Source organism: Phragmites australis, chromosome 10, assembly GCF_958298935.1.
Source record: "Phragmites australis chromosome 10, lpPhrAust1.1, whole genome shotgun sequence".
Classification (NCBI taxonomy): Eukaryota; Viridiplantae; Streptophyta; class Magnoliopsida; order Poales; family Poaceae; genus Phragmites; species Phragmites australis.
This window is the reverse complement of record NC_084930.1, coordinates 20,637,340-20,709,428: the sequence shown is the minus strand read 5'-3', so window position 1 is coordinate 20,709,428 and position 72,089 is coordinate 20,637,340. Positions and strand designations below refer to the sequence as shown.

Below are 72,089 nucleotides of genomic sequence, written 5' to 3'. Positions count from 1 at the left end.
AAGATGAGCAAGGTGCAGTATGGTACAAACACAGGATATGTGTTCCGGACGTAAAAGCTATTCGGGATACAATTTTAAAGGAAGCTCACAATTCAGCATATTCCATTCACCCAGAGAGTACCAAGATCTTAAAGATCAATATTGGTGGTACAGAATGAAACATGCAGTAGCAGAATGCATGGCTTTGTGTGATATCTATCAGTGAGTCAAAGCCGAGCATCAAAGACCAGCAGGACTGCTACAGCCATTGAAAGTACCTGAGTGGAAGTGGGAAGAAATCAGCATGGACTTCATAGTGGGTCTACCTCAAACCCAGTCAGGGTATGATTCTAAATGGGTCATAGTTGACCGTTTGACAAAAGTAGCTCACTTTATTCCAGTTAAAGAATCCTATCCAGGTCCGAAACTAGCTGAGTTGTATATGTCCAGAATTGTGTGTCTACATGGAGTACCCAAGATAATTGTATCCGATCGTGGCAGTCAGTTTACTTCAATGTTCTGGCAACGCCTACATGAATCAATGGATACAAGGTTGAATTTCAGCTCAGTATATCAGCCGCAGACTAACGGGCAGACGGAAAGGGTGAATCAAATTCTTGAAGACATGTTGAGAGCGTGTGCATTGAAGAATGGCAACAGTTGGGACAAGAATCTACCGTATGCGGAATTCTTGTACAACAACAGTTACTAGGCTAGTCTAAAGATGTCTCCTTTTGAAGCTTTATATGGAAGGAAGTGTAGAACCCCGTTGTTCTGGAATCAGACTGGAGAAAGCCAAGTTTGCGGTCCAGAAGTTTTGAGAGAAGTAGAAAGACAAGTGCAAGAGATCAGAGACAACCTAAAAATAGCACAATCAATGAAGAAGAGTTATGCAGATCATCGACGTCGGGAACTGACTTTCGAAGTAGGAGACTTCGTTTATCTCAACATATCACCGATCAAAGGTCTGCGCAGATTCAAGGTCAAAGGTAGGCTTTTGCCTCGGTTTATTGGTCCAAACAAGATATTGGGCAGACGAGGAGAAGTAGCTTACCAGCTTGAGTTACCACCTCAACTCTCGGGAGTACACAATGCTTTCCATGTGTCGCGGTTAAAGAAATGCTTAAGAGTTTCCGAAGAACAGTTGCCAGTAGAAGAACTAGATTTGCGAGAGGATCTCTCATATTCAGAATGTCCGGTCATGATCCTTGAGACGTCAGAAAGGGTTACCGGAAACAAGCTAGTCTGAATGTGCAGAGTGCGGTGGAAGCATCACTCAGAAGAAGAAGCAACATGGCAAAGAGAAGATGATCTGAAGACAGAGTTTCCCCATCTCTTCTCCGATCCTTCCGAATCTCGAGGGCAAGATTCATCCTAAGGGGGGTAGATTTGTAACACCCTAAATTTCAATTTTTGCAATAATTTAAAATTTTGCTAGAAATTAATTATGTGGTTGCAATTTTGTTCAATAGGAAAATTAATTTCTAAATTTAATTTGGCCTAGGTTAAATGTTTGTTGCATTCGTGCCGTCTTAGTTGCAATAGATTTTTGTGCTTGAAAAATATTTGCAAAAGTCTGCTAGACGGCGCTCGTTCAAACCCCTTTTGAAAATGGCTCAAAATCTTAAAGAAAAGCATTTCTAAATTGAAAAGATATCCCGGGCCATTTCTCCCTTCTCTTGGCCCAACTCCCTTCGCTTCCCCTCTCTTTCTCACCTTCCCGCATGGGCCTCCCTTCCTAGCCCGCCTATGCCGACCCCATCCCGCCCCTTGCCACTGCCAGGTGGGGCCCAACTAAGCCAGCCCCCCTTGCCCGAGTGGCTCCCCTCCCCGCCTCTCTCTCCCTGCGCACGGGCCCAGCCGAGCCACCGGCTCGCCTTCTTCCTCCCACACCATAATTCACAAATCAATGCGCACCTCCGTGATCATCTCCTTCCCAATCGGTCGCCCGACCATTTCCCCCCTTGATTGGCGCTCTATTTTGCTCAAACTGACGCATTCATTTCCTTGCATGCCACCGGCCGTTTCTTCTCGAATCCAGCCATCCCCCTACCTCTCTCAGCTATATAAGCTCACCTCCTCCTTCCTTGTTCTGTTCCCCACCCGAAGCACCCTTTTCTCCCTTCGTTTGCGCACGGAATTGGAGTTCGTCGCCATCGCCACCATTGCCGCCGGTGTGAAGCTCTCCGCCGCTCAAATTCGCTTCGATCGAACAGTAATTGACTTTGTTCCTTGCTTCTACGGTGTCACAGGACCTCAAGGAGCGCACCCCAGCGCTTTCTGGAGCTCCTCCCATCGCTGTTGGCCACCGCACTGTGTTCCAAGCGCCATCGCCCGTTCTTCCTCATCGTCGGCCATCTCTAGAGCCCCTCCGCCGCCGTCGAGCCCACCGTGAGAATCCAAGTCCCCTCCTCTCTCTTATGCGCTAAACCCCGTCCTGTTTGGTGGCCGGAGGCTTGTGTTTGTTCCTGTGTGGGGTCCTAAGGACTAGTTCTTGAACATGTAACTAAGTTAGTTTCACACAACCACAAAGCCTAAATGGGTACGAACTGGCCAATTAATTAGCCACCCCTCTAGTTCTATGGGCACCGTTGGACGGTTATGTGGCACAAGAGGGGGCCTCTACAGCGATGGAATCGTCTGTTAGCGGTGAAACCTTAGTTGGTGCCTGCAGGTTAGTGGGAGCTTTGTAAAGGTCTTGTAGTGAGACCCCGACTCCACACCCCGGAAGTGTGAAGCAACACTGGAATCACGACTTGTGGGGAAAGCAGTGCAAACTCTGCAGAGTATAAACTGATTGATCACCCATGCTCACGGACAAGAGCGAACTGGGACTTCTTCAGGATTAGATGGGATCCAGGGTTTGGTATGGTTGGTCGGGTAACTAGGTAATGGGATTACCTGATGAGTTTTGGTAGCCGGATATGGGATATCTGGTGAGTTTGGTAGTCGAATGGAATCCGATGAGCTGTTCCTCTTGTTTAGGTTAAGTCTTCACAATTAGTAAATAGGATGCCTGTTTGTTGGAGTCATAGGATAAGGTTGCTTAGTGCAGTTAACCAGTGTCTAACCTTTTCTTGATTTAAGCCCCATGTCATGCTTTCCCACACTTGCGGAGTACGATATGTACTCACACTTGCTATTTTCAATAATAAATGTTGCTTAGTGGGGAAAGCCAATGTGGTGATCAAGGAAGTTGAAGGCTATATGAAGGAGCGTTCCGGGTCGCGTTGCCCCCAGTCGGATGCCTGTGGAGTGCCCTGAAGCTTTCGTTGGAGTTTCCTCTTGATCTTCGGCTATTGTTGAAAAACTCTGTTAATCTTTTCAATAAAGTTGTTTTTGTTTGATATAGAACTGTATATCACTTATTATGTCACCACATGTATGATAAAACTGATCTTGGCATACATATGAAATGCACCTGGTGATTCTTTTGAAAAACCAGGCATGACACGAGTAAAGAGTCAGTTGAAAACTAGCATTGATGCCATTTTTCAATGCCAGTTTTCAACCGGCATGATGTGCTTTTTTGCAGTAGTCAGTCGCTTGCTAAACTTTTCAAGTATTACTCGAATTTCTAGATTTTCATCAAATTAAAAATTAGTGTATTTTGTAAAAGATAGAAAGTAGGTTTGTTTAAATTTAGAGATTGTGAAGAAAACGGATAGGTTGATATTGTAACTTTTTAATGGGACACAAACAATCACCAACAGATAGTTTGCTGGCAATACAAGGGTCAGCCAAAATAAATATCTATTATTCCTAGCCAAAGGTTTTCGATTATAATTATAATTCACATTTTAAACATTGAGAGAATAGAGTGGTGCAATTATTGCATAACGCATTACTAAATAGTACATGTGCCTTCATGCCATCTTCCGCAAGCCATAAATAATCATAGATCCTTGTAAGATGCTGCTTGAATGCATCTGAATGTGGATTTTCTATCCAACAACAAATCATATCTAGTGCCTACCAACACAAAGTTGACATGTAAGGTAACCAAATTAGATTTAGCCATTGCAGATCCATTTTATAGAATTTGTGCAAAATTTTAAGAAGCAATGAAGCATTTTCTATGCTAGTAAGAAAACAGTCAAATAGATGAAGTGGGCTTAAGGCGATGGGATAAGCCTCAAAGAATACACATGATATTATACTACTTATCAAATCCATTCAATTCAGCATACATCTGGGCCCAAATAAAAAGTTGTCTTGCCAAAACGAAGGTCAACTAGCTAAGAGCACCAAAAATTCCTCATACATAGCATAAGTGGACCCCTTTTTTTGAAGCTCATCGAGCACTCAAACCAGTCTCCTACATTGTAGGCATACGTTACCTTGTTTATTGGACATACACCGATGTATTTAGTACTTTCATCTTCATAGTAGATATGTTTCATGATGTTTTCCAATGCTATGTCTCTTAACTTATTAACTGGCCAACAATTCAGCATTGGTTCCACAACTTTATTGATGTAAGTCCATACAAGATTCTGCACAGATGCCCGCGGATAGTGAAGGTCCTCCTGCATGCAAAAGCAGAAATAACATAGGTTCAAGCACTTCAAATTCTATGTATTTTCTATTGTTGCTGCATACTAGAACAGACCCTATGTGTATAGCTTCTTATATATAACCACGTTAATGAAGCTAAGATGAACATAACATTTCTTATGACCCAAAATCAAAAACATTTTATGGTGGAATTTAGAACTGCCAGTAGCACACATAATATTTTCTATTGACGACAGCATGTGAATTAAACTCAACAGTGCTTTTCACTTCCCACTTCCTTAAGTAATTTACTTAGATTAGTTATCTTTTTCACATTTGAAAATTGCAAGATAGCAAATGAATTTCTGTGCAACTTTCATTTTTACCAGTAAATGCGGAATGACATGGATGGATGGGTTATTTTTACTTGAATGAATGGAATATTTGCTTCAGTGCCATATAAGAATTGGCTTCTGTTTTAAGAGATTAGTGCAATGGATGGAGGTGCTGTGATAAGAAATGTAAAAATTATCAAGGCAAGGATTGAACATGCTGAAATCTTGAATAGTGTCACGTTTAATTGTAGATGTGATTTTATATGACTTAAAACATAGGAAAAGGGAAAATTCTTCTGTGGTTGTAATTGCACTAATCTCTTGTATACTAAATAAGCATTTGCGAATATCAAGACTTGTGGAAAAATTGCATAGGAAAGTTATGCGCACATGCTACTCAAAAGTATTCACATTCACTAAAGATATATTAGTGTTAAATGCATAGAGAATATATTTGTTAGCGTATCAAGGTACAATAAATTATGTACAGAAGTAAATGTATTGTTCATGAAGAATCTCACTCTCAATGCTTTGTTTCTTAGGTGATGTCTAAGAGAAGAGAGAGTAAGAAACTGATGTTAAGAAATAAGCTTCCAATGGATGCATGTGTCTTACTAGTTTCTTAAGGTCTTTCCCAAAGCAATTTATTGTCTCACAATCACCTAGGATTGCTCAAAGTGCTAGTTTCTTTAATAAGAATCAAACTCCTCTTTCATCTTTAAATTATTTGTGACATCATCTTTTTGCTTAGGTGTACACCTAATTAATGTCTAAGAAACTAGCATTGGGAGTGGGCTTAACTGTTTGTACAGAGTAAATGGTTTTCCTCCCAACATACTTAACAATCACTTTTCAATTAATGTTTCATCAATAGATTCATCTGATATCTAGCGCATCTCCAATACCTTTCAATGGCAAAACTTAGAGTTGATACTTATTTGTGAGTTATGACTCGTAAGAGAGCTCAACAACAATTTGAGTAAGAAATTCAAAATTCAAAAGGAGTTGCAGCACGCAAAATAGATGCTACAATATGAAAAGAATTTACACCTAATTCAAATCTTCACTTCGTTTGATCGCAAAATAGAAAAGAAAATTTCACTTCATAACAAAACCACATAATGCCACATGAGATGAATAAGTACACTGATAATGCAGCTAATTGTGTGATGCATTGTAGTATCTTTCAATATTTTTTGAAAGATAATTCAAAGGGTTTCTTTTGATATTTGGGATCAATGTTATAGAGTGCTGGTGATATTGATGAAGATCCGAGTCATAGAAATGGCGTCAAGCATCTAGCATCCTCTATGACAGGAAGGTGTCACGGAAGCTACAAGGAAGTTCTATAGGGCAGCAATCATGACTACAATAGCAATTAAGCATAGGAGAGATGCGTTAATGTGGTGCATTTGAAATGACGATATAGTTGATAGGTTAGGGGTGGCACTGACAATGGGTAGTATAAAAATACCATATATTAGTATCCTATATGTATTTAGATCCCCTTGGGTTTCCTGTATTCTCAGAGCATACATCCATGCCTAGAAAATGTTGACGATTTGTGAACTGCAGATCTTACGAACTTGTGAATGAAGTAAATGATACTTCCTATAGTCGAATCACACGTCACATATAGAGATTTATATAGGTTCATTCCTATGTCATGTTTATCTCGTATTGATCTTTGAGACTATTTACAAGGGGGGCTTTGGCTAGTCTAGGCAAATCTAAACCTAGTCACAGGGTCCTTGCCTATGGTCTTGGTGGATGGCTGATGTAGAGCAGAAGTACCAAAGGCTCAAGAGCTTGAGGCTTCTATAGACTTGAATGGCTTGAATGGATCTCAATGGACATGTCCTCCACAGGTCCCCTAGCTCTCCATATATATGGGGGTCATCCTGTGATCTCTAGACTCCTTCCTTGTCATCCTTAAATTTCCCTATTTATGAGATATCCAAGCCCCAAGAATATAAGAACGCTAAGTGATCTGGATACGGTAGTTTTATACTACCCATCGTGAATCCCCCCATCAGTATGTGAAATGAGGCTTTGACGAACCAAAAGCTTAGTTAGTAAAGATAAAGATTTTGACCGACTACATCTTCGAGTTGTTACTCAGGTCCCCAAATAGGATGGTACTTCTAACTGAGATCTTGGAGTTTTCAGGTCATATAATCGGGATTTCGAATACCTCTTGGTACTCATGAGAGCCCCTGAGAAGGTATTCCATCCAAATAGGAATTCTGAGTCATTCGAGAGATATCATCCCATTGTTTTGAAAGGATGAGGAGAAAATACTCATCACTGACCAGGTTTGAAATTTGAACCATCGCAGTGGAGATTTTACATAGTGGTAAAGGGAATCTTTCCCTGGCAATGGATCATGATGATGTTTGTAAATTGTGCTCATCCGGCAAAGTAGTGTGTCATTCTCCCTAGCGTATTGTTCCAACTGCTCCGACATGCGTCTAAAGATATTCTGAGCATTGAATGCAACAAGACTTGGCGTAGGAAGTCGTGACTCCGAGTTGTAGTTAGAACCATTATCGAAGTAGTCGAAGAACCATCAAGTGCCTCCTTGTCTGCGCAAGCTCACTGAGTGGAGGTGATTTGACTTTTGGCAGACGCTTGGTTTACTGTGAGTCATTATGTGGCCAATCCCGCCGTACTATATCTGAAGACGGAGAGTCATGGCCACTCCACAGTGTGGATACCTTTTTAAGCCCTGGGTGGTGAACATTTGTTACCCCAAGTCATCTGCTTTAGTCTCCAAACCCGACCATGGAGCCCTCATCATCATCTAACTCCCTGGAGGTTCGGGTTAGGGTTCCATCACCATTAGGGCCTCTCCCTGCACCACCAAAGTCTCCCCCTCCAGCACCACCTCCTTCTCCAGTCGAGTCCAACTCTGTTGTTGAGGTCATTAATATCTCCTCTGATGATGAGGAGATGAATAAGTAGAATCCAATGGTTCCATCGTTGTTGAAGTGGAGCAATGCGGTGAGGCTCCGAACACTGAGCCCTCATCTCCAAGCCAGGAAGAGGTGGGCTGAGATCTCTTGGAGGAAGAGAGATGGGAGGAAGAGCCTCAGTTGAGGAGAAGAAGGGGAAGGCCAAGGGTTCCACTTTGTCCTAATCCCCGAGTGACAATGATGAAGACGATGGTGGAGCGGCCAACTACTACATCAGCTGCTCCGGGGGAGTAACCTTAGGCATAGGCTCTTATTTTAGGGTCTTTTGTTTCCTCTCCCTGCACAGCGTCAGGCTAGGACTTAGGGATTCTTTTGGACCTTCTTTTGTATAGTTTCCTTAGCATATCAGTTATATGTAAAATAGAACTCAAAATCTCGTTAATGAAGTCTCTTCTTTCAACTAAAATGCCTATATGTGAATGTGGGACTCCATGAGTGCATGATACATAAGGCATGTGTGAACCTATCTTCTTTAGCCCCTTATGCCTTTTCTTTTGATCAATTCAAGAAGTTTGTAGCCACTTGTTGGGATGTACATTGTGGATTACCTTAGGTCCAACTTGAGTGAAAAGCATCATAGTTTCTAGGCACTCGAGGACTCAATAAGGAACTTCACAATCCCTACAGTTGTGCTTTTAAAGCATCATCTCTTCTCGTTAGAAATCATTTTGAGGCATGCACGACATTGTATTTTAACTTCCAATACCAAGTACCTGTTAAGCCCCCAACTGGTTGCATGGGAAGTGTTCTGGAATAGACAGTCGTAGGCATAGATACCCAAATAGCGGCTTATCTCATTGTTGGGCATTGAGCTGCAAGGTCAAATGGAAAGGGTGGAAAAAAGATTCTCAACTTCTAGGGTAATATGACAACTACTATTACAAAATATATCTGAAATACTTACACATAGAACTTATGAATATGGTTGATATTCCAAGAGTTTTTAAGGACTTTTCTATCTTCAATTGCTAACCAATACGACCCAGGACGATTGGATTCAACAACCGTATAAGGACCCTCCCACTTCGGAGATAGCTTGTTGCTATTTTTCTGGCTTTGAACGAGTCGTAGAATTAGATCCCCATGTTGTAGGTTTCTCATTCGGACATTCTAGTCATAGTAGCGCTAGAGACCGTGCTCGTACTTTGCCAAATGTATTAGCACTTGAATCCTTTATTCTTCTAAAATGTTGATGTTATTCTGTCTTCTGGAGATTTCATCCTTGTCGGCGTACAGCTCGACGCAGTGAGATTTCATCTTCAGTTCACAGGGTAGCATGGTGTCAGCCCCGTAAACTAGTAGGAAAGGCATTTCACCTGTCGCCCTGCTGGATGTTGTCCGGAGTGCCTAGACTACATTAGGCAATTCAGACGTCCAGGATTTAGCATAGGTGGATAAGCGGCTGAAGACACAGGTCTTTATTCCTTCTAGCACTAGACCATTGATTTGCTCAAATTGTCCATTGCTCTGTGAATGTGCTACTGACGCAAAGAAAATCGTAGTGCCTAGTCCCTCGTAGTAATCAATGATGGTCCTACTTGAGAACTGAGGTCCGTTGTCGGTGACAATCCTACTCAAGATGCCAAACCTTGTTATGATGCTTTTCATGATGAACTTCTTGGCTTCTAATTAGGTGATCTTATTAACTGGCTCAATTTCAATCCACTTGTTGAAAGTATCGATTGCGATTAGAGGAACTTGAAACCCCCAGGTGCTACAGGGAAGGGCCCACTACCTCAGAATAGGTTATTACAGATGGATTTTAAACCCTATCAAAAATGGTTATAGGTTTAATCTTTACAAAAGTGTATGTGATATTGACCTTGTTGCAGATGATTCAAAACCATCTGGCATAGAGTTACACACAGATGAATTTTCTAGAAAACCTTATGTGTGTAATAAGGATCACAGGAGGGTTTTGTTGAAACCCGTGTTTGTAGTTGGAGTCAAAGACAATTTTTATTAAACTTATCTGTGTTAATTATCACAGACGGAGTTTATAAAAAAATCCGTCTATGTGACCCCCCCCCCCATAAGCAAATTTGCTTCCTAGTTGCGCAGCCAGGAAGCAAATTTACTTATAGGGGGAAAGTGTCACATAGATACATCCTTCATGATTCACAAATTAAATACATTGATCACACATTGTTCATAACGCAAAACACATCCATTTACATATCACAAAGGTTAAGAACATCACATAGATGCACATCACACATTGTTCATAAAACATAAATCTTGCTAGATAAACCGAATCCCTAGCTATACAATATTGATCGATTGATGCCGTCTTCCAAAGATGAAATGATTGACATCGTGGCGACACTATCTTCTAGAAAGATGAAAAGTGATGAACAAACTTAGGTCGTTAGATGCCGTCTTTCAAAAAGATGAGATGATAGACATCATCTCAGCCTCTTGCGTTTCACCACAATGTCAACCCAAGTATCATCTTCAATGAGCAACTTGTAGTCATCTGGATCTGGTTGCACCTTGACTAGATCATGCATGAGCTAGAACTAGACTACGTTGCTACCAAACCACCAACCATGGTTTAGCAAGAAATGCATGTTCAAGCATGTCTTGTAGTTGATGAAAATAAATCTATTGTGACGAACAACAATGGAGAAATTTTCATCAAGAAGAACAGAATGGACAACGTGGTTCACAACATATACAGGATTCACAGAGGGGCATTCACAGCAACGAAGAAGAAGAAGTCCACCCAGCTAATGTCAATGCCAAGCATTCGCACTGTCAAAGTCGCCATAGGGACAACCCCATCCTACCACCTCATGATTGCCATGAACTGTGCCATTGCAGATCTACGATGCAAACAAAGTGCTATGTGAGGTACTCATGTTACTGAATGGATTCCAGCCATCTGTGCTCATAGTAAACCTAATATTTCTTAATTCTTCAGCCAACCACCCAAATGTGGAACCAATGGTTCGCTACTGAGCTGAATCTGCGGGGTGCCGTATCATTGTGTCGTTCTTATGACCCTCCTTGTGCCACCACAACAATTGGGACTCTTTTTTGTTCTCGAACAAACGCTTCAACCAGGGAATTATAGGGAAATACCACATTACCTTTCTAGGAGGCCCTTTTCTCTTGCTACCTTCCTCCACGTCGCCACCATCATTTCTACGCTTGTATTGATGGGTTTCACAAATAGGACATTGATCCAGGTCTGTATACTCTCCATGAAACAGGACACAATCCTCCATACATGCATGTATTTTTCAACCTCCAATCCCAAAGGAAAAATTATCTTCTTCGCGTCGTAGACGGTCATGGGCACTGTCGGTGACATGCGAACCAGGGGTCCCCGAGTACTGAGGTCAGGACAGTAGAGTGCCACGTGGCGCCTTCCCTCGGGGACTTTTCCCCGAGGTCCGAGAAGACCAAGTTCCAGGAGAGGGTGCTCGGGGCCATGAACAGTGGTTCCCGAGTACCCGAGTTCCCCGATGACCCAAGAAGACCAAGTTCCTGGAGAGGGTGCTCGGGGCCATGAACAGTGGTCCCCGAGTACCCGAGTTCCCCGATGATCCGAGAAGTACAAGTTCCGGGAGAGGACGCTCAGGGCCATGAACAGTGGTCCCCGAGTAGCCGGGTTCCCCAATGACCCTAGCAGTCACAGTTCCGAGAGAGGGCGCTCGGGGTCATGAACAGTGATCCCCGAGTACCAGAGTTCCCCGAGGACCAAGAAAATGGCATTTCCGGGAGAGAGTGCTCGGGTCAGTGAACAGTAGCCCCCGAGCGTTCAAAGTTCCTGAGGGCCTGAGAAGTCCTTCGCCGGTGGTTCCACAGGGGCTCAGTGGTGAGGTGTCAATTGGTGAGAGGCCCGATGCTGTTTTTAAGAGGGCGCGTGGTCAGTCACTTCCAACCACTCCCCCATGCTTGCTTTCAGTCCCTGCCACTGCCAGGTAGGAGGCGTGGGACATTTAATGCGCGGGTCCCATCGCATGTCATCCGGCGCGCCTCAGGATAACTTCGCAGGGCTCGAGGCATATCGCCTGCCGCTCTGCCATGACAGGCTCGCTCTGACCAGGCGGGCACGCGGGGTTGCTCGGTGGCTGCCCGGTGGGCCCTCCCTGCTGCACCCGCTGAAAAGCGGAATGATGACGACAGGACCGGACGGGGGTGCATTTTCAACCCCCCCCGTAACATCAAACTGCAGCCCATGATGGTTGCTTTCCATTTATGGCGCCTTGGAACTCGCGCCAAGCCCCCCCCTGATGGTATAAAATGAGGGGGCGCACCCTGACGACGAGGAGAGGCTGACCAAGCTTGATATATCGAGTCCATATAGATCGAGTCCTTCGAGATCGAACTTGCTGCAGATCAAGCACAGGTTTAGAAGACAACGGCTTCCTCAGGACTGAGACAAGCTAACGAAGCTTTAGACTTAGACAAACATCCTTGTAACACAAGAGATCCTTAGAGAGGTACTTCCAGAGCATTTATAGCATTCACACAGAAGTAGGGTATTACGCTCCGTGCGGCCCAAACCTGTCTAAAATCCCTAGAGCACTTACTTCCTCTAGCATTCGATCATCCGTCCCACCTGTATCTCATTTACTCCCATTTATTTCACGTACGAGGTAGATTCAGAATCATCTCCCTGGCCGAATCTCAAAGGGGTCCCTCTGGATTCCCGCTTGTGGAGTTCATCCTCCGATAGGCACCTTGTTCCCCTCTAGTAGCATGTCCTTTAGCAGATGCAACAATACTTTGAAACTCCTATCAGACCAAAGATGGGTTGCCTTCAATGGTAGAAGCGTAAGGACCACAAACAACATCATATATTTCTCGTTACAGCCAGGATAAAATGGTATCTTCAAGTCTCGCACGAGTTCCCTCAATTTGGCAAACTCACCATCACTATACTCGTCGTGCCCCTCAGCATCACACACTATTTGATCCACATTCTCCACGAAATCCACGTAGTCATCATTCAATCCTAATATGTTTACATCCCTAAGATAATCATCGATATCACCGCCTAGCGGGAGTCCTTGACGGGCCATTCGCTCGCCGTCACTAATGATCCCTCATTAGTGACGGGTTGTGATTGCATCCCGGCCCAGGCCATACATTACTAATAGGTCGTCATTAGACCCGTCACTAATAGTGTATTACTGATGCATACTGAGGAACCGTCACTAATAACGTGTCTCCTTTGATGATTTCTTACGTAGTGCCAAAAACAAAAGATTTTCCTGACAACGGATGGTCCACCACTCACTTTGCCACCCTGTTTGGCTGAAATTTTGAATCTGAAGTACATCTTTTACATTTGCTTATCTGAAGAAATTGGGAATTGTTAAAGATTATCTGAAAGGTTATCAATGTAAACTCCTTTGTGAGAACACGATGGCGAAGTGAATGTGCTGATGATGATTAGTTGATTTGCTACTTGTTTGAGAACTAAATTAGAGATTGAGTGCATGTTTTGAATCTCGTTACAATTTGAGATTTTGTTGTAATGCACAGCACTTTACTATTCTTTTATTTGCCAGGCTCATGAGGGCCTTTATGGGTCTCTTTGATTATCTGTCAACTTCTTGGCAATAGCTCGGGAACTTTAATTTTAGTCTATCATGACTTGAGCTATTCTTGTATGTACCCTATTTGTCATTTGTTTCTTTATCTATTTTACTAGTTTTAAAATATTTTGTCGATTTTGCCTAAAAATTCTACTTTGTCGATCTCAAATAACTTTGATACAGTGATTTGCCCAAAATTCATAAAATCGGCTGGTGCTTTCCATGATTGAGCACTAGAAATTTCGTTCATCTGGATTGAATTTTAGGAAATTCATATTGAGTTGAACTGTGTAAATATTTAGATACGGATTCAGATTTGAACTATCTGATTTGTATTCACATTAGAAGATATTCAAATTTTTGTTTGTATTAATATATGAATATAAATATTGAAAGTAGAGTATTCAATTCTTCCATTTCCACGGACACGTGACCCCTGGCTGTCCAAGCGCCCTAGCTAGGCCACAGTACCATCGTCAGGCGCGTGTTCCCCAGAGGCTTCATGCCAAACGTCCTTTGAAGTAGGGGTGGAAATGGATGGTAGGAAATTCGAATTATCTGATTTCGTATCCGTTAAAATACGAATATGGATATCCGTATCCGTATTCGTTTCTGAAATGGATACTAAAATGGATATATCCGAATTCGTTTTCGAGATTCGGATTCAAATGTGGATATCCGAATTCGAGATATATCCGATTTGTATCCGTATCCGCCAACAAGGGAATCAAATTTTTCTAAAGTTTTAGAAATTTCATATATGAACGAAATTCCAACCCAATTAAATTGGAACAAATTTTAGTCAAATTTCATCAAATTTCAGTTAAATTTGATCAAAAATTTAAATTTTCAACATGAATTTTGAACAAAATTTCTAAAATTCCGGCCCAATCAAATTAGAACAAATTTCAGTCGAATTTTATCAAATTTTAGTCAAAATTTTTCAAAAAATTAAATTTTTGATCTGAATTTCGAAGATCGAGTAGATATTCGAATGCGGATTCGTATTCGAACTATCCGATTCGTATTCGAGGATATCCGAATCCGTATTCGCATTCGAATTAAAATATGATAAATCGTACTATTCAAATTCGATTCCATACATATTCGATCCGTTTCCATTCCTACTTTAAAGTATCGGTCAGAGCACCTTGTCGCAGAGATCAGACTGGAGCACCAGCGTCCTCCGAGTCAGTCACGGACCCGGAGCCGATGCGCGCAAAGAAAGAACCGGGATACCCGCATCCGCTGAGTCAGTCACGGAATCCCGAAGCTGATGCACCTCCAACTCCATGATCGCCATAATGATGTGTACCTGAAATTCGCTACCGTACAGGCTGCAGGAACAACGGCCACTGTTTGCAATATTATTAGCATTATCCGTAGGAATATTGACCAGTTTTCTTTTTTTCTGTACAAGGAATATTGACCAGATGATCATTTAATTGTACACCCTAGTGGTAGAATCAGATGGGCTCAAGGAATGTGAGGGTAGGTTCGAGTGTCTCGCGGTGCCAATGGCTAGCTGAGCAAGTTCTCGCTACACTGGCCTGCAGTCGAGACTCGCACCTTCTTCTTAGTGAGTATCCGGGAATCTCTCATGCGCGTTCAAAAAAAAATCTGAGGGTAGGAGAAGGATTTTGAATCTAAGAAGAGCACCTGCATTAGGATTTAACTGAGCAAATGGGAAAATATTTTCAGCAAAGACAACGTCTTAAGAAATATAGACACGGCCAGTGCTGTATCAAGGCACTTTGAAACTTTATGGAAGTTGTTGTTTCCAAGAAAAGCACACCTCTTGAACCGAAATTGAAGCTCTCAAGAATTATAGGGGCGGGAGATTATGCCAACAAGTACATCCAAAAATACGAAAAAGTGAATAATTGGGTTTTTAATGGAACAGTTGTTCTAAAGGTGTAGAATATTGGATAATTTTGCTTGGTGTACGATTAATGAAATAAGTGGCTGCAAGGAAAGCTTGATTCTAAAATTTTATGAGCATTGATGAATAAGCAAGGAGAGAAAGACCAACCTCTACAATGTGGTGGTGCTTTCGTTCAATAGATCCATTCTGTTTATACGAGTGAGGACACAAAACAAGATGAGTGATCCTAACTTTTTGAAATAAAGAATTAAGCTTCTCATATTCTCCACCCAATCTGTTTGCATGGAAATATTTTCCAGCTAAACAAATGTTCCACTAGACTTTGGAACACACGAAATTTCTAGAAGACTTCTAATTTGTGTTTGAGGAAATATATTCAAGTAAAATTATTGTAATCATCAATAAAACTGACATAATATTTTTTCTTCCAATCAAATAAGCTGTAAGACCCCATACATCAGAGAACAGAAGTTCTAAATGAACACTAGACACATTGGATGACTTTGAATATGGTAGATGGTGACTCTTAGCTTGTTAAAAATCATCACAAATTGACTCTACATTACACTTACTGGAGTAAGGAAGATTATTTCACTAATGACTCCCTGAACAATAGGAAGCGAAGGATGCCCTAGACGACTGTGCTAGCTGTCGGAAGAAGGTTTGCTGTCACCTAGCATCTGCTGTTTGGACTCGGTTGGGTTTGTGGCAAGTGGGTACATGCCACCTTCACACTTGCCTTGAAGGACAATTTTCTTCGACACCTGATCATTGATCAAGAAAAAATCAAGTTGAAATTCTAAGAAAGCTGAGTTTTTAGCTGCAAGATAATGAACAGAGACAACTTTCTTTGCAGCTTGAGGTACTTTGAAGAATATTCTTTAGATAAATATTACAACTAGGGGTGTGAACAATAGCATGACCAATTTGATTAATATTCATACCTGCACCACTCGTTTTTTTTTATCTGGTACTTGCCAATGTACATGCAATGGATTACTAGCTTATCCAACTCACTAGGAATGCTGTCGGTGGTGCCTATGTCTGTGCACCAATTTGTATGTAATCCATAGGAATTTGTTGCAAATCCTGCACTCCTTTCATCAGGAACAAAATTAGGATCAAAATGATTTTAGAAATTTGCTGTCGTGTTCCCACTTTTATAGCACAATTGACACTTGGGTTGACGTAGGTTGCTGCCATGGTTGATGATGCTACTGTTATTGTTGTTGTACCTAGCACTATTGGAATAATTGCCATGGCCACATCCCTGGCTGCGCCCACATCCGCCACGACCACGGCGAGATGCAATGTTGGCAAACAATTGGGACTGAGAAATTCTTTTGAGAAGATCCATCTATGCTTCAAAGCTTAGGAGTTGGGCATACAATTCATTGATTGAAACTAGTTCAACTTGTGCCATGATGGCTGACACGATCGAGTTGTAGTTGACATCGAGATTAGTAAGGATGTACGAGACCATCTCTTCATCACCCAAAGGGCAGCTAGCTGCTGCCATATGATCTCCTAGAGCCCGCATCTTCCTAACATATTCTTCAATAGTCATGTTGCCTTTTTGTGATGTAGCCAACACTATGTGCGTGTTGACAGATTGCGCACGAGTTTGCGAAGAAAACACATCCTCAATGGCCTTCCACACCAGTGCTGAGATTCTCATAGCAACAACTTGTATTAGAACTTCATGCGAAATAGAGGACAGAAGATAGCTGAGGAATTGTTGGTCTAGAGTGATCCACTGCGTGTATGCAGGGTTCGGTCCTTTGACTATTTGATCTCCTTCATGAATGTCAATCTCCTTAGAGGGGCGGTGGTGCCGTCCAAAAAACTTTTGAGAGTATGCGCCCCGCATAGCACAACAAGGAGCACTTGAGCCTTTCACAGTGCATGATTGGCCATGGTAAATTTCTCTGTGATAGGATGACCAAGCACAAACGGCATGGTCAGACCGGTGAGAGGAGAGGGTGAATTTTTCAGTGAGAGGAATGCGGCTAGAGGATGAATTGATGCTCGTCATAGATAGATTTAGAGCAGTTGGCCTTGGTGCTATGTAAAAGAGTCTAACTTATGCGAAGCATTCTCACCTCTCTCGAGGCTGCACCTCCCACAGATTACAACTCTAGTCGATTCGAATGGTGTCCTGATCATATGCGATAATAGGCTTCAACTGTGTTTGAATCCAACTATATCTACAATAGATGTTCTTGGTTACAATTCAAACCAATTCTATCTATAGCTCTAACCAGGACCACAACTTTATCTATAACAGAATCATCCTTACCTGTGGCTCCCCCAGATGCCTTGGCGTCAACAACACCACCGAGTCACAGGGCATGGCGAGACCAACGACACCACACCCCCTGCCCTCTTTGCCCAGATCAGGAATGATGTCGTGTTGCTCAGGCTAGTCCCGTCATCCCACCTTGTGCACAACCAGGTTGGTGGAGGCGCCCCTTGCACTCCCACCCTGTCAGCGTGGCCAGCTTGCACGGTGGCTGTGTGACTTTCCTAACCATCTCGTGCGTCAGCTAAAGGAGGATGTGCTCACTAAGGATGAGGATGTGGTTTTGATCAGATCTGTTGGTTGATGCTACCCACATCTGGGGTCGCCACCTCATGCGTCGGCTGAAGGAGGAGGATGTGCTCACTAAGGATGAGGATGTGGTTTTGATTGAATCTGTTTGTTGAGGAAGCCTCTTTCCACCAGCTCGAGTAGAAGTGTTTCTGCCGGTGTCAATCCAGCCTGCCTTGCAGCTGTCCTGCAAGAGCCCTAGACAGTGCTTGGATCATTGAACGAACTAGTACCTGTACCATCCTGTCCTGAATATGAATGAGCTTATCCCGTGTTTGGATCGTTTAACTGAACTAACCTGTGCAGGACCAATCGATATAGATTCCAGGTATATTCGGCTGAGACCAGGAATGAGTGGTTCGCCGAAATCGGCTGAACCACACTCCGTCCAGGACGAACTCATCCGTGCAAGCAGTACGCATTTTTTTACGTGTTCATCTGATGCTCCAAAAATCAATATAGTGGTCTTATGTTGCTCAAAAAATTATTAAAATTTTGTACATATTTTATAATCCATGTGTAACCTATTTTAATTGAATTCACATAAAAAGCCCATGTACAATTGAAACTAAAATTCTCCAAAAAAAACTGCTTTTATAACTTTTAACAACTTTCACTACGTAAGAAACTAAAAAAGTAGACACCATATTAGTGGCGGCTGCTCAACACGCGCTACTAATATCCTATTAGTGACGGCTGCCAACACGCGTCACTAATGTCCTATTAGTGACGGGTCTAATAAGGATGTGTCACTAATGTTCTTTCTAATCAGGACCACATATAGACCCATTACTGATGAGTGGTTATTAGTGACGGGTTGTAACATGACCCGTCAATGATGATAATAGTGATAAGTTAAGTTGTGACCCGTCATCAATGATAAGATCATCAGTGATGGGTCGTCCTAGATCAGTCATTAGTGATGGGTCAAATTGTGACCCGTCACTAGTGATAAGATCATCAGCGATGAGTCGTCTTCGGCTAGTCATTAGTGACAGGTCAAGTTGTGACATGTCACTAATGATAAGGTTATCAGTGACGGGTCGTTCTAGACCAGTCATTAGTGATAATTCATAATTTAACCCGTTACTAATGATCCACTTATTAGTGATAGATCATCTTATGTCAGTCATTAGTGATATGCCAACTTGTAATCTATCACTTATGACCAACTCCAGTCACTAATGACGGTCACAAATATTTTTTTATTTTTTATCTCTTATTTTTTTCTCACCTCAACAACACTAGAATAGGAACCATTGTACATTTCTACTCAAGTTTGATGTAAGGTGTGGCAGCTATGGACATAAACGTGCATTTCAAAAATGATGCAGAAACTTCTGAGGGCGAGAACTCAATGTGTCAAGTCGTTTTTGGCCTCGAAAAATTCTCTAAACTCGACGAAGTGTGGGAGAAATGGATGTAACTTTTTTAGATGTCCGTAAAGTTAAAAACGTCAAAATCAGAGTTAGTATGCAAAAGTTATACCCGTTTTACCGAATACACTCTGGGTCACCTATCAAATTATAACACTCGACGAAATTTGGCAAAATTAGTAATTAGTGATGGGTCATGGTTACGACACGTCACTAATGAACTTCAGCAAAGAAGGTTAAAAGTATAAAATATCCAATTTCTATCACAGCTACACACACGAGAAGGAGGTCACGGGTTCGATTCCTATAGAACGCAAACTTGAAAACAATGTGAAAAAAGCGTGGCTTGTGAGGCATATGGGATGGGCCTACGTTAGGATGGCTCGGTGAAAAAAAATATTTTTTTTGAATTTTTTATGTCCAAAAAATACGAAAAATGTTAATCGGTTATTAGTGACGGGTCAAGATTACAACTCGTCACTAATGTTCAGTCAATAATGATAGATCATGGTTACAATCCGTCACTAATGACTGATCATTAGTGACGAGTCACGGTTATGACCCGCCACTAATGATCTATCATTAGTAACACGATAAGAGTGATATGTACGGGACCTGTCACTAATGCTGATTATCACTCGTCACTAATAACTTTTTCTCACGTAATGTTTTAGGGTCTCAAATAAATTCTCAAAAATCTGGAAAAAATTACTAATATTCTTCCTATGTGATAAACTAATTTCTAAAATTATTTATAGCCTTAGGTTATAATGTGAAAAAGTGAGTTCTTTTATATTTCTCCATTTATATATATATTTTTACCATCCTATACAGCACATCCAAAATCAACCCACTCAACAGAATCTTGTACCAAGTCGTCTCGTTTCATACAACCAACCAAACATATTCTCATACTATCCTATATATCTAATCAAATAACCTACTTATACCACCTCATCCAGAATCATTCCGTCCAATCCCATCCCATCCAGAACGATCTCATCTCATTTAACTTCGTTCAACCAACCAAACACTACCCTACTCGTGGCGAGCCAGCTGTGTTTCTTCTCTTTTTCCTCAAAACCTGGCCATGAGGGGTGGAGAGCTGAAGAGGTAGAAGAACAGATGACATGTGGGTCAAGGGTAAATGGTGTTTTCGTACGTACGTCACGGTTTAACTACAAGAAAGTAGTCAACAATGGCATCATCGTTAGCGATAAAATTTAACAACCGTGGCACTAAAGGAATATGGTCATTTCCAGTGGCATTTCTGGGATTAGGCGTTCTCAGTGGCATAAAAAAATTGTCTTTTTTTGTATCAGTTTCTTGGCTTACGCCTGAGTGGTTTCTGAACATGCAAGTGCCGTGGGCACAAAATGCTTAAACATTTATGAATGAGACTAGAGCAGGTTGCATATGGAACTTTTGCAACATACACGGTTGCATGTGCTGTTTATAGATTCAGTTACTCTTAGTTGCATCTAGGAGCAGGGGAGTTCACTTCTTAACTCCAAGGAGGCACCGGCGAAATTCCCCAAGAGCCCAAATAGGGTACAAGTTGCGGTAGTTGCCGTAATTGAAGTATATGGAACAGTTAAAGCATCCAACGTGTTCCTGCATTCGAAGGACAAATTCCAGTAAAATAGCTGGAGTTCAACCATCAGAGGCATATATAACATATGTTGTATTGAGGCAGGATTGCTGGTTAGATTTCAGAAACAATGAATCATTGGTGTCTACATTTCGAAGACTAATAAATGCATTAATGCACAAGTTATATGGCAAGAAGACAGCTGGCACATGGATAAAGGACAACTTCAACCTATCCATGATTGTGCATAAAAAGAAGTTTTGACTAATATGTGTCCCTTGTTAGCATTTATAATATGGATGATATGGTAGGATTCTTGGTACAATAGCAAGCCAGATTGCTATTTCGGGCTGAGCCTGGGCAGAAGAACATATGACCAAGAAGGGCCCAGTCCAGCCGTGCCCCCCGCCCCCCAAAAAAAAAGACAGGCCTGACAGCCCAATTGCATTGGGCCTGCTTAGTTTTTTTTTGGCACGAAATAAACTGGGTTTATGACCTGGTTTTGCTCTGCTCTACGTTTTGGGGGTTCTACTTCAACTGTTACTCCATTCATTCTTTTTAAAATTTCACTTCTAAAAGTCTATACCAACAACCTTTCTTACTTTGGCCATCAATATTAAAAAGCTCAACCTTAGGGAGAAGAGATCCCTCTAGCTTCGTCTTCAAGGAGGGGAGTAACAAACCCTGGCTGGCTAGAAAACTTGATGAAACCAATTCTCAGGGAGGTACCTACTTTTTGCGAGCATCCAGGTTCAAGCCCGTGTGGACAACTTTTTAGCTGGAGGCTCTACCAACTGAGCTATCAGTCGGTTCTCCTTTGATGATCGTCAATGTGTTTGTAAGTGTCTAGAATCGGTATATGAAAAGTCATTTTTAGATATGCCAATAAAGAATTTTCATAATGTTGTAACTTTATTAGGAGACATTCATCAAGGTTGAAAAACTAATTGTCAAAGTCTTATGTTGGAGATCATGAAAAATAGATAAAAATTTGTCAAATAAAAAGGCATGAAATGAGTATTTAATGATAAACCTTCTGCTGGAAGAAATGAAACCAACAAATTCATGAGACCCAAGTTCAATCATTCTATAGGCCCAAAAAGAAAATGAAAGCTTACTTGTTGGGGAAATTCGCCCGAGTCTAGTTGCATATTGATCAATTCTTTTGCAGCAAGATATAGTGGTGTTGGATCTCGTTCCACCTGACAACATGAAAAAATAGGCAGATGTCACAATAGTTTTTAAAATACTCCCTCTGGCCATGAAAGAGTGTCACTTTGGACATCGACAAGGTGACTAATACATTATTTTGACCACTAATCAGTAGTACAAAATATATGCAAAATATAGCAAGTTAAAGTATTTTGAAACTAATTTCCAAAAAAAATATAGCTACACCATTTATTAAACTTCAATCAAAATATTAAAAAAGCTATTGATGGTCAAATTTAAATATCTTGACTGCACAAATCTGTTGTGGCCAAAGGGAGTACTATATTAGTGACAATTTTAACGTAACAATATACAAAATATATACCTGCCCAGCATAAATTAAAGTCAACATTGCCCAAGCAGTATTCACTACATGAGGAATACCAGCATCCACGTACACCTGCCAAACATTACATGGGATACCATAATAGAATTCATTGAAATTGAAATAATCATATTTGTTATGTATCAATCATTTAAAAGAAGAATTTTAGAGGTATAGTAAATCTGCTATCGTTGAACTATTGTGTAATGTTAAATGGACAGCCATGTCCAAGATAGGGAATTATCCAATCTTGCTTGAGTACGCACCACGCAACTAATCTCTACCCAGGGAATACTAGTATGGATGTACAGCGTGATGACACAGCTATATAAGGTCGGAAAAAACCAGCAGTAATCAAACTGTAGGCATGATGTCTATACATGTTAGATATATGATACAAAAGTTAAGATCTGAAAAAACGAAAAAAAAAATCCAAGAAAAGGTGGCAACGAAAGAACCAGAAATCAGCTGTGACCATCAAGAGACCACTACCCAAATTATGGTTTTATACCTAATTCCCTTACTCTTCCAGGATTTCATCGCTTTACAGTACTAGTTGTTTGCAAGAGTAAATTGCACTTTGCACCACGTAGAGCCCATCTTGTTTTACTTTGCACCAGGGTAAGTCAAAATAAGTTTCACTTTGCACCTGGTTTGTTCTGAAATCAGAGTGAAACCTCATGAAGTACGAGTAAAGTCTCATGAGATTTCGGGAACTTCGACCATGTTTCACGAGGTATCATTTAGGTTATATGAAATTTCATCAGTTCTCTATAGGTTTCATAATGTAACGTAGTGCAAAGTGAAGGTTTCATAATGATATAGTGCAAAGTGAAGATTATTTTTACAAAACCTGGTGTAAAATGAAAGTGTGTGCTAAATCTGGCGCAAAGCGAAACAAGGTGCACTTTACGTGGTGCAAAGTGCAATTTGCTCTTGTTGGAAACGACGACTGCTGAAGACAATCACCTAGTAGGTTGCAGCCATTAAGATGACCAGATTCCAACATTGCTCAGGGCATATTAAGTGAACAAATATACAAATCAAACATGACGTGACAAAACCCTCCATATGGTTACATACGTAGAAGTAGCAGTTACCTCTGTTTCACTGGAAAGATAAGTCTCTCCCCATCCACCTGTAGTTAGCTGCTTTGACAACAGAAAGCTGCATGCTTTCCTGATGGAAGAACTATTTTCGTAAGTTCTTCCAGCAGCAGCTAACCCTTTTACCGCGAAGAATGTCCCATACGTGAAACATATACCCCACGTGCCAAACCTATTAGATCATAAGAATCTAGTTATTGAATCAATACATTAAAAGTTTGAATAATTTGCATATATCAAACAAGATAGAGACCATGATCCATCTTTACGTTGTTCCTTCTCAATAAATTTGGATGCATTTTTAATGCATTTTCCTATCTCTTCTTCGTGGTATCCTGGATAAAGCTCTCTGAACATAATCAGAGCTTGTAGCACTGATGATGTGCATTCAACAGATCTATCAAATGGTTGAAGATGACGAATTAGTTCCCTTGTACTATTGAAAAAGCAAATAAATTTTATTTTCATCAAGTAAGAAGATATTTTCATTTCTTACGGATAGTCGACAACAATGTTCAGAAAACTCTCAGAAGGGTTGAGAACCTATTGCGAACAAAGTCCAGGTCAGTGTGCCGTCAGAAATGGCATTTAAAACAAGAATAGCAGTTGGATAATTATGAATAATTTTACACAACAAGCACACCCATGCACTGTTGGAATCTGATCAAATAAGTTGCTGATTGTACTTGTCTCTCGCTGTTATATTTGTCTTCCCAAATAAATAATTTGTAATAGTAGTCAAGGAATTAGTTACAAATGTGCTAATTTCCTTATTTACAGAGTTGAATATAATGGCAAGACCTAGCTGATTCCATGTGTGGTCTAGAATGACAGTAGCAATCTTCCTATTTCTAAAAACTTCACTGATTGTGCTTAATAATTGACCAGATTCAATTTTTTTTTCCAACATGGAAGTTAGAGAACATTCTTTCCAGACAACAAAAAAACACCTTAAAATACTCACCTCCAACAAAGGTGTGGTTCTCTTACACTCGTATGTAGAAAAGGTGCCATCATTGTTCTTCAATGGAAAAAAGTGTGATCAATAACCTTAAATGTGAAGCACAACACTAAATTGTTTTGAGAACATAAAAACAGGGTCAAATCATTATACAAAAAAGGAACAGTTTCAGTAAGTTGAGAAATATATACACGAGCAATTGTGTTGTGTAGCGGATAATGCAGCTGTATTGTTTGGTACTATGGCACCAGGGTACTAATGTACATGTGGTAATGTAATAGTCACTCTCACTTCAAGCCAAAAGCATTGGTCCAATATTATATGCAAATCAGATGTAAGAATCATCAGTTTTCTTACTAGTTGGGATTATTTCAGTGTTGATATGCACTACGTGAAAAACAAAAGAGATATCCGTCACTAAAAACCTTTAGTGATGGATTCTGTTATGATCTGTCATTTATGTAGCCTCAGGTCAGGACCAAACTATGATCCACCACTAATGACTGGTCATCGGTGACGGATCATAAAGTTGCTAGTCACTGATGATATTAGTGACATGTCAAGTTATAACCCATCACTAATGACCAACTTATTAATTGCAGGTTATTCTAGACCAATCATTAGTGATGTGCCACAATTTGAAGTTTAAGAAAACTTAGGCTTCTATTTTTCTTTAAGAATGATGTCGAATCGTTGAACAATAAGATTGATTCAAATTTTCTGGGTTTTTTAACTGACAATGCTTTTTCTGTAACAGGAGTAGGAAAAGAAAAAAGAAATGTACATTACTTAAGCTATGGCAAAAAAGCCAACATGCTTTTTCACTATTGTAGAAAAGGAGCATCAAATTAAGCTTTAAGTTGTCGATGTTTTAAACGGCATGCATTTATGGATAGAGAGAGCTTTTAGTTACATGTGTGCAGTATGTGAGTATTCCTTTCCATTCTTTTGTTACAAGAATTTTCTGATTGCTTCAACTTTCACAAATATTTTTTTATTTTTCTCTTATTTTTCTTACCTCACCAGGACTAGAACAGGAACCATTGCTGCTCAAGTTTGATGTAAAGGGTGATAGATATGGACACAAACATACGTTCCAAAAATGATGCAAAAATTTCAAGGGGCGAGAACTCAATCTTCCAAGCCGAATTTGGTCTAAAATTTTTTCCAAACTAGTGTCCGTAGAGTCAAAAAAACTTTGAAATCAGAGTCCGTATGCAAAAGTTATACCCGTTTTATCAAAAACACTCCGGTCACCTATCAAATTGCAATCATTTGCATGAGATATTCAGAAATTTATAAAATATTTGTACAAAGTTGGATGCAAGAAAAAATTTATATGTAAATTTGGATGAAGAAAAATTTTATATGTAAATTTGGCGAAATCAATCATTAGTGATAGGTCAAGATTACGATCCATCACTAATCATCGGTCATTAGTGATGGGTCGTAATCTTGACCCGTCACTATTCAGCCATAAGTGACAGGTAACAGTTTTGACTTGTCACTAATGACCTTCAGCAAAGAAGGTTAAAAGTATAAATATCCAGTTTGTGTCACAACTACGTAGTAGCAGAAGTGCTATGGTGGCTACACGCTCAAGGGCGAGGTCGCGGGTTCGATTCCCACAGAACGCAGAGTATAAAAATAGTGTGAAAAATAGCAAGGGATCCATGGTGATGGGCCTGCGTTAGGATGGCTCTCAGATGGAAAACATATATTTTTTGACTTTTTTCTTGTCCAAAAACGCGAAAATGTTCATCAGTTATATATGATGGGTCACTGTTACGACCCGTTACTTATGTTCAGTCATTAGTGATGGGTTGTAGCTACGATCTATCACTAATGACCTCTTATCAGTGGCGCATTCAAGGTGACGGGTGCTTCACCTCTCACTAATGATGGTTACCACTTGTCACTGATATGCTTTTTTCATGTAGTGATGTTCCATGGTTTAGGGATAATTCTTGTAGACTTGTGTTGTTTCTTGTGAGTCAAATCATGTTGACCTTATAAAAGGGTTATCACTATATCCATTATCACTCAAGCAAGAATGACAAAATAGTCTCTGCTCAATCCAAAAGTAAACCCCTACCATTATACAGTACAATACAACTTCCTTTCCAGTGACAAAAGTCCCTTCAAGACAGGCCTCTTATTGTCCTCTGTACAATAGTTATACCTTTTAACTCTATATGTTCATAACACAAGTTACGGAAACATAGCATTAAATAAAGGATATAATGGATTCTTATGGCAGCATCAAACTTACTACCTCATGACAACCATTCACTCCACAAGAAGCTCAACAGAGCACTAACAGTAGACACGAGAAAATTTGATATGTTCTGGAAACTGAGGCCCATAACTAGTTGAATCTTGCCTTGGCCTAGCTAGAAATTTGGCCTACGGGTCAAGGCTCAGCCTGGCATCTCAAACAGGTTTTTGCTAGGGTATGGGTTCATCAAACCTTAGAGGGATAGGGGCCGAAGTCTAGCGAGATCTTGCTCTCGCTCAGTAAACAGACGAGATCTCTCTCGCAGCATCCCGAACGGGCTCACCCAAAAGGTGTGGTTCGTTGTTTGGACGAGACCTTTTGGGTATATAATGCAGTCTCACCGCTCCATCCGACATCAGCACATCATTTTCACTCAGCCGAGCCAAGACACAGGGAGGAGAGCGCTGAGAGAGAGAGGAGAGGGGAGGGGAGGGAGAGGAAATTGGAGGCAAAGCCCTGGCGGAGGAAGAAGGTCTATTTTTTTGGTCTGTTTTTTCTACAAACCCAGTAGGATTGTCACTAGTGCTAGAATTTTAGCTTCGTTAGAGGTTAGATCTAGAGTTTTTTTCAAACCCAGTAGGATAACCACTATACGTAGGTTAGAATGTAGATCTAGATTTAGAAATAGGGTTAGACATAGTTTAGCAATTAGATCATATTTGTACGGATATTTTATAAATTAGGTGTAATATTTAGACATAGGTTAGGTATTAGATGTAGGATTTAGACATAGTGTAGACATAACTTATGTAATAGACGTAAGATTTAGAGGTGTTTGATGTAGCAACTCGGGGATATTTTGTTGCAATGTATATTAACTGTTGTGCCATGTTTTTAATGAATGTTGCATTATAGTAGATGTAGTTTTACATATTTTTTATGTTCTGTCAGAATAATGTTAGGGTTTTATGTCGATGGTTAGTAAGTATATCAGATAAGTGGTAGTTTAGAATTTTTTATGGGGACAGTGAAATATTATATGGTCCGGAATGGGTAGTACTGCTGGTCTTTGATTCAATGGACAAGGGTATTTCGAGACCTATGTAGAAGAGTGTCAGACAATTATATGACTGGTTGATGCAGGGTTTCAAATTAGACCCTGAGGTTCAAGAGATGACTATTAGCGTTGTGGGTAATCATATAAGAGATAGTGTGTATTGGGAGGTATACCCACTCAAAAAAATAAGTATGGAGGATGTACCTGCAAGATGTAGTGGAAAGAGGTTGGCCACCTATGTTGCTTGTACAATGAAAGAATAAGAAGGGAGTTGGGGAGATGCAGGGTGGTGGTACATGGAGGTGGAGGGTGATGAGAAAGAGTACGATGAGGAGGAGGGTAATGAGGGTGGTGATCCAGATGCTGCACGTTCATCGAATGATCCGACTGAGACAACCGGTGAGGCGGATGAGGGCGGACAAATCTCTTCTCTAATTGAACACTTGGAGCGGGATAATCTTGAGGCAGACGAAGCTCCTGAGTATAACATGTTGGATGATGAGAAAGATATTCCTATTCTCACGGACTAGAACAATCCCAACTTTAGCAACCTTGTGGTGAATGAGGGGAATCAGATGCTCTTGGAGTATATGCAAAATAAGGTGACTGAGGAGGCTAGGTATCCTACTAGTCGGACCATTAAGGATGCTGTGACTCAATGGACGACATCACTTCGATAGCAGTTTTATGTTCTCAAGTAAAGCAAGAAGAAATATGACGTCAAATACGTTAATGAGAGTTGCTTGTTGTGGGTGCACGGCTTTAAGAGGAATTGGGTTGAATATTGGTTGGTGTCGATTGTAGTGGACCACACTTGCACACCAGATGAATTTGAGCCCAACCATAAGAACATCACCTCAACCTTTGTTGCCAATGTGATATACGCTCAGATTGTGAACAACCTGAACTACGAACTAGGGTCCATAATCAGAGAAATTGAGAAGGAGTACAAGTATAATATCAACTACAACAAAGCACTGGGGTTGTCTCTCAGAGGGGACATAACCTATAGGCTACTATATTATTATTAGTTTCATGGTGCTATGTTATTGTTGGTGTTATGGCACTATATATATTTTCCGTGCAGACCCATCCAAGATGGCAAATGGGTTGGCATTTGTGAATGAAATCATTTTGAAATGGAGAAATAGCGATACTGACTGGGGAAGAGGTTGCAAGCATGGGGGCTAGTAGGAGTGAGCTAGATTATGCCATCTTCCATAAATAACAGCCCATAAATGCAGAAAACAAAATATAAGAACGTAACTAATGATCTAAAACAGAGTTGTACCACATAAGAAAGTAAGCAATCCACTGCATCATGCAATCTTTGTCCTTCTATGGGATCTCCGACAAGATTTGGAGAAATCTTTGATAACAACAACAATGCCTAAAGAAAACAAACTGAGTTGTTAATGGAAGAAAATTTCAACAAGCACTTAGTGATATATGGAGGCATTATAAATACTTGCACATTTGAACACACGAAAAAATTTCATATAACTCATGAATTCTGGACATGGTTGCATATGTGTGCACATGTAAATTTGTGTGAAAAAATGGAAATATATGTAGTACAAAAAAGAAAAATGAAGGCCAACTGTGTTCGTTATGCATGTGAGTACTCTAATGAACATGTCCTATCGCGTCCAACATTCATTTACTTATTCTGGAACATTTCGAAACCGTAACATACTACTTTTTGATTGACATTGGCTGAAAAACTACTCTGTTATTATGTCATAGTATATCACATATGCTTTTACCAGGGAAGAATATTTCCATATTTTCTAGAGAAAGAGAAATATCAGAAGTAACTTGTTTTGACCTTAAGTGCTTCTGCAGTACAATCAGATACAGACCATCCGTTATCTGCTGTGGAAAGTGTCCATGAACCTTTCGATCTATGGCGGTAATAAGCTTCGTAATCAGAATGGTTTTCACGAACCTATGTAAGAGTACACATCAAAGTTTGCTATGCAATTATTGTTTTATTTTACAATACATAAGAACAAAAGATAGAGAAATTGAACCTGTGAGCTTTTTATGAATTCATGAGCTTTCCGGAGTGTTGGAGCAAACTCATTTACAAGGTCTGTTGAGCAATAGGCTTGGACAATGAAAGCTATCTCCCAGCTTTGACAACCATCATACACCTATTATAGAGAAACTTTGTTAAATGCTTCTTAAAGGAACAGAACAAGTTGTTTTTTTAGAAATACAAATTAAGAACTTGAATAACACGTCAAATGGCCTCCAAAAATCAAATAAATACTGCTGTGTATACGAAATGAAGTGCCACCCACTGTCTTGAGAACAGAACCCTTAGACGATAGGTAACCATGGTCGTCATGGACATCGTTGCTCGCGAATTGCCATGGCTCAATCCCAAAACCAGATGAATCAAGTTACTTCCAAAGGAAAAAGATAATCATGAATACTATCTGATTCTATGGAAATTATCTAAAAGGTGGAGCACCTGATGGGAGATTTGATTAAAAAAAACCTAGCTAGGGGACTAAACCACTTCATCGATGGCACGTACTGAAATTTCACACGCGGTAATGTCCGATGTTACAAATACAGTAGCAAATTCTAGCAGTTGCAAAGGCGAACGTGGGAGTTTTTAGGAGGGCCCGCGGTGGAACCAACCACACAGTACCCATGGGAAGGTGGAGCCTGAAGGCAGTACAAACCTATACATGGACGGCTGTAGGACAAGGTGGAGTTGCTAACCAAACTACACAACAAAGTATTCATCAGGTGGATCGGAGAGTCTAGCTCAGGTACAAACATGGTACTTGTGGTGATGTGCATGAGAACCTACAGTGGAGTGACACAGAGATGGGAACCAAACAAGGTGGAGCTTGCCTGGAGCACATTCTTGTAGGAGTACAATTTGCTGAAAAAACTGACTCGTCTAATTCCTTTAAGGTTTTGGAAGATTATGATGGTAGTGTTAATTCCTAATCCGACTATAGCAGGGCCTCCTAGAGCACTTTGGAGGAGGACACGTGGAGCCCAATAAAAATCCAAGCGTGCGAGGCTATAGCAACTGAACCCAAGGAAATCCTTATCTGATGCAAGTACAAGCAAATAAGGCCACACGAGAGGATTTGTGGATAGGTTAATCTTTAGCTCCGATTCATGTATAGAACGAGAAACCGAGGGTCCGAAAAATTCGAGAGGGTTATTAGATAGTGATAATCTCTTGTAATATTTTGAAGTTGTACTTGAAACTTTTATGGCTGAATTTGTTTACATATATGACAGTGGAACACATCTTCCATGTTAAATATTACTTATCAATTTAGTAATGTTATCATAAAAATGTCAGAATAAACATGAAAAGAAAATGAAAGATAACATGCACTACTACAGAATACCATATATGTAGCGTCCTATTAGTGCTGGTTCAACAATAACCACGACTGAAGACGTATCAGTGATGGTTCTTAAACTACCGCGCGCGAATAACGACAGAGCCGTTTAGAACTGGCACTAATAGTTATTATCAGTGCCAGTTCTTGGCTGGAACCAGCACTAATAATTTAGTACTGGTTCTAGCCACGAATCGGCATTGATAGTTACTATCAGTGCCAAGTTTCATATACCAACTGGCATTGAAGCATAGCTGGATCCGAAATTTTTATTGAATGGGATTTTGGATGTGACCATCGGTGTTGGTTGTAGCCTCAATTGGCACTTAAACATAGCGGACCTGAATTTTTATTGAACAAGATTTTAGCTCGGTCTGAGCTCTCTCGTATTTGATCGGTGTTGGGTTTATCTCTTAGCATAGGTGCTCGTCCGCTCTCTTTCTCTACCTTATCTCCTGCAACGACAGGAGCGATAGTGGGAGCTGCATCCGAGGCAACTTTTTCCGAGCCGGCTTGGATGCCGCTTCCTCCGCCACCAATTTTTTGTTTTTATTTTGTGAAAATGGCAATAGTGCCAGCTGACGAAGCGGCACTGATAGTAGTCGACTATCAGTGCCGAGTAAAGAGTCGGTTGAAAACTGGCACTGATACCATTTTTCAACCGGCATGATGTGCTTTTTTGTAGTAGTCAATCACTTGCTAAACTTTTCAAGTATTACTCGAATTTCTAGATTTTCATCAATTTAAAAATTAGTTTATTTTGTAAAAGATATAAAGTAGGTTTGTTTAAATTTAGAGATTGTGAAGAAAACGGATAGGTTGATATTGTAACTTTTTAATGGGACACAAACTTTCACCAATAGACAGTTTGCTGGCAATAGAAGGGTCAGCCAAAATAAATATTTATTATTCCTAGCCAAAGGTTTTTTATTATAATTATAATTCACATTTTAAACATTGAGAAAATAGAGTGTGGTGCAATTATTGCACAACGCATGACTAGATAGTACCTGTGCCTTCATGCCATCTTCCGCAAGCCATAAATAATCATAGATCCTTGGAAGATGTTGCTTGAAGGCATCTGAATGTGGATTTTCTATCCAACAACAAATCATATCTAGTGCCTACCAACACAAAGTTGACATGTAAGGTAACCAAATTAGATTTAGCCATTGCAGATCCATTTTATAGAATTTGTGCAAAATTTTAAGAAGCAATGCAGCATTTTCTATGCTAGTAAGAAAACAGTCAAATAGATGAAGTGAGCTTAAGGCGATGGGATAAGCCTCAAAGAATCCGCATGATATTATACTACTTATCAAATGCATTCAATTCAGCATACATCTGGGCCCAAATAAAAATTTGTCTTGCCAAAACGAAGGTCAACTAGCTAAGACAACCAAAAATTGCTCATACATAGAATAAGTGGACCCTTTTTTTGAAGCTCATTGAGCACTCAAACCAGTCTCCTACATTGTATGCATACAATTACCTTGTTTATTGGACATACACCGATGTATTTAGTACTTTCATCTTCATAGTGGATATGTTTCATGATCTTTTTCAATGCTAGATCTCTTAACTTATTAACTGGCCAACAATTCAGCATTGGTTCCACAACTTCATTGATGCAAGTCCATACAAGATTCTGCACAGATGACCGCGGATACCGAAGGTCCTCCTGCATGCAAAAGCAAAAATAACATAGGTTCAAGCACTTCAAATTCTATGTATTTTCTATTGTTGCTACATACTAGAACAGACCCTATGTATATAGCTTCTTATATATAACCACGTTAATGAAGCTAAGATGAACATAACATTTCTTATGAACCAAAATCAATAATATTTTATGGTGGAATTTAGAACTGCCAGTAGCACACCTAATATTTTTCTATTGACGACAGCATGTGAATTAAACTCAACAGTGCTTTTCACTTCCCACTTCCTTAAGTAATTTACTTAGATTAGTTATCTTTTTCACATTTGAAAATTGCTAAATAGAAAATGAATTTCTATGCAACTTTCATTTTTACCAGTAAATGTGGAATGCAATGGATGGATGGGTTATTTTTACTTGAATGAATGGAATATTTGCTTCAGTGCCATATAAGAATTGGCTTCTGTTTTAATCACTACATGCCATCGTTGGAGGCACTGTGATAAGAAATGTAAAAATTATCAAGACAAGGATTGAACATACTGAAATCTTGAATAGTGTTACTGTTAATTGTAAATGTGATTTTACATGCAGGACACTTAAAACATAGGAAAAGGGAAAATTCTTCTATGGTTATAATTACACTAATCTCTTGTATACTAAATAAGCATTTGCGGATATCAAGACTTCTGGGAAAATTGCATAGGAAAGTTATGTGCACATGCTACTCAAAAGTATTCACGTTCACTAAAGATATATTAGTGTTAAACGCATAGAGAATATATTTGTTAGTGTATCAAGGTACAATAAATTATGTACAGAAGTAAATGTAGTGTTATGAAGAATCTCACTCCCAATGCTTTGTTTCTTAGGTGATGTCTAAGATAAGAGAGAGTAAGAAACTAATGTTAAGAATAAGCTTCCAATGGATGCATGTGTCTTACTAGTTTCTTAAGGTCTCTCCCAAAGCAATTTATTGTCTCATAATCACCTAGGATTGCTCAAAGAGCTAGTTTCTTCCATAAGAAACAAACTCCTTCTCTTTCATCTTTAAATTATTTGTCACATCATCTTTTTGCATAGGTGTACACCTAATTAATGTCTAAGAAACTAGCATTGGGAGTGGGCTTAACTGTTTGCACAGAGTAAATGTTTTTCCTCCCAACATACATAACAGTCACTTTTCAATTAATGTTTCATCAATAGATTCATCTGGTATCTAGCGCATCTCCAATACTTTTCAGTGGCAAAACTTAGAGTTGATACTTATTTGTGAGTTATGACTCGTAAGAGAACTCAACAGCAATTTGAGTAAGAAATTCAAAATTCAAAAGGAGTTGCAGCATGCAAAATAGATGCTACAATATGAAAAGAATTTACACCTAATTCAAATCTTCACTTCGTTTGATCGCAAAACAGAAAAGAAAATTTCACTTCATAACAAAACCACATAATGCCACATGAGATAAATAGGTACGCTGATAATGCTGCTAATTGTGTGATGCAATGCAGTATCTTTCAATATTTTTTGAAAGATAATTCAAAGGGTTTATTTTGATATTTGGAATCAATGTTATAGAGTGCTGGTGATATTGATGAAGATCTGAGTTATAGAAATGGCGTCAAGCGTCTAGCATCCTCTATGACAGGAAGGTGGCATGGATGCTACAAGGAAGTTCTATAGGGCAGCAATCATGACTACAACAGCAATTAAGCATAGGAGAGATGCATTAATGTGGTGCATTCGAAATGACGATATACTTGATAGGTTAGAGGTGGCACTGACAATGGGTAGTATAAAAATACCATATATTAGTATCCTATATGTATCTAGATCCCCTTGAGTTTTCTGTATTCTTGGAGCATACGTCCATGCCTAGAAAATGTCGACGATTTGTGAACCGCCGATCTTACGAACTTGTGAATGAAGTAAACGATACTTCCTATAGTCGAATCACATGTCGCATATAGAGATTTATATAGGTTCATGCCTATGTCATGTTTGTCTTGTATTGATCTTTGAGACTGTTTACAAGGGGGGCTTTGGCTAGTGTAGGTAAATCTAAACCTAGTCACAGGCTCCTTGCATATGGTCTTGGTGGATGGCTAATGTAGATCAAAAGTACCGAAGGCTCGAGAGCTTGAGGCTTCTATAGAATTGAATGGCTTGAATAGATCTCAATGGACTTGTCCTCCGAAGGGTCTCCTGGCTCCAAATATATATGGGGGTCATCCTGTGATCTCTGGACTCCTTCGTTGTCATCCTTAAACTTCCCTGTTTATTAGAAATCCATGCCCCAAGAATATAGGAACCCTAAGTGATCTAGATATGGTAGTTTTATACTACCCATCAGTATGTGAAATGAGGCTTTGACGAATCAAAAGCTTACTTAGTAAAGATAAAGATTTTGACCGACTACATCTTCAAGTTGTTACTCAAGTCCCCAAATAGGATGGTACTTCTAACTGGGATCTTGGAGTTTTTGGGTCTTCTAGTCGGGGTTTCGAATACCTCTTAGTACTCATGAGAGCTCCCGAGAAGGTATTCCATCCAAATAGGAATTCTGAGTCATTCGAGAAATATCATCCCATTGTTTTGAAAGGATTGGGAGAAAAGACTCATCACTGACTAGGTTTGAAATTTGAACCATCGCAGTGGAGATTTTACGTAGTGGTAAAGGGAATCTTTCCCTGGCAATGGATCATGGTGATGTTTGGAAATTGTGCTCATCCGACAAAATATTGCATCGTTCTCCCTAGCGTATTGTTCCAACTGCTCCGACATGTGTCTAAAGATATTTTGAGCATTGAATGTAACAAGACTTGGCGTAGGAAGTCATGACTCCGAGTTGTAGTTAGAACCGTTACCAAACTAGTCGAAGAACCATCAAGTGCTTCTTTGTCTGCGCAAGCTCGCTGACTGGAGGTGATTCGACTTCTGGTAGACGCTTGGTTTACTGTGAGTCATTATGTGGCCAATCCCGCCGTACTACATCTGAAGACAGAGAGTCATGGCCACTCCACTGTGTGGAGACCTTTTTAAGCCATGGGTGGTGAACATTTGTTACCCCAAGTCATCTGCTTTAGTCTCCAAACCCGACCTTGGAGTTCTCATCATCATCTAACGCCCGGGAGGTTAGGGTTAGGGTTCCATCACCATTAGGGCCTCTCCCTGCATCACCAAAGTCTCCCCCTCTAGCACCACATCCTTCTCCAGCAACGACGATGATGGAGAAGATGGCGGAGTGGCCAACTACTACATCAGCTGCTTCGGGGGAGTAACCTTGGGCATAGGCTCTTATTTTAGGGTCTTTTGTTTCCTCTCCCTGCACCGCGTCGGGCTAGGACTTAGGGATTCTTTTGGACCTTCTTTTGTATAGTTTCCTTAGCATATCACTTATATGTAAAATAGAACTCAATCTCGTTAATGACGTCTCTACTTTCAACTAAAATGCCTATATGTGAATGTGGGACTCCATGAGTGCATGATATAGAGGGCATGCGTGAACCTATCTTGTTTAGCCCCTTATTCCTTTTCTTTTGATCAATTCAAGAAGTTTGTAGACACTTGTTGGGATGTACATTGTGGATATACCTTAGGTCCAACTTGAGTGAAAAGCATTGTAGTTTTCAGGCACTCGAGGACTTGATAAGGAACTTCACGATACCTACAGTTGTGCTTTTAAAGCATCATCTCTTCTCGTTAGAAATCGCTTTGAGGCATGCATGACATGGTATTTTAACTTTCAATACTAAGTACCTGTTAAGCCACAAACTGGTTGCATGGGAAGTGTTCCGGAATAGACAGTCATAGACATAAAAGACAATGTAAAAGACATGTACCCTTCACTGAGAAACTTTCCGTAACGTCGAGTGCACGCGTAGGTATAGATACCCAAATAGTGGCTGATCTCGTTGTCGGGCATTGAGCTGCAAGGTCAAATAGAAAGGCTGGAAAAAAGATTCATTCAACTTATAGGGTAATATGACAACTACTGTTACAAAATATATCTGAAGTACTTACACATAGAACTTATGAAGATGGTTGATATTCCAAGAGTTTTTATGGACTTGTTTATCTTCAATTGCTAACCAATACAACCCAGGACGATTGGATTCAACAACCGTATAAGGACCCTCCCCCTTCGGAGATAGCTTGTTGCTATTTTTCTGGCTTTGAACGAGTTGTAGAATCAGATCCCCGTGCTGTAGGTTTCTCATTCGGACATTCTAGTCATAGTAGCGCTAGAGACCTTGCTCGTACTTTGCCAACCGTATCAGCACTTGAGTCCTTTATTCTTCTAAAATGTTGATGTTATTCTGTCTTCTTGAGATTTCATCCTTATTGGCGTACAGCTCAACACAGTGAGATTTGATCTTTAGTTCACAGGGTAGCATGGCGTCAGCCCCGTAAACTAGTAAGAAAGTCATTTCAACTGTCGTCCTGCTGGATGTTGTCCGGAGTGCCTAGAGTATATTAGGCAATTTAGATGTCCAAGCTTTAGCATAGGTGGATAAGCGGCTAAAGACGCGAGTCTTTATTCCTTCTAGCACTAGACCATTGGCCTGTTCAAATTGTCCATTGCTCTATGAATGTGCTACTAACGCAAAGCAAACTGTAGTGCCTAGTCCCTCGTAGTAATCAATGATGGTCCTACTTGAGAACTGAGTTCCATTGTCGGTGACAATTCTACTCAGGACGCCAAACCTTGTTATGATGCTTTTCATGATGAACTTCTTGGTTGCTGCCGAGGTTATCTTACTAACTGGCTCAATTTCAATCCACTTGTTGAAAGTATCGATTGCGATGAAGAGGAACTTGAAAACCCCAGGTGCTATAGGGAAGGGCCTACTACCTCAGAACAGGTTATTACAGATGGATTTTAAACCCTATCAAAGATTGTTATAGGTTCCGTCTCTGCAAAAGTGTATGTGATATCGACTTTGTTGCAGACGATTCAAAACCATCTACATAGAGTTACACAGAGGTGAATTTTCTAGAAAACATTCTAGTTGTAATAAGGATCACAGGAGGGTTTTGTTGAAACCCGTGTGTGTAGTTAGAGTCAAAGACGTTTTTTTATTAAACTTGTCTGTGTTAATTGTCACAGATGAAGTTTTTTTTTAAAAAACCGTCTATCTGACCCTCCCCCCCCCCCCCCCAAATAAGAAATTTTGCTTCCTAGTTGCGCAGCCAGGAAGCAAATTTTCTTATAGGGGAAAGTGTCACATAGATACATACTTCATGATTCACAAATTAAATATATTGATACATTGTTCAGAACATTGATCACACATTATTCATAATGCAAAATACATCTATTTACATATCACAAAGGTTAAGAACATCACATAGATGCACATCACATATTGTTCATAACACATAAATCTAGCTAGCTAAACTGAATCCCTAGCTATACATCATTGATCGATTGATGCTATCTTCCAAAATAATGAAATAATTGACATCGTGGCGACACTGTCTTCTAGAAAGATGAAAAGTGATGAACAAACTTGGGTCATGAGATGCCGTCTTTCAAAAATACGAGATGATAGAAATCATCTCAGCCTCTTGCGTTTCAGCACAATGTCAACCCAAGTATCATCTTCAATGAGCAGCTCATAGTCATCTGGATCTGGTTGCACCTTGTCTAGCTCATGCATGAGCTTGAACCAGACTACGTTGCTCCAAAACCACCAGCCATGGTTCAGCAAGAAATGTGTGTTCAAACATGTCTTGCAATTGACGAAAATGTCTACATTGTGACGAATAGCAATGGATAAATTTTCATCCAGAAGAATAGAATGGACAACGTGGTTCACAACATACACATGGTCCACAAAGAGGCATTCATAGCAGCGAAGAAGACGAAGTCAACCCAACCAATGTCGACGCCAAGCATTCGCACTGTCGAAGCTGCCATAGGGACAACCCGATCCTGCCACCTCATGATTGTCGTGAACTGCGTCATTGCAGATCTACGATGCAAACAAAGCTTTGCCATCAGTTACGTAGATCAAACTAATTAAAACCTAGCAAACCCTAACTAAACCGTGATGGGAACCATATGATACTCACCTCGACCAAGATCTCGTTTCTCCAACACTAATGACGAGTGAGGATGACGCTTCTCAGTGTAGTAGAACACTAGGATATGGCGATTGAGAAAGAAGAACACTCCTCGTCACTTTATATTAAGCGGAGATGAGCATGTCATGTGTGTGGAAAGCTAAAAGAGCTAGGGAGACGAGTGGTCAAATTTGAAAACATTCCCAGGTCTTTAAATGCAAATGGTTTTCATAAAATCCATATGTGTCTATCGTATAGGCACAGACGGATCTTATAAGAAACTGTCTGTGACAATATCACAGATGGGTTTTTCTAAATGACATCTGTGTTTGTATGATAGAAGCAGATGGATTTATAAATACCTTATGTGAGTTTAGTCACACCTAGATGACTGTCTTGTTACAGACACATTTGTCTTAGCAACCGTCAGAGGATATTTTGTTAGTGATAGGTCCTAAGAAACCATATGTGACACACCATCTGCTTTCATTGATTCTGTGGTAGTGGCCCTAGAATATCCAGCCCCAACTCATGAATGGCCATGATAAGGGTATTTTTTGTAAGGCTTGGGTAGGTTGGTGCACACGCTAGCTATCGAACTAATAGCTGGCACATGTTTTTACCATCTCACTCACATCATGGTGAGCCTAGGGCCAATGAAAACCTTGTCTGAATGCCTTTCCGACCAATGTTTGGAAGGAAGCATGAGCTCCGCACACCCCTCCATTGATTTCTTCGAATAGTTCTCTACCCAGCTTTTAAGAGATGAACTTCATGAGTACTCTGTGGATGCCTCTTCGATAGAGGACATCATCTACCAAGGTATACATCTTGAATTGATGAGATATTTACTCAGATAGTGCATCATAATTAGGCACAACTTGATCTTGAAGAAATATGAGGATTTGATCCATCCACAAATCCTTGTACTCAAGTGCAGCCACTAATTCTCCCATGACTCCTTTTGGAGTGTCGATTCCTAGTGAGCACTTGGGTTGGTTATAGGTCTCATAGACCGCCACTTCTTCGGCCGTGTCATTTGATTATTTCATGAACTGCTCTGAGAGTCTTTCTGTGAAGACCCTAGTTTGTCCTGGAGAATGTGAGGAGGCTAGTCGGGCAAGACTATCGGTGAGGCAGTTATCTTTCCTAGGGATGTACTTGACCTCGAGTCCGACAAATTTCTTTTCCAACTTTCTCACCTCCGCAAGATAATCTATCATGGTCTTGTCCGAGGTTTGATACTCCTTGATAGCTTTCTTCACCACCAACTATGAACCCCATTTCACGAAAAGGAGGATGATACCAAGAGCAGAAGCTACTAGAAGAATAGCGAGCAGACCCTCATACTTAGCTACGTTGTTTGTGGCCATAAAGTCAAGCTACAAAGCATATTGCAGCCTTCCTCCTATGGGAGAGATGAGTATAATTATAGCCCCTAAGCCTTGGAGCATGAATGACCCATCGAAGAAGTGAGTCCATATGTCGGACATGTCAGTGCGGTTTTCCTGCGGTTCATCAAGTTTTGTCCATTCGGCGACAAAGTCAGTGAGTACTTGCAACTAGATCGCTATTCGAGGTATGAAGCGAATATCAAATTCTCTGGTCTCAACAGTCCACTAAGCAATTCATCCAATGGCATATTTATTGTGGAGGATTTCCCCAAGTCGGAATATTGATAGTATGGTGATCTTTTGAGCCTGAAAATAGTGCCTTAGCTTGCGAGAGACCATCAGTACTCCATACAGTAGCTTCTACACTTGCGGGTAGCACTCCTTAGGATCATGGAGCACTTCTCTAATGTAGTCTACTGGTCGCTTGCTCTTCTCTCGCTTGTTGGGAACTTCTCGTTCCACCACCAATACTACGCTCATAGTGCATGGTCTGGCCGCTATGTATAATAAGAGTTCTTCATTTGGGTTGCGAGTGACTAGCACAGGGGGGAAGAAAGATACTTCTTTAGATTTTTGAACGCCTCATCAGCCTCTTCAGACCATTTGATGTTGTTGTGTTGGTGTAGTAACTTGAAGAAAGGAAGCCCTCGGTCTCCAAGTCGAGATATGAAATGACTAAGAGCTGCCATGCACCTAGTTAGTTTTTGAACTTCACGTACGGACCTGGGGGTTGCATTTCTTCGATGGCCCTGATCTTGTTGGGACTGACCTTGATTCCCCGGTTTGACACTAGGTACCCGAGTAGCTTTCCTGCATCAACTCCGAACATGCACTTCTCTGTGGTAAGCATGACTCCGTGCTTGCTTAGATTGTTGAAGATTTCTTGCAAGTTAGAGATAAGATCTTCCTTTTTTTTAGTCTTGACGACAAGATCATTAACATAGGCTTCAACATTTCGACCAATCTGGTTGTGAAAGGCTATCTGCATGCCACGTTTATATGTGGCGCATGCATTCTTCAGTCCGAAGGGCATCTTTACGTAGCAGAATACTCCGAAAGGAGTTATAAAGGAGGCTTTCTCCTTGTCCTCAGGATGCATACTAATTTGGTGATAACCAACGTAGGCATCCAGAAGGCTGAGGTAGTCGCACCCAGAGGTGGAGTTAACTATCTGATCTATTCGCGATAGAGGGAAGGCATCCTTCGGGTAGGCTTTGTTGAGGTCAGTGAAATCCACGCACATGCGTCACTTGTTGTTTTACTTTTTAACCATGGCACGGTTAGCAAGCCACTCAGGATGATCCACTTCTTTGATAAACCCTGCGTTCGTGGGCCTTTCAATTTCCTCCTTGATTGCTTCCTTTCGGTCATGCACGAATCACCAGAGCTTCTGTTCAACCAGCTTGGCATCAGGTCATATAGAATTGTGCTCGATCACATCCCTAGTGATACCAGATATATCGGATGGCTGCCATCCAAACACGTCAGTGTTTGCTCAGACAAAGGTGAAGAGCGTGAGTTCCTATTTAGGATCGAGGTTAGAGTTGATCCGATCTTGGATGGCTCCTCTAGGTCTAAAAGAACGGTTTTGGCTTCATCGTGAGACTTCATGGTTGCCTTAGGCCTCCAGTTATTGGTCTCCCTATTGGGTTGGTGTTGAGCGGCCTTGTCAAGACTCTGCTTGTTGCAGCAAAGGCCTGCCTTGGGGCAACCCCAGACAGCGATGCTCCCTCGGGTTGTGAGATTTTCACACACTGATATGCGTAGTGCACGACAGCCATGAACTTGGCTAGAGTTGTTCATCCTAAGATGGTGTTATATGCTGTCTCGAAATCGATCACATCAAACAAAAACTTCTCTATTGGGAAGTTATCATGCTTCTCGAAAGTGATAGGAAGCAATATATGGCCAATATGTGTTGATGAAGTTCCATGTACTATGCTATGGAAGGCTTGAGTAACTGTCTTGATGATAGATCAGGCGATCTGTATCGCATTGAGTGCTCCTAAGAAGAGGATGTTCAGAGAACTTCCTCCATCGATAAGCACTTGGGAGACCTTGTAGTTGTTGATCATAGGCTCGAGCACTATCAAATAGCGGCATTGTTGTACGAATATCTTTGGGCAGTTGTCTTGGCCGAAAGAGATTTCAACATTCGACCACTTGACAGCCTGACCACACTTGTGAATGGCTGCTAAGACTTCTCAGTCCACCATCTTGTATTGATCTTTGGACTGGTAGGATGTGGAGTTGCCAAACACATGGTTGACAATTCTTTCTCCCAGCTGATACAACATTTGGTCCATGCTGTCATTGCTTCTAGAGCTGGAGTACATGATCTGCGTTATGAGCTGGGTCTTCTTCCCCTGGCCTTATCAATCTCAACCTCGATTAACTTCTGCTAGATGTGCCATTGAGGCTATGACTGTTGGTCTGGTGGAAGTCACACCATGGATTGTTGGAGAATTCGCCATTGCCTGGTTGGTAGCCCTTACCCCGGGACAAGCCAGGACGTGTATCGAGAAGATCTGCCAAAACTTCATTAGTCTTAGTTTTCTTCTATTACCTTGTTTTGTGTTCTTCATGTTCTTGCTCATCGTCGGGTCATCATTTAGTCCAGGCTGGGGGCACTTGATGCCCTAGTCCCTTTTCTTGATGAACAGGAGCACCTCTTCGGGATTGGACACCTTGTTGACGATCTTCATGAGCTCTTTGAATGTCTCAGGTTCCTTCTTGGTGAGGTCATCAATGCATCGTCGACTCCTGACCCCTTGGGTAAACGCTTGGATGATTTCATAGTCGTTTATCTTCACGATGGAGTTCCAGGTGTTGCTAAAGCGGCGAATGAACTCGCGAAAGGTTTTCTTCTTCATTTGCAAGACCCAGAAAAGGTCATTTTTCTTACCCTGGTGAATGTAAGTACCTTGGAAGTTGGCTCATAACATGTCACAAAGCTTCACCCATGACTATATCTTCCCTGGCAGTAGATTGGTCACACAAGTCCTGGCTGACCCTTCAAGGGCTATGGGTAGGAAGTTAGCCATAATTTTTTTCATCCCCACCGGCCGCTTAGATGACTGTAGTGTAAATCTGGAGGAACTCAATGGGATTCATGGTCCTACTATACTCCTCGGTCGACCTAAGCCAAAACCGTGGCGGCCTGTTCACCCTTTGTCGATCTAAAGAGAAGACCTAGCAACTGTTGATGGCACCGTCATTATTCCGGGGAGCCATAGGGGTTCTGCCCATCGGTTTTAGGTATCGACCATGGGTCCTACTCGAATGGCGCCGGGATGACCTCTAGTTAGGCCATCAAGGAGAAGTCGACTATTCCTCAGGGGTCTTCGAGCATCTTCGCTGCTAGATGATTTCATGTACATCGTTGATGGGGTGGTTCCTGATCGGCGACATTCTCCGGTGGCTATGGGCTCGGTTGTCTTCCGAGACTATCTTGTTCTGGGGGTTACATATTTTCGGATCTGAGTCATCATGGGAAGGATCAATGCAGGACTTCCCCCGGTTAGAGCTATTTGCGACTACAACTTGTGAAGAGTTCTTGGCCTGGAGGATAGCTTCTTTGGCCATGTTGATCATCAAGTTGATCAAGTCCTTGCCGCCAGGGATAGTCAGATCTAAAGTCGGGTTTGTTGGAGGGCTTCATGTAGAAGGAGGAGCTTGTGATCTATTGCAGATTTGAAGTGATGGGTTCCCAGGTGATGATCAGGAGACGCGAGATCCTAGATCCCATTGGGATTTTCGATCGGAGTAGTTGTTGTCAATGGAAGCTGATTGTTGTTTCCCACTGTCGGAGCAGTGGGTCCCCATATATTTGCGGGATCATTATCATCATGATTAGACGGACTAGCGCCCTCGTCTCCGATGGCAAAGACTTCTTGGGGGTAGTCGTTAGTGAATGAGAAGTTTAGATCCATCATGGATTTTTCATCGGAGCAAATCTCCGAGTAGGTGCTTTGACAATCCATGTTGTCAAAAGTCGCGGGGGAGAATCCCAACTTGCAGCAAACATAACTTGCACAATCGTCTTGGCCACCAAGTGATTGAAGCTCGATGTTGTAGTCTTTAGTGCATTGATCCATAAAATGACTTACCTCGTCGCTAGAGTCATCACTAATATGGTTGTCATCGAGATCCACCCGGTCAACAGCCGGTTCTTTGTCGGTTGAGAGGGTAAAGTTGTCGTAGAACCCCTTGTCCGAGAAGCCAGTTCTCAGTGTAGACTTGGGTGAAGTTGAAGACATGTTGTGTGTTGACGATTCGATGTCTTTGGTCATATTCCCCACGAACGGTGTCAGCTGTTCACGATTTGTGAGCTGCCAATCTTACAAACTCGTGAATGAGGTATGGGATACTTCCTGTAGTCGAATCACACATCACACACAAAGATTTATACAAGTTTCGGCCTCCCCTAGGATAATAGCCCTACATCCTGATTATCTTATATTGATCTAAACCTAGCCGAGGTCTCCTTGCATATGGTCTCGGTGGATAGCTGTTGTAGATTAGAAGTACTGAAGGTTCTAGAGCTTGAGGCTTCTATAGAATTAAATGGCTTGATCCTCCGCAGGGTCTCGTGGTTCCGTCTATATATATATATATATATATATATATATATATCTGGTTCCTATGTGTAGTTTCCATACGTATATCCGGTTCCAAGCATAGAGATATGCCCTAAGAATATAGGAAACCCTAGGGGATCTAGATACAGTAGTTATATACTGCACATCGTCAGAAAAGGAATCCCTATATGTGTGGAAAATGCCCACAGATACCAGGATATCTCACAGATATGGATGTTTATCTCTTAGAATATTGGAATCATACTCAGGAAGGAGTCCAAGGGCAACACGGTGTCCCCTATATATATATATATATATATATATATACATACATATACGGAGCCAGGGGACCCTACGAAGGACAAGTCCATTGAAGTCCACAAACAAGACCCAAGTGTATAGGAGCTTAAAGCCTTTGTGCCTTCTGTAATTGCGATCTACATCGACAACTCGCCGAGACTACAAGTAAGAGGCCCTCGACTATGTTTAGATCTATCTAGGCTAGTCAAGACCTCCCCTCCCCCCATGTACAACTATCTCAAAGATCAATACAAGACCACATGACGTAGGGCTATTATCCTTTGGGATTGTTGAACCTATATAAATCTGTGTGTTTGTAGTGTGGATTCAACTATAGGGAGTATCCCCTACATCCTTTATGTATTTGTAAGATCAGCGGTTCACAAATCATGGAAATGCACCAATTAAAGAAAAGCTTGTCCAACATCATTTAATATGGTTTGGACATATCCAACGGAAACCACCAGAAGCACCTATGCATAGCGGAGTCCTTAGGCGTGCCTATAATGCTAGGAGAGGCCGTGGTTGGCCAAACCTGACATGGCAGAAGGCAGTAATATAAAGAGAGTTTTAAAAGAATGAATATGCCCAAAGATTTATCCTTGATAGGTGCGCATGGAAATCAGTAATCCACGTGCACGAACCATGACTAGGCTATTGATCTCGTTTTAGAAAAAATCTATTACTAATACCTTTTTACTTTTCATATCGTCTTTGTTGTGGGCTCTTGTTGGGTTTCACCTCAAGTCTACTCCAACTTACTTGGGACTAAAAATCCATTGTTGTTGTTGTTGTACGATGCAGTACATACATAAACACACTATATAATTTGGTAGCTTGAAATAGATGTCATATCAGGTGAAAACAAGCCAACAATTGAAGATAGTGTAAATTCTTTCAAAATCATATGTATAGTGTTTAAAAAATTCTCAAAAGAAGAAAAATCTGAGCTATAGCTATAGACGAGGTTAGTTCTGCATGCATGCAACATTTGTGATAACATTCAATCCGGCTAGCGAGATATACAGAAAAAAAAGAAGAAAAATTGCAAGTGTAATAGTGAACACCATTTAATTTGCTCAATTGAATCTACAATTTGGCCTTTTTATCTCACAAATGAATCTGAATTTGTTCTTCAAATTCTTCTTGGATATAGAACGTAACTCACCTATAACTGAGATTGTTTTGAGAATTTTTTTAACACTTTTACATATGATTTTTCACAAACTTGTACCATATGAAATTGTTAGCTTAATTACTTTCACTTATTGAAAAAACTTATCCAAAGAAAAATCAGAAAAAAAAACAATTGTATCTGGGGGTAACTAAAACTTAATAGAAACGAACCTTGGCACAAGTATCACGAGCCTTGTTCCAATCAATCTCATTGTAAGGTACATTATAGAGCTCCTCTCTCATTGCCAGTATTGTTGGTGTAATTGTCCCAACAAACTTCTTACCATAGAGATATGCCATAGGCATATAAACCAAACGACAAAAGCACCAAAATCGTCCTGTGGTACAGAAAGTCTAATTTAAATGGCAAAATATAGGAGAAAAGAATAAATACAAAAGGTTTGTGATGTCAGAGATTGATAAATTTTATTTAGAATGGCACACATTATTCCATTAGCAATTAGGTAAATATAATACTAGTGCATCACCCTCGCTCAGCTGTGGGTTGCTTGAATTATGTCTTCCCCACCTATCTACATTTATAGATCGTCAATAATTTTCAATGGTGTCATAGAAAAATATATTTTCAAATCAGGAGAGAGTGACTTCACATGAAAAAGTATATCTGCTTTCACAAACTTCCACCATTTCAACCAAAATTTGTCTAAATCTAACATTCCAAAATTTAAATCCAGTTAGTTATGTGCTTACTACCTCTAAAATAAACTTCTGGGATTTTATTTGAAATTTTGGAGCTCAATTTGACAACAACAATAATGGCATAGCCTTTTATCCCAAGCAAGTTTGGGCAGGCTTTGGAGCTCATATTTTTTAGATGCATCAAAGAATTATTGAGACAAGTTTATTAATTAAAATCCTGAAACTTTTACCATATGGTGCAACTGAAACAACCAGTTGATACTTTGTCCAAGGTTTTAGGAATCAGTTTGAACAGAGAATAATTCAAATGAATATCTAACCAAGTATCAGGCTCAATCGATTGGAAATCCCATTGGAAAATCTAAGCACAGTATCAGGCTCAACCCAAGCCGGCCATCTCTCTCTCGCCCCCTTTCTATCAAACCAAAAGTCCAAAACCACAGCACAGCAATCTGCACCCACGTGCAAACATGAGCCTGAGTCACAGACATTGCCAGCCTCACCAGTAAGTCTGTCATAAAATTTATACTGACGAGCGGGCTAGACTGCTTTACCCGTCAGTCGTACCGACTTTCGCCTACACCCTCTTTCAAGCGACTTCCTCTGTTTTTTCTTGCTGCCATGCCAAGTCCATGTCGGAGGTCATCCCTCCAAGACCACCACCTCTAGATGCCATGGATCAGGCCAATGAGCAAGGACCTTGGCCAGCTCAGATGCCACAGGCCACGCTCACCAAACCGAAGATGAGTGCGCTTGTCGATGTAGATTCACCCACCATTGCCTGACACCACACACACAGGGGAACTGCGCCCAGGCCTTCGAGTGTAAGCCACCATGTCAAAGAAAAAAGATATTCACCTCGTTGTTCTCTCTCCGTTTTTCTGCCCCTTGCACCACAGTGGGAATCGAGGTGATATTTCGTCCAACCTTACCCTTTCAGAAACTCTAGCTCACCACTCTTTTTTCCATCAAGAACCAAGGGCTCCCATCCCTTTGTTCACCGTGAACATTGCTTAAGACCAACGTGTCAAACGATAGGTGAACCATTAACTTTTACGCTCCATCCTTCATCCCTTCGTCCATAAGCTTCTTGCCACGCAAGCGCTACTCATGGAGCCAATGATTTACAAATTATAATTTGAAACATACCTTGTTGTTTGGCTTTACTAATTGAGAAGTGTAGATTTCAAGTTGCTTTCCTAACTACGTGTCGACCCTAGGCCAGAACACTAGAACCCTAAATTATCTTTCTATGGCATGTTATCGGATTAGCCCTCTCTACGCAACTCTTTATCTGTTTTGGGTCATAAGTGAAAGATATATTGAAAGCACTAGGTAATCGATTACCAAATCTCTGTGGATACATAACCTTTTGGAATATTCAGAGTGAAAAGCTACATTGAATCATGAGCTGAATTAATTTATTAAGCATATCTTGCATCTGCAAAAAGACACAGCCCGAACAAACCTGACCTTATTTACACTTGATTCGTTAGTTTCTTATCACAAAAAGATCTTGTAACAAAAACGTAAAAATGTCCTTGTAGATATATGACTGAAATAAGCAGATGCTCTCATTATAGGACTGATTTGGCGGAGCCCAAAATAAAGTTGGTTGACACATGCATTTCAATCAGCCCATTTATAATAAATAACTGATGACATTAATTGCAAGCGGAACAGCAGCAGGAACATTGGAATTCAATATGCATTTTGTGTTATGAGGGACATCACCTATAACAAAGGTTCAACGATAATTGACCTAAGAACATAGACAACCACCTGGATGAATTGGAAGAAAGTGTGGGACAAGCCATAATTCAGGAATGATCGAATTGTTTCCAGACCAATCATACAAACCAATCACCTTCATTTGAAAAGATGAGAACCTTTAGTTAGTAAATTTCAAGTCGGTAAATTATAACATACATAAAAATTCCGTAACTGCAGTTGGAATTGTAGGCATGCGTCCAATTTTCAGTAAGACCTTGCTTCAAACCAGAGGCCAGAGGGCCCTAAGAAACCAAGAAATGCTAAAATCTGTAACAATACTTTAGATAAACAAAGATGCATAAATAGTTTAATTGCAAACCCAATAATAACTAGAGTTAGCTATGGAATTATCCTTTAAATTGATTCAGAATATTATGGATAGTGCTACATTTGGGCAACAAGGCACACAGGCGCCATCATTTCAAATGGCGCAATTCAGCTCTAATACATTTGGTGTACTCTTCGATGATAATTTAAATGTAAAACATCATCCAATATCGAAGGTTCAAAAATAACATTCGGTGTGTTCACTGATTTATTCACAAACTAGAACGCAAATACATTAAGAAGGCATTTCATTTTTTGGGTTTACTTTGTCCTTCTTCAAATCTTTTAGAATATTTTTTGAAAAAAATTGATGATGCATGAAACCTATGGGAACTAAGAATATTATATAGAGAACCATGGCAAAATAGAACCCCAGTGGCTTTTACATACACATGCATATATAGGAAGTAATTGTATCAATTTTTTATTCCATTTCACTACTGCAAAAACCCACATCAATGTCGGGTTTTGAACTAAGACTAATTACTCGACATTGATAATCACTGACTATCAGTGCCGGGTACGGAACCGGCACTGAAAATCACTATATGTGCCGATTGGTGGTTCCAACCGGCACTGATAGTGGACTATCAGTGTCGGTTGGAGCTACCAACTGGCACCGACAGTCTCGGTCTTGATTCAACGATTTTTAGCTCAAAAAAGCTGAAAAAAATTCGCAACTAGCGGCACCCAACCAGAGGATGCCTTCCCGAACGCGCCCAACATTAGTAAGTCACGCGATATTCACTCGTATGCGGCAACCAAGACTCGAACTCAAGATCTCATAGACTGCGCGCGCGCATGCCCCTCTAACCATCTCAGCTATCGTCCGTTTATGAGTATAGTAACACAATAAATCCTTTTGATATCTTCTGACTGAAAGTTTGAATAGCTATTTAGACATCTAAATGACCTCAACTGAAAAAGTTGTGAACTGTAAAGTTGTACATCTTGTCAAGTTCTACAATTTTCATATAAAGCTTTTTTCCATCCGATTCCATGTGAAAAAGTTATGAATTTTTCAATGTGAACCGTCATCAACTGCTGCTACAAATTTATTATAATTATTTGGGCAATTAATGACCTCAAATTAAAAAAAATTCAACTATAAAGTTGTAGATCTCATCGAGAACTCTAATTCTCATATAAAATTTTTTGTCATCCGATTTCGTGTGAAAATGTTATGAATTTTTTAAGATGAACAGTAGCAATCTTAAGTATCGGTTTGTAGCTACAATCGGCACTGATACTGATTATCAGTGCCAGTTTTTGGCTAGAAGCAGCACTGATGTATTAGTACCGGTTCATATCTAGAACCGGCATTGATGTATCAGTCACTATCAGTGCCGGTTTCAGCCACGAATCTACATTCATAGTAACTACCAGTGCCAGTTCTTTGCTCCTCAGTCGTTGTTTATGTGCAGGAGTTTAATAACCGGAACTGATATGTCTTCAATACCGATTACTGTTGAACCGACACTGATGAGATGCTACATATATGGTGTTCTGTGGTAGTGTTTGCATACCGAGAGCCATATCTTTCCCCATTGTGGTATTGCAGCAGCACTTCCATGTAGCATAATCCATTCACATCCTTTGATCAATGCATCATGTGTGGACACCTCACCGAGAAGTCTTAAGGTAACATAATTTAAGCATGAGCCAAACATGGTGCTTGGTCCCAACACTTGTGTGCCCCAACCACCGTCTTCATTCTACATGGGTTACATACAAACTTTCTCATAATTTGCAACTTGTAGATATGCCGTCTACAAAATGATGCACATTTGACCAAATAATATCGCTAGAAAGAATGTTGCTGACATGCCTGATGGTTGTAAATGTAGCGACATATCTCATGTCGATATTCTTTTGATAGAACAGTATTGAGTGATCCAGTGACATAGAGAGCAAATACCTGCAAGAAATACATAAAGCTCATCAATTATGCCATAAACAATAAACTCCATTTATTTGGAAGATATCATGGTGGATCCAGATGGCATAAGCCATGAGTTCATCAATGCAACTAAACTATATGGCATGACATTGAATACAAATTATCTGATATAAATGTTGTCTATGGAATATATTAGGCCGGTAAGGAAGTTAAATGATGACGCCAAATCAAAATTAAGCACATACCATGATAGGCATAATGAACATTATTCCACTGAAATCAACAGGCCAATGCCCATCATGTGCTTGCAGCGCAGAATGTTGAGTTAGGGCTCACCTCAATGATGTTAATATAATCTCTTCTGTGACTTCTTCACTCTCTAGAGGCTTGATAGGTGGAAGATACACCTAATGATGTTTTTCTTTTGCGCACTGCAACCGAGATAGTACAATATGAGAATTTTATAGTACATTCCTGAAATATTTAAACCAAGTGCACTTAATATACAATATAACTAATAAAGCTGAATTGATATCTTCAGAACTTCGAGCTGCGAATGTGCCACGTTGGTAACAACTACTCTTTGTTTCCCTTTATAAATGTTTCAAGTGAACCATGAGGTTTTTGAAACAAATTGTGATTTAGAGAGTTATTCGTGAATGAAATGTGATTTTAAATGTTAATCATGTATGTGATTTGTGAACGAAATGTCCAATCAAGGATCTTTGTGAATGATATGTTAATCGTGTATGTATATATGTGATTTGTGAATGAAATTGTTAGACCTATATGTGATGAATTGTATATGTATATGTGTTGTTTTTCAAATATGTTGTTGCTAACAACAGTTGTACTGGGTGGGGAGTAAGGGTTATCACTCCCGGTTCATGTAATGGACCAGCAGTGATCGATAATTCAACTATCACTGTTGGTTAATTATGTGAACTGGCAATAATAGTTGGCTTATCACTGCCAGTCCATTACATGAACCAGCAGTGATATGTACCATCACTACCGATTCTGTAACCGGCAGTGATAATAATAGATTATCACTGTTGGTTCCAAAACCGGTAGTAATGACGTTTTTGAACCGGCAGTGATGACGTTTTCTGTAGTAGTGTAGCCATAAAACTTAAGTATCTTTTTTCCGAATTGGATCATTCTTATTCTTATTATATAGATCTAATATTGATCTATCTAATGAGGTTGGCAAATCTGAGAAGCCCATTATTTAGAGTGGCAAAAATCCAAATTTCCCATTGGATCACTAGATTTGTCTTTTGAAACTGCTATTAGCCAATAGGATCCAACCAAACACCAAGGGCTTCGGGATCACCTTCTTTAGAGGTCAGAACGAACTATGAGAGAGGAATAACCATGTGAGGATTCTGTAACTCCTCCATCCATATGGCTTGAAACAAAGAAGCTACACTCCAGTGTTGGTGAGCTAGCTTCTTCAAAAGTTGGGATCTAGAGCTCAAAACCCGACTTAAGGACCTCAGTAGATCTTAAGGTCTTATTGTGACAATTGATACTTCCGCATCATCACTTATTTGCGATTAGACGACTTGGTATCAACTTTCTTTTGGCAATAAATCCACTTTTAACATGCTGAACTTTGTAAAAGTGGACTTAAAACCCTTGTATATACCAGCTTAATTGTGTGGCTAGAGAGAGGTGTAAGAGACTTTTCCCACCATGGTACCTTCTCGAGTCCATGGTGGTACAAGCACCTTTAAAATGAAATGTTGAGCCTTTGCAAAAAAATGAAACGTTGAGGTTGAGTGCTTCAATGCAGATATTAAAATATCACCAAAATTTCAGCAAAGTCTGGTTATTTTCATTATAATATACAGTGAATTATCAATAAATTTTCAGAATTTGATTGAAACAAAAATTATAAATTGTTCAAGATGCACATTTTCCATTGCAAAAATCCCTTATTTGGATTGTGAAAAAATTAAATAATACTGTTTTACCTCACAAGAAGTTGGAAAAGTCCACTGGACCACTAATTGGTGTGCGTCGCCAAGCACAACAAGCAACAACAGTATGAACATCTCAACCCAATTGAGTCTACAACGTTGCCAAATCATTCCCAATTCCCATCAACTTTAGTAAATTTGGTATTTTCCGATCCTGTTCTAAAATTGTTGGTATTAGCCAATCCCACAACGTACATGTTAAAAATATCATATTTACCAACATAGCACTACCGTATTTACCGATGATACAGTATTTACCATACCAGTAATACTGATCATACTGAGTGAACACCCCTAATTGTGGGGTGGTGTGGAGGCATGAGATTATGACTTCACCCAGGGGCGGATCCACCGCCAGGGCGAGCCTGGGCGGCCGCCCGAGCTCTTGGCCCGTGAGACACTGAGGCCCATTGGTTGAGTGGCCCAGACCAACACAATTCACAGCCCACAAATGTAAATGAATGGAACCCTAATCTCACATTCTCCTTTCTCCAGACTCACTGTGGTGTACTGGTGTGTGCGTGTTGCGGCGGGTGGCAGCGGGCGGGCATGGCGGCCGGGAGCGCGGCGCGGCGTGGCGGCCAGCACTGCGACTGGGAGGCGGGAGCGCGGCGGTCGCGCACGCGCGGCAGGCGGTCGCGCACGCGCAGCGACACCTGCGGGCGGCGCGGCAGGCGGTCGCGCGGCGGGCGGGCGTGGCGGCCCGCGGCCGGGAGCGCGGGCGGGCGTGGGCGGCCGGGACTGGGAGGCGGGAGCGCGGCGGGCGGCGCGGCAGCCAGTCGCGCAGCGGCCAGCGGGAGCCGGGCAGGGCGGCGTCGGCAACCGGGAGCACGGCGGGAGCCGGGAGCGCGGGCGGGCGTGGCGTCGGCAGCCGGGAGCGCGGTGGGAGCGCGGGCGGGCGTGGCGTCGGCAGCCGGGAGCGCGGTGGGAGCGCGGCGGGCGGGCGGGCAGGCGGCTGTGAGTGCGGGCGAGCGGCGGGCGTGAGCGCGACAGGCGCCGGGCGAGCACGCGCGCGGTGGACTGCGAAGTGCGTGCTGTGCTGTGCGTGCAGTGCACTGAGTGCAGTGCTGTGCGCCTGTGCTTTGTGCTGTGCAGTGCTGGGCAGTGCTGTGCTGTACAGTGCTGTGCAGTGCAAGCCTGCAGCTACAGGGGCGGTCCGCGGACGGCACACGGCAGACGGGCAGAGTCAGTGTGAGCTTGTGAGGTAAATTGATGAATTGAGTTATTGAGATTTTTATATTGAGCCGTTTAGGTTAATTGAGCTATAAAGGTGAATTCTATTTTGTATTTTTCTTTTATAACATTAGCATTTCTTTCGCAGAATATCAAGATATAAATAATGAAGAGATTTTTCAAACCAACATCTTTGAATACCCAAAGTACGAGGGAGAGTAGAGTTAGTGAAAACTGTGATGCAGAAAATGATATAGTAGTTGTCACTCCTGCTCCTGCAACTTCTCGGATAGAATACAAAGGTATTAAAGAATTTAGGCAAGAGTTTATTATTGCCGATCCGGGACTTCGTATTGCAATAGATGAATTTGATCATGATATTAGAGATGAAGTTAGAAGAGCTAATGTGTTGAAGGGTCCGACTCAACCAATTGGACATACTTTCCCCAAAAAAAGGTTTGGTAAAGATTTAAGGACTTTTTGTGCAGCATGGTTTACTAAATATGATTGGCTAGAATATAGTGTGGAGAAGGATGCAGCTTATTGTTTCTATTGCTATCTTTTTAGATATGATCCCTCAGAGTCTCATTTTGGGTATGATGTATTCTCAAAAGTAGGATTTAGAAATTGGAAGAATGCATATAAATCATTACCTGACACATGTTGGTGGGCCTAATAGTGCCCACAATAAAGCTAGAACAGCATGCGAAGATTTCAAAAATCAAAAGGCTAGTGTGTCATATAAGGTGATGACTCATAGTAAGGAATCAGAAGCCAAATATGAAATCCGTTTGACTGCATCTTTAGATTGTGCAAGCTATCTCCTAATGCAAGGTCATGTATTTCGTGGACACGATGAATCTTCTTCTTCATCGAACAAGGGCAATTTTCTAGAGATGATTGATTGGTACAAAAAAAGAAATGAGGAAGTGAGGATTGCATTTGAGGAGTTATGTCCTAAAAATGTTCGTATGCTTGCACCATCAGTTCAAAAGGATCTTGCAAAGAGTTGTGCACAGGAGATAACTAAAGAAATAAAGAAAGAGATTGATGATGGTTATTTCTCTATTCTTATCGATGAATCTCGTGATATATCAATCAAGGAGCAGATGGCCGTGATTGTGAGGTTAGTGATCTTATTTACTTGTTAAATTGTGATATTGTTGGGCGTGTGATGTACTGATGTTGTAATAATTGTTTGTGATGGTGCACATGTTCGTGAATAAGGAAGGAAAGGTTATGGAAAGATTTTTGGGCCTTACGCATGTCACAGAGACAACATCAGATGCATTGAAAGGAGCTTTATTTGAGTTACTTTCTACACACGGTTCGGACATTGCAAGAGTTCGAGGGCAAGGGTATGATGGAGCTTCGAATATGAGAGGTGAATTCAATGGTCTTCAGAAACTCATTAGAGATGAGAACCCATATGCTTTCTATGTCCATTGTTTTGCACATCAATTGCAATTGGTAGTCGTTTCTGTCGTAGGTAGTTGCACATCTATTCATGAGTTCTTTGAATATGTTAATATGATTGTGACCACAACTAGTGCATCTTGCAAGAGGAAGGATTTATTATCTAGCAAGCACCGTGAGAACTTATTGGCCAAGTTAGATAGCGGTGATATTTTTTCTGGAAGAGGGAAACATCAAGAAACTAACTTGGCTAGACCCGGGGATACTAGATGGGGTTCTCATTACAAAACTTTAATCCGTATTGAATCCATGTGGGTTGCAGTGATAGAGGTGCTAGGGCTTGTGCAGGAAGATGCCTGAAATCCAACATCAGCGGGTGGTTTGATGAGAATAATGGAGAGCTTCAACTTTGTGTTCATTATGAAGATGATGTTGAAAATTTTTCATATTACAAGTGAGTTATCTCTACTCTTGCAAAGAAAGGATCAAAATATTGTTGAGGCCATGTCATTACTGATTGATGTGAAAGCACGTTTGCTTAACTTGAGGAATCATGGTTGGGAGCCATTGTTTGCAGAAGTCAAAACATTTTGTAAACAAAATGAGATACCAATTCCAAATATGGATGAAATAGTACCAAGATGGGGCCAATCAAGGCGAAGTAAGATCGGTGTCACTCAAGACCATCATTATCGTATTGACACCTTTTATGTAGCTCTTGATGCTATAAACACAGAGATGACTCATCGTTTCAGTGAGCTATCTTCAGAGTTGCTTATATGTTTTTCTTGTCTTGATCCAAGAGATAGTTTCTCAAAGTTTGATGTGCACAAGATTGCTAGACTTACGGAGATATATGACATAGATTTCTCCATCAGCGATCGTGCAGTTATAAAAGATCAACTTGAAACATTCATTCTTCATGTTCGAAGAGTTGAAGATTTTATTGGTTGTCATGATCTTGCAAGTCTAGCAATGAAAATGGTAGAAACCCAAAGACATATTGTGTTTCCATTGGTGTACCAACTTATTGAGTTAGCATTGGTACTACCAGTTGCAACAGCATCTGTTGAAAGAGTCTTCTTGGCTATGAACATCATCAAGACTGATTTGCGCAACAGGATATGCGATGATTGGCTCAATGACTTGATGTTGTGTTATATTGAGCGGGATTTATTCAGAAGACTAGATTCTAATGCCATTAAAAACTGGTTTCAAGACATGAAAACAAGGAAGATGAATTTGCCTAAGCCTTCTAGTTCTAGACATAATTAGTGGTTGTGTTTCCGTAAGTTTCTATACTTAATTACTTCTATAGTCTTTGGTTACATTTAGTATAATTGCATAATTTCATATATGTTTATCTTCGGTTCTTTTTCATTTTGCAGGTTCATATGGTTTTATCAATTTATGTTGAGGATCTTTTCACCTCGCCTACTAATTATAAGGTATTTTTTTAAAATTTCTTCTTAAAGTTCGCCCTACCTTCTTTGCTTGTCTGGATCCGCCACTGACTTCACCTACTTAGTACTTTTAGTCGTTTTATTTTTAAGTGTTTAATATGGGCGTTTGGGTGGGTGTGTGAGTGTGGTGTGATATGTGGTGGTGTGTCAACCTTCTAATCGAGAAAAGGAGAGGCGCAATGACCACATGCATCCCCACCGACTAAATTTTGGAGGGAGAGCCAAGGGTGTGGTGCATACACAGGAAGCGCAACGCAGAGCTTGGTTGGGCTAGAAATGGAGACGACGTACAATGTAGGCCAAGGCGCCAAGCAGAATGACAGAGACCGAATGCAGGACCGAGCCATAGCTCATCTACCTGCCGTGCCCCGGGGGGGGGGGGGGCTGTGGTGTGGTGCAGGCTGTATCAAGCGACCGAGCCAAAACGTGCATTCAACTACATAGTTCCATAGATAGCAGGGCTCCTAATCTTGCCTTGGAGATCATGGAAAGTTGAAGACGATCTATAGTCCTTGTGATCCCAAGTGTAAGTCGATCTAGCCATTCTTATACCCTTCTACAAAGATAAGTCCATTACAATTTCAAGGCACATTTTGATCACTTGATTAGTTTTTCCCATATTTAAATGCATCCTAATCAATGGAGTAACGACACATGCAAACCACTGAACTAACAGTATCCAGAACGCAATCAACAGATTTCATGACATGAGGCCATACACCAAATTACCCAGAACGCAACAGATTTTCGGTTAGACGCGTCGCTAGAGCAAGCAGGCCCTAAAACATCTATGAGTCCTGAATGCAGGTTCCTTTCTGCCAAGTACAAACTCATGTACAACTCGAACGAAGAAATTGTAACCTCGTTCCTTAAGTGTGTTAAGTTTCACTCTAAAAAAAAGGTATGTTTAGTTTCTTACCTGCATACGCATCAGGAGGTCCTGAGCCTCTCTGTTCTCGAAGCGGTGCTCGGTAAAATCCCGGCGAACTCTCTCCACCTCGGCGCGCTCCTCTGGCGTGCCAAGGTCGGGGTCGAACTCCCAGACCGCCCTGCCGAGGAAGTTGTTCGTTGACCTCAGCCATGGCCCGGCACCCTCGGCGATCTTTAGCCTCCACATGATCGTCGGTGAGGGGGTGGCCAAACTAATTGTGTGTAGAGGCAAACGGCTAGGACCAGGAGTGTACAGAAGCTTAGAGGCTAGCAAGGTCTCCACGCGGGGTTTATAAAGGTGCCGTCGAGACTCTATCCGCCTCCTGGTCCATCCTGACATTTATTTCCTATATGTTAAACTGAGCACTATTTTCCTCCAAACAAAACTGAGCACTATTGGAAATAGAGAACTTTTACAGTACACCATGATACTAGATGATAAAGAGTATTATTGTTGTGATCCAACCGTCCATTTTAGTAGGTATTATTGTAATTATCTTGATACCCTTAGGGGTAATTACGTCATTGACTGACCGGACTTCGGACCTTCGCCACCCATCATCGACCGACCGACGGAAGCTGAAAACCCTAATAAATGAAATGAACAGAATAAGTGAAAGTTTATCCGAAAAATAAACTACTATTTTGATCTTCCCTAATTAAACATATAATTTACAAGTTTATCATAGTTTTTTTTCCAATCCTACCCTTATGATACCCATGATACTCTTTAATGATACCTATGATACTGATGGACGATAGAGTATCATTGGACTAATCTAAACCACCGGATGAAGAAAATGAACGGTATGCACTCATTTAGGTGTACTGTAAAAGTCCTCTGGAAATATTGCAGACATGCACTGTTGGTGTATCGGTCACTGTTGGTTTCAAAAGAAAAATGTATGTCGATCATCGCATATGGAGCCGGAATAAATGAATGGTGCCAGCTACAAGGACGAATGGAAAGGACTAAACGAGCAAATAAGATATGCTATCGGAAGATATCTTCTAAACATGCTACACGAAGTACATTACTTTATTCTTTACACAATCACTGCTACAGAAATCGCTTTTCCAGTAGCTTACACTCGATGTAAAGATATTATAGTCGGTTCTGTAGCTTAGACTGGTAGAAATCGGCTGTCGAGGAAAAAAACTGACTGTAATAATAGTTTATTACAATTGGTACGACTGAAATAAATTATAGTCGATTCGTATGGGGTACCTATTGATGGAAAAGGGGCCGCTAATCTAGCGGCTTGTCGAGCATTTGACAAACTCTTCAAACTGAATGTAATATTTAGACTAATGTAGTCGGTGCCAAACTCCAAATGACTGCAATATATTACAGTCAGCTCATGTGGTGAACTGACTACGGTTAGGGCATCAATATTTAGATGTGTAGTTTTGAGATGCTTATATATGAAGTAGCTATATGTAGATCATTTTTTTTTTGACATAACATAGTTTAGATCCCATTGGTAGATGCATGGAGAATTTAGGTGCCATCTTTAGATGAAATTTATTTATATACCCATTTAAATGAATGTAGTAATATTTTATTATTTAAATAAATTTTGGTGAGCTCTGTTTAACCGATATGGGTGTCCAGTTTATTAGTTTTCATATCTTATTGGTTTATTACTTTAATGAAATAACATTAATTTTCTTATAATGATGGCAGATGGATCGAAGATGGATGCACGATGTTTCCAGAGACAAAAACGAATACATAGATAGCATGAAAGAATTTGTAAGAGCCAACTAGGACGATATGAAGAATAATAATCATCAATATAAAAATTGTCAATGCAATAACTACAACAATAAGATGTCTTTGGACATTGCACATATCATAGGACATGCTATTGACAGGGGTCTTAAAGAACAATCTATATGTTGGACCAAGCATGGTCAAGACCTAGATATTGAGGAAGATATTGGCATCATCAACAATGATATGTTGTTGGACAACAATCTTTTCTTGGATGAGGACGATACTAACAATGTGCATCAAATGTTGTAGGATGCAGAAGCTACCTTAGGTAAGACAGGCTTTCCTAAATTCGAGGGCTTGTAGAAAAATTTGGAGACACCTTTGTTTCCCGGGTGCAACAAATATAGATTGGTTAAGTCTGTGTTTGAACTTCTAAAACTGAAAGCAAGCAATGGCTGACTTGATAAGAGTTTCATGGAGTGGTTGAAGCTCGTAGCAGACATGCTTCCATAGGATAACGTGTTGCCAAAAAGCACGTACATCATAGCCAAGAAGATTATTTGCCCATTGGGATTGGATGTACAAAATAATATACATATGTTCGAATGACTGTATCATGTATCGTAACGAGTATGCAGACATGACTGTATGTCTAGTATGCAATGTGCCACAATACAAGAGAAATGATGAGTCTCCCAATGATGGTGAGGCGAAGAGGAGAAAGGAATTTCTGCTCCTGATAATGATAATGATGGTGATATGGTGAAGAAGAAAGGAACTTCTGCTAAGGTTATTTCATACCTACTAGTAATTTCCTATTTGCAATGTTTGTTGGCCAACCCAAGGTACTCCAAATTGTTGCCTTGGCATTCCGAGAAGCGTAAGAATGATGGAAAGCTATGGCACCCTACCAATGATATCCAGTGGCAAAAGATCAATAGGATCCTAGAAGACTTTAGTATGAAGATCGAGAATATAAGGTTTGGGATGAGTACATATAGAATGAATCCTTTCGGCAACATGAGCAACAAATATAGTACCTAGTCAACGCTTCTCTTTATCTACAACCTATCTCCTTGATTGTGTGTGAAGTGAAAGTATATTATGATGTCGATACTTGTATAAGGCCCAAGGCAACATACCAATGATATAAACGTGTTGTTCACACCATTGAAAGTCGATCTTGAAACATTGTTCCACCAAGGGTTCTAGGTGTGGGATAAGTACAAATTAGAGTACTTCAATGTAAGATCAATGTTGTTCATAACAAATAATGATTACCCCACTCTTAGAAACCTATCAGGACAAACTATAAAAGGAGGACAAGCCTGCGTGCAATGCCACAATGAAACCGCTGAAACCGCAAGTTTGCGGTTTTCAAACTCAAGGATAATGGTCTACATGCTTCATAGTACGTACCTACACAAGGATCACCCTTACCGCAGATTAAAAACACAATTTGATGGTGGAAAGGAAGATGGTGAGGCTCCAAAGGATCATAGAGGGATGTAGGTTCATGATATTGTAAAGGATATCCAAATTGTTCATGGAAAGAGAGGCCAAGGTGATTGCTCAACAAAAAAAGGATGGCGGAGGTGATTGCTCAAATAAAAAGAAAGGCAAAGGTGATTTCTCAAATACAAGAAGAGCAGAGGTGATCATTAATTGAGGAAAAAAAAGAAAGATGAAGGTGCATCGACAAGACATGAGATACCAATGTTCAACAAGAGATCGATATTTTGGGACTTACTTTATTCGAAGTAATTGGACGTTCGCCACTCCATTGACGTCATGCACTTAGGGAGTCTATGCTAGTGTGGGAGGCTTCTCCATGTGCGTTGGCACCAGCGAGGGAGTCTACGCCGCGTATGCTAGCTAGGGAGGGTTCTTGTATGTCGACGGGGGTGAGTATGCTAGCTGGTGGGTGTTCTCCTTATCCGCCGCCAAGGGCAAGTACACTGATTGGTGGCAGTTTGCCTTGTACGCCATTGAGCGAGAGATCGCTAACATAGTTACACAGTGACATCGAGGTAGTGAAGTATTCATCTGGCTCAATTTAGAATGTATTTAGTGGAATGTAGATAAATATCATTTTTTATGTATTCTTGCAATGATATATGCTCACTGTAGAAATGGCAGTTTAGAATTATATGCTTATGTTGTAGGATAGGCAGTTTAGGAAATGGTTTTTATATTCTTGAAGTAGAAATTAAGCAATGCTACTTTTCTTTCTATTGTTTTGTTGTGCATGTTGTTTTTTGTTCGCCTATGATGACCAGGCAAATTAAGATGGACTTGGATGAAGTTGCACATTTGTTTTTTAGTGCCCATTTATTTTCCACTTTGTTGACCTCACCATGACTATCATCATTCCATACCTTATTATTCATTATGTCAAAATATAATTTGAGTTGGGGAAGAAAAAGGTGAGGAATGGCCACAATTAGTTCTTATGATTCCACACATTTTAATTGCTTGTAAGAATATATTGGTTGTTTTTTTACTTGTGCTCCTTCTAAGTCCACATATTCTAATTGGTATATTATGATAATATGTTGGCTTGATTTGAGAACCATGGTGTGTTGCCAGTTATGAAGAAGCCTGATCATACCATTCATGGCATATGAATTAGGCTAAATCTGTGGCACTACTTATTTCTACAAATTATGATAAGGATAGTTAGATGTGACATGTTACCATTGGGTAATGCTTGAAAATTAGGCTAATGATATGAGGTCCATATTGGCAATTGATGATGATTGCTACTCCCACAATTCTTTTTTAATTGTGCTTTTCTTTTGAAATTCCCTTTTGTATCAACTTTAGCTTACAAGCTATGTTAACCTAGCCAGAAAATAGGTTTATCACCAATGTTTCACTACGTAAGAAACCAGCAAAAGAGATACCAGATTAGTAATGGCTGCTCAATACGCGTCACTAATGTTTTATTAGTGACTAATCCAATAAGGACGCGTCACTAATGTCCCTTCTGATCGGGACCAAATATAGACCCGTCACTAATGAGTGATCATTAGTGACGGATCAAAACATGACCCGTCACAGATGATAATAGTGATTGATCAAGTTGTGACTTATTACTAATGACTAGGTTATCAGTGATGGGTCGTCCTAGACCAATCATTAGTGACGGGTCAAGTTGTGACCCGTCACTAATGATAAGATTATCAGTGATAGGTCATCCTATGCCAGTCATTAGTGATGGGTCAACTTGTAATCCGTCATTAATGCCCAACTCTAGTCCCTAATGACGGTATTCGCAAAGAAAAAATATTTTTATTTTATTTTTCTGGGATTTTTTCTCACCTCAGCAGCACTAGAATAGGAACCATTATACATTTCTGCTCAAGTTTGATGTAAGGTGTGGTGACTATAGTTACAAACAAACGTTTCGAAAATGGTGTAGAAACTTCTAGGGGCGAGAACTCAATCTTCTAAGCCGTTTTTAGTCTCAAAAAATTCTTCAAACCTAACAAAGTAGAGAAAATGGATGTAACTTTTTTGTAGATGCCTGTAGAGTCAAAAAAAAGTTGAAATCGGAGTCTGTATATAAAAGTTATGCCCATTTTACTAAATACACTCCGCACCACCTATCAAATTATAACCCACGAGAAAATTTGGTAAAATTGGTCATTAGTGACGGGTCATGGTTATGACGTATCACTAATGACCTTCGGCAAAGAAGGTTAAAATGATAAAATATCCGGTTTCTATCACAACTACGTGATAGCAGAGGTGGTAAGATGGCTACACACGCGAGAAGGAGGTCGCGGGTTCGATTCCCATGGAACGTAAACTTGAAAACAATGTGAAAAAGTATGGCTTGTTATGCATATGGGATGGGCCTGTGTTAGGATGGCTCGGGTGAAAAAATATTTTTTAGACATTTTTCGTGTCCAAAAAATATAAAAAATATTCATCGGTCATAGTGATGGGTCAAGATTACAACCCATCACTAATGTTCAATCAATAGTGACGGGTCATGGTTACGAACTGTTACAAATGATTGAACATTAGTGACGGGTCATGGTTATGACTCGTCACTAATAAACTCATTAGATGACCCGTCACTAATGATAGGTCATTAGTGACGCAATAAGAGTGACGGGTCATGTACTAATACCAGTTATCACCTATCACTAATGACTTTTTTTCATGTAGTGTTTCACCATGAAATCCTTTTTATTGCATGGCTTATTTCACTAAAAAGTATCCCTTAACATACAATATTCCCCAACACCAATATCTAGAAGTCTCATTCAAGATGGACAAGGGGAACAATGAGCTAACCGTGGCCTTGGGTAACAAAAGGCACCCAGGTTGCACTTGAGGCTTAGGTTCTAGGCTTTCTTGGGAGAAGGCATTCCCAGAGCACCTTAACTCCTACAATAGTGGAGCTAGATCCAAAGCCCAGAATGAACAGCTAATAGCAAAACAAGTGCATTTCTTGGTCGACGGATGATTAAAAGTACTTGATTTTACCTGCAATAGTACATGATCGTGCGGCTAGTTCCCTCAAGAGTATTGAGGTTATCGAGCATAAGGAGCTAATGGAAAGCCAATCGTTTAAGAAACAACTATATCACTATGACTAATATAGCTTCGAATGAGCATAAGGAGCTAATGGAAAGCCAATCGTTTAAGAAACAACTATATCACTATGACTAATATAGCTTCGAATAAGGTATAATGCTGTGTGGGAGCAATAATTACTACGAAAAAGGTCATCCTTGCCAATTCAAAATTGACATCACTGCCAGTTTTTGAACTGATAGTGATAAAGTGCAAAAATACTCTACCGTGAACTCTTCAGCATTAGGATATGTCTTAAGTTCGATGTCAAACTTAAGATAAACACCCTATGCCGAAATATTCGAGGTAGAGTATTTTATACCTAAATATAAAAATAGAAATATATGTTGCAAAGCTGTTGTACCAGGAGCTATTTAGACGTTTCCATGTCAAGGAGATCCTGATATAGTAGCTCTGCCCCATCTATTGAACATCTTGTGCGCTCTTAAGATGATTCAACTAAATTTATTATCCATGAGTGACAATAGTAAATCTAAACTAATGGCAAAAGCACAATCTTTAGCATTTAAACTTAGCTTGAAGAGAATGTGTGTTTTCCATTCCTTTAGATCTATCTATTGGACCTTCCGGTGTAAACTTCAATTTTTGCCTCTAGGATGAAATACTCAGTGTAAAATTTATCTGAACGCTGGACCTTTCAGTGTGTACAGAATCCCCGATGCTGGATTATCCGGTATGTACAATTTTCCTAGATTTAGAGATAAACACGCTAACTCTTTATTCTCTACAACTTTAATTAGCCAAGATTATATTTACAGTACATGTACATACTTATACAATCCCATAAAACAACGAACCATAATAAAACATTAACAATTACTTATCATCATAAACTAATACCCATCTCAACTTAGTTTTCCAAAATCAGCTACACTATCATCACTTAAACGTCAAGTGCCTAGCGTGAGGAGTACTCAGGAGATACGGAACAACAACGTAACGTCTCCTGAGATTTCCTAGCACCTACGTCGACAAAAGGATTCCTCATCAATGTGCAAAGCAAACAGCGATCCATCACTCAAATCAAAGAGCCACAGTGCGGTGAAAAGCATGGGATGATGGGAAGGCACTTGAGTCTGTCGGCCAAATCAAAGCGTCACACTGTGGCAAAAACCAAGGACAGGCATCTGTCGGCCACATACGAGCCAGGCTTCCAGTTTTGCTGTCTTCAAAGTTAAATCATGTCACTTTTGTGTCCTACCTTGCACCAATGGTAAATGAAGGCGATCAACGATAACAACTTATATTCACTCACAGATAGATTCAAGTATAAGCTTTTGTGCCAAATCTTTAAGTTTAGGCCTAGACTATAAGAAGTACCGGAATGTGACTAATAATCGGCTATTATGACTCGTGCCTAGGGATGGAAACGGATCGAATACGCATGGAATCGAATTCGGATAGTACGATTTACTATATTTTAATCCGAATGCGAATACGGATTCGGATATCCTCAAATACGAATACGAATCGGATAGTTCGAATACTAATCCGCATTCGGATATCTACTCGATCTTCGAAATTCAGGTCGGAAATTTAAATTTTTGAAAAAGTTAGACTGAAATTTGATAAAATTAGACTGAAATTTGTTCTAATTTGATTGGGCCGGAATTTTAGAATTTTTGTTCAAAATTCATGTTGGAAATTTAAATTTTTGATCAAATTTAACTGAAATTTGATGAAATTTGACTGAAATTTGTTCCAATTTGACTGGGTTGGAATTTCGTTCATATCTGAAATTTCTAAAACTTTAGCAAAATTTAGTTCCCTGGTTGGCGGATACGGATACGAATCGGATATATCTCGAATTCGGATATCCACATTTGAATCCGAATCTCGAAAACGAATTCGGATATATCCATTTTAATATCCATTTCAGAAACGAATACGGATACAGATATCCATATTCGTATTTTAACAAATACAAAATCGGATAATTTGAATTTCCTGCTATCCATTTCCACCCCTATTTGTGCCTAAGATTGTGGTTGAGCCTCCATAAATACCTGTCTCTTACGTAACTGTCCTATGAACGAGACGATATTTATTCGAAGTGTAACGGATGTTTACCACCCTCCAATCACAAATATAATTCTACTTAAACTTAGCCACAAGATTTAAGGTGAGGGGTATAATAATCCTATTGTCTATTAATTATAGTTCTAGTTAATATGAGTCACAAATTTACTGTATTAATTATGATCTATTTAAATAGATGCAAATATCAAAGAATAAATTATAGTATTTGAGATCAGAGTAGCGTACTATAACCGGGAAAAACAAAGATGAAACAGATAAAAAGCGGAAGCATGCAGGCACTAAAGCTGGTGTGGACCTGTCACAACGCCGGAAGGCCTCGTTCTTTCATCTTGGATAGGACGGTCCACTAGTACTGCAGCAATGCAGAGGAGTACTGCTACTACTACTGTATTAATGCAGAGAAGTACTGTTACAACAGTTTATTGAGTCAGTTGCACTACAGTAGCGCACAGTCCTACTCATTAGTGTACTGTAACAGATCGTGGTACAGTAGCGTACAGCCCTACTTTTACGGTCCACGTGTGCAGGTAATATTCCCACCCTTAGTTGATTTGTCCGGTCAATTGGTTGCTCGGTAACTTGTCTCGGCTGCGAACGGCCTTTCCTAATGGCATTTGGATATTGGGAAAATTTTCTTTTTGTTATTAAAAAGGAGCGAATTTTTCCTTCTATCATTAAAATGTTGTTTCTCCCTTATACCATCATTCTGTCAATTTTTTTTTTTTGCCATCGCCATACTATCAAAGCACTTTGATCTATTTTTGAAGATGAGGGGCAGATTATAGGACAAGAATATATGCTTTATTATCTGAGTACATACCCTCATCCTCTAGATCTACATGATCATCCTCCATGCTATCCTCTGGATTCTTAGGTACTTTCTTCACTTTAGAACTGCTAGGTTCACTGAGTTTACTTTGCTTGCTTGGCTTACTAGTTTCAACTTGTTGAATGGTCACATAAATTTAGCTTGGTTGAACCAAGGTAGGAGTAGGAGTCGTCGATCCCTCGGGCCAAATGGTAACATCTATTATCTTATCATTAGAGTGAATATCAAATATGTGCATCAAGTTAGCATCACTGTTAACATCATAGATACCTTCTACACACTATCAAAGTATTGCATACTAGCAGCACAAGTTACTTTCCAAAGACACTTGTCCCATATTTCCTCAATAAGATCATTGCGATTTGTCAATTCTTTATCTACCGCATGCTCGATCAAGAAAAAAACTATAATCAGCCCTAACACCAGGACACGCAACAATTCTAACCTTCAGCAGAAACATTAAAGCCTCATCTATCCTATCACACTCGATTTTATAAAGGAACAAAACCAAATATAAACCACATATATGCCAGGATCAAGTTTCATACATGCAGTGACTTTATCAATATATCACACACAGTGCTATTATTACAACATTTAACTTAAACAAGATAGAAATACCTCAAAGTCTTTAACTAAACACACTAGCAAATTACAACGAAGCTCCCATCTCCCACAAGCAATTGACCGGGGATCCACCAGCCTAGCAATCTTCATCTTCACCGATGTAGTAGTCTGGTTCTCTTTCATTGTTTGATCAGTGTTTGATGTACATTTGGATAGGAATAGCAAGTGTGAGTATATGTCGTACTCCACAAGTATGAAAAATAAATGACATCCAAGCTTAAATAAAGGAACATATTTTAACAGGTTAAAATTTTGCATAAATGCCAACTACGCTATCATAGAGTTATAAAAGCATCCTATTTAACTGTGTGATTCATCACTAGACTTCCATCTTCTAGGAACATCTCCACATATTTGCCAACTACCTGAAAACTACTTCAGGTTCCCAAACCATCAAACTAGATACCCATCATAGGTAACAAAGAACAATCCAACCAAACGAACTAATCAATATCAACTAATCATGTAAGGATCTAAGTCTCTCATGATTGTGACCATGACTGATATATCAGATTTTGCACTCTACAGAGGTTGTCTAGCTTTTCCCATGAGTCGTGATTTCCTTGTTGCCGTATCCACGAAACACATGACACATGCTAGTGGTGTGTCACCCGAAGAATCACTACAATGTCGTTACAAAGTTTCATCCAGTATGTGGACGCTAGCTAGATTTCACCACCGTCAAAGTGGTTTCCACACCACCCAGAAGCCCCTTTTGCGCCTTGTAGCTCTAGCAAGATTTCACTCCTCCCTTCCACTACACATCCCATACCACTAACCAAATAGTTCTGGTCTTAGCTGTCCCTACACATTCACTCTTACGATTTGGGACGCACAAAAACAAGTCTCGTTGTTGGTATGATACTTCTTAGGTTGTCGCTCCACGAACCGGTCCTTAATTAGATCACTTGAGCAATTGCCAAACCAACATCACAACTATAACCACCATCATTAACACATCTTTGCTCAAGACATCAGCTTCCTTGTTGCTATACCATTACCAAAATTTCCCAACTTATAGTTGCATAGTTCATTAGTCATGTTTAACTGACTACCCATCCATACCCTCGTGCAAATCTAAGCATAAGATACCCAACATAACCACTACTGACAACTAGGCACAAGGAATATATGGAACATGGTACTTTAAGTAAATAGGATTTAGAATTAATAGTATGCATGTTTCACATAGAGAACTCATTTGAAAAACTAGGATCAGAATGTTCAAGGACACTTGCCTCTTCCAACTTGCTGCTCAGACTTATCAAACACTTGGTCCAGGAGGTTCTCTAAGCGCTCCTCGTCTGCTCTTAGAACACAACGCAAAAGTACATAACAAAACTAACTAAGAAAAATATAGCAAACAATTCCTAACATCTATGAAAAGGGTACTAAAAGATAGTACACGCTGCTACGAACACGAGAATGTGAAAATCATCTAAATTGGAGCCAGTACGAGACATTTATGCTAAAAAGAAGCTTATGATTAAATCTGAAAAAGAAAAGAACTATTTTGAATAAAAACAGAGAGGACGGGGATCTTTTTGAAAAAAATAGAGGGACCTATCTAAAAATAAATAAAAGTTTAGCGGCTAAACTATAAAAAGGTAGGGGCTTTTTGTTAAAAACATAGAAGTTGAGCGTCTTATTTGCTAAATCACCACTTTCCCAAATTAAAATAAATCGAAAAGCTGACTAGATAAAAGGCTGGTGACTAGGCCAAACACTTGACTTTCGCTAGTCTCGTTCCACTATAACGGTGTCCTACATTTTCTTCCATACAAAGCTCCAAACGGTGACATCTTGAAACTAGCCTAATAACTATTGTTGTAGGAGAACTCTACATAGGGATGAATTTTATCCCAACTAGTATTATTTTTCAAGGCAGAAGCTCTCAAAATATCTTCTAGAATTTGATTTACCCTCTAGGTCTGACCATCAGTCTGCGGATGATATGCCGAACTAAAGTTTAACCGGATATCCAATGTCTCTTGTAGCTTTTGCCAAAGCCTGGAGGTAAACTAGCTTCCTCTATCAGACACTATCCTCTTGGGTACTCCATGCAAACATACAATTCGGGCGATATACAACTTAGCAAGTTTAGGTTCTATGTATGCGGTCTTGACTGGAATAAAATGAGCAACTTTCATCAAGCAATGCACTATAACCCAAATAAAATCATATCCAGATTGAGTTCAGGGCAATCCAACGATAAAATTCATACTAATTTCTTTCCATTTACATTCTAGTATATTCAAAGGTTGAAGCACTCCGACGGGTCTCTGATGTTCAGCTTTGACTCTCTAACATATATCACATAATGCTACATACTCTGTAATCTCTCTCTTCATAACATACCACCAATATCGATCTTTAATATTTTGATACATCTTGGTGCATCTAAGATGAATAGAATACGCAGACTCATGTGCTTCTTGAAGTATGTGGGACACAGATACGCTTCTTAAACCATATCATTCAATTCTCATCCTCAGTAAAACCAGGGGCTTTACCCTCCTTAATATGCTTGATTTCCAAAATCTTCTCATCCTCTAGTTATTTACTAAAATCTTCTCATCCTCCAATGTCAAATTGACTTCTATTACCACAGCTTCTGCGTTATTTACCAAATTGAGATTGAGCCTTTCAAACTCTTAGTATAACTTAGTTCGTCTATTTTGCACGATCATCACTTTGAGATGAGCCTTTCTGCTTAAAGCATCGGCAACTACATTGTGAGGAACCGTCCAAACAGTATTCTAATTAATCATCAGGAGGATCATTATTTATAATCCAACTTCGACAAGTAACCAGAATCCTATTCCAGTAGTCCTGACACGTGTTTTGTGCCCATGGATCGGAACACATGCCTCCAATATAGTACATCACAACATAGCTTAATAAAGAGCAATTAATAAATATTTATATTACAAAAATTAAGCATGCAACTGATTCCAACAATTTATAACAAAAACGAGTTAGGAGGAGACAAAAACCCCTTAACTCCTAACTATCCAAAGATCTACGCAGCGGAAAGAATAAACTAGACAACAAAAGAGAGTGGAGCCACATGCCCTTAGGCTCCACTCCAAAAGCTTGAGCTTCAGAGTAGGATGCACTACTCCTGCCCGCCACCCTGATCGGCAGGCACAAAATAGCCAAACACCGTCCCTTCCTCAGCAGCCGGAGTACTTGCGTCAACTTAAGGGCAGCACCCTGAGTACGAAGGTACTCGCAAGACTTACACAATATGGGTATATAATATCCTGACTCCAAGGATTATGCATTAAGCTGTTAGCAAGAATATAAACATACGGTTAAGTTAATTAAAGCAGTAAGCAACTTAGACATATGTGTGACAACTAACTTAACCAACATATATGAAATTACCCTGCAACTACCAACTGATCATATGAAACAGTAACCACAATAGTATCAATGTATACAAGTGCCATCTCGACCACCTCCCACATATCCGAACCACAAACCACATATTCGAACCATCATCCACAAGCGAGAACTCTACGGTCGATACAAATGAAACCATAGCATGCTCATGACCGAGAGCGTAACAGTTCGAACTATTTTTTACACCCTGTAGGGGGATACTCCTGGACCCACACGACTCGGGGACCATACAGCTTGTGCCACCCACTAAAGTGCACACAAGGGGGTACTCATGTCAACCTTTCCCAACCAGCCCCAACCATGTGTGGCATGCATCGCTCGGCACGGTAGTACTAGAACTACCCCCGGAGCAAACTAGTAGCACTTACAAGCCCGCTCGCTCACACCGTCGATGTTCGGGCCCAACACATGGCTGCGAAGGTACTCGGCTTGTCTTACCAATAGATCGGCATGTGGTGTGTTAGGTAAGTGCTAAAGCTAACTGTACCGACGGACGGCCTTAAACGATGCAAACGGCCTACGGTGTCCAGGTTCCCTTCCCAACCTGCCCTCGGACTTTCCTTGAGGGCACATGAAACCCCGAACATTGCCCACATCTCGTCTCATACTCACCACTCAACCAACCATAACAACCTCAACTATGTATTTGTGCAACAAATGTAAATCCTATGCTCGCGAACAATGAAAAACGCCGTCGTTCGACTTCTACCGAAAGACCTAAGCATGGCTAAGCATATAAGTCGAACTTGTACCTAGACATAACATCATCTCAAAGCTACAAGGAATGTGGATGAACAAGTCATCGAGGTAGAAGAATGCAATTGGCATAGGTTCTACCCATTTGTTCCCAACATCTACACAAGCATAATTTATCAAAATTTAGACATCATTCGATTCAACTGATAGAGTGCAATATATTAGATGCTTGCCTTGCTGCTCTGGTGGCTGCCTATAGTTACTCATGCAACAGTCGCCAAAATCCGAAAGATCAGAGTTGTCTTCGACCAC

The 72,089-nt window shown here is 40.3% G+C and overlaps 2 protein-coding genes, 1 non-coding gene and 1 pseudogene across 3 annotated transcripts; 2 read left to right on the top strand and 2 right to left on the bottom strand.

Moving 5' to 3' along the window:
- Positions 1–16,585: 16,585 nt before the first annotated feature.
- LOC133883776 (small nucleolar RNA Z247) lies at positions 16,586–16,724 on the bottom strand. Its single transcript, XR_009902985.1, has one exon. It is a non-coding gene; the product is annotated as a small nucleolar RNA Z247 (small nucleolar RNA).
- A 3,594-nt stretch (positions 16,725–20,318) lies between these two features.
- Positions 20,319–58,094, bottom strand: LOC133930304 (achilleol B synthase-like). Its single transcript, XM_062376933.1, has 18 exons — positions 57,836–58,094; positions 51,125–51,310; positions 50,808–50,897; positions 50,506–50,694; positions 48,662–48,746; positions 46,391–46,557; positions 32,532–32,720; positions 32,050–32,163; positions 29,693–29,815; positions 29,488–29,607; positions 28,951–29,049; positions 24,388–24,444; positions 23,920–23,966; positions 23,677–23,820; positions 23,418–23,595; positions 22,318–22,392; positions 21,899–21,982; positions 20,319–20,803 (listed from the first exon to the last, which is right to left on the bottom strand). The coding sequence occupies exons 2-18, from the start codon at positions 51,143–51,145 to the stop codon at positions 20,687–20,689; spliced, it is 1,899 nt and encodes a 632-aa protein (XP_062232917.1). The 5' UTR covers positions 51,146–51,310; positions 57,836–58,094; the 3' UTR covers positions 20,319–20,686.
- LOC133930149 (glycine-rich cell wall structural protein 1.8-like) lies at positions 52,578–54,072 on the top strand. Its single transcript, XM_062376835.1, has 2 exons — positions 52,578–52,602; positions 53,360–54,072. Exons 1-2 carry the CDS (start codon positions 52,578–52,580, stop codon positions 54,070–54,072), a joined length of 738 nt encoding a protein of 245 aa, XP_062232819.1.
- On the top strand, positions 53,973–56,728 carry LOC133930148 (uncharacterized; annotated as a pseudogene).
- Positions 58,095–72,089: the final 13,995 nt, after the last annotated feature.

What these genes read in the sequence shown, in the direction of transcription:
- LOC133930149 (XM_062376835.1), top strand. Translation starts at nt 52,578, where the DNA reads ATGGTACCTTCTCGAGTCCATGGTG. An exon ending in ACCTTCTCGAGTCCATGGTG is followed by an intron (nt 52,603 to 53,359) that starts GTACAAGCACCT and finishes TCCTTTCTCCAG; the next exon opens with ACTCACTGTGGTGTACTGGT.
- LOC133930304 (XM_062376933.1), bottom strand. Translation starts at nt 51,145, where the DNA reads ATGTTCATTATGCCTATCATG. An exon ending in ATTGCTTACTTTCTTATGTG is followed by an intron (nt 24,445 to 28,950) that starts GTACAACTCTGT and finishes TTTCCATTGAAG; the next exon opens with AACAATGATGGCACCTTTTC. An exon ending in CAACGTAAAGATGGATCATG is followed by an intron (nt 23,596 to 23,676) that starts GTCTCTATCTTG and finishes ATGATCTAATAG; the next exon opens with GTTTGGCACGTGGGGTATAT.